This window comes from Lactuca virosa, chromosome 7, assembly GCF_052849685.1.
Source record: "Lactuca virosa cultivar CGN04683 chromosome 7, Lactuca_virosa_CGN04683_v6, whole genome shotgun sequence".
Lineage (NCBI taxonomy): Eukaryota > Viridiplantae > Streptophyta > Magnoliopsida > Asterales > Asteraceae > Lactuca > Lactuca virosa.
Genome location: NC_136432.1, coordinates 9,873,322 through 9,945,410, shown reverse-complemented (window position 1 = coordinate 9,945,410; position 72,089 = coordinate 9,873,322). Strand labels below are relative to the sequence as shown.

The 72,089-nt window shown below is 34.6% G+C and overlaps 1 protein-coding gene and 1 long non-coding RNA gene across 2 annotated transcripts; both read right to left on the bottom strand.

Moving 5' to 3' along the window:
• Positions 1-35,445: 35,445 nt before the first annotated feature.
• Positions 35,446-41,802, bottom strand: LOC145125195 (NAD-dependent malic enzyme 59 kDa isoform, mitochondrial-like). The gene is made up of 19 exons (XM_079060690.1): positions 41,302-41,802; positions 40,246-40,342; positions 39,950-40,068; positions 39,704-39,871; positions 39,461-39,589; positions 39,333-39,393; positions 39,147-39,250; positions 38,926-39,009; positions 38,391-38,497; positions 38,036-38,129; positions 37,847-37,960; positions 37,328-37,393; positions 37,120-37,192; positions 36,957-37,043; positions 36,811-36,865; positions 36,662-36,733; positions 36,482-36,544; positions 36,274-36,388; positions 35,446-35,800 (listed from the first exon to the last, which is right to left on the bottom strand). The coding sequence occupies exons 1-19, from the start codon at positions 41,455-41,457 to the stop codon at positions 35,729-35,731; spliced, it is 1,836 nt and encodes a 611-aa protein (XP_078916816.1). The 5' UTR covers positions 41,458-41,802; the 3' UTR covers positions 35,446-35,728.
• A 19,939-nt stretch (positions 41,803-61,741) lies between these two features.
• LOC145123718 (uncharacterized) lies at positions 61,742-63,094 on the bottom strand. The gene is made up of 5 exons (XR_013715261.1): positions 63,014-63,094; positions 62,785-62,935; positions 62,514-62,570; positions 62,321-62,402; positions 61,742-61,847 (listed from the first exon to the last, which is right to left on the bottom strand). It is a non-coding gene; the product is annotated as an uncharacterized LOC145123718 (long non-coding RNA).
• Positions 63,095-72,089: the final 8,995 nt, after the last annotated feature.

The following is a 72,089-nucleotide window of genomic DNA, read 5'->3' as shown; positions in this document are numbered from 1 at the left end:
TGAACTTTCTTGCTTTATGAATAAGTACAAATTCAAGAAGCTAATCAAGCAATCAATCATCTTTTATTAATTTGTATATATTGTATGTGCACTATATTGCTATTATGAACGTTATAGTGTTTATTTTAAGTAATATTTGCACACATTATTATTTATGTAAGTTTTGATATAATTTTTATATGGAAGACATCTTAAAGTATTTTGATATCTATTCTTCATAAATCACGAATCTGAAGAGCCCTTACAGTTTGATTTGACAGTTCATGTCTAATGGTATGCTATATGTGTGTGTGACTGTGTGTATGTGACTGTGTGAATGTGTGACTATATGACTAGATATTTTCCAAAGGACGGGTATCAAACCTCCTAATGTACACATGAATTAATTTTAAATATCTAAACTTTCATTCACATCATGTTTGTTAAGCTTTTGTCGCTCAAAGTTTTCATATTTTAATGCTTTTCATGGGAGCATAATATTATTTTAGGAGTTTGCTATCTTAAATTCATCAAAGAAAATTGTTTATTATAGCATCTTACTTTCATTTTCTATTTTTATCAAGGATCTCCGTCTAAACGTCGATTAGTCGCTTGACCACAATCCACCTCCTAGACCAATTAAGGGTGTCCCCCTAGGCGTCGATTTATCCGTTACCCGTGTGTTATAACAAAAAAAAACATAAATCATAACTATATTGAAAAAACAAAAATTTAATCGGGTTTGTAATCAACAATGTACATTTATATAAAAAGAACATTGTACATTTATTTTTAATCCATAACAACATTCTATTTTTTAAATAAAAATCATCAACATACTTCTACTTTTAATCCAAATCGACAAATAAATAGATATTTCTGAATGACAAATAAACACCGAAAGGAAACGATTCAACGAAAAGTAACTTGTTTTCTTTGAAATATAACATGTTTCCGAATGAAAAATAATTTCTAAAACTAACTATTCGCATTACCAACTTTATGTCGTATTATCAAGAGGGATATCACGTGATAACATAGAAGTATAAGTGAACCTTGGCGAACAATTCAATGACAGTCAAGTCTATACATCAAATGTGGTGTATAAAGAAGTGTTGAACGATTAAGAATGCATAATCAATCATATATTCGTACATTTGTAAAGAATCCAACTTTTAATTTTTTTTTAATATTTTGAATTGTTATTGATTTCGTTTATGCTAACATTACTCTTATGGATAATTGTTTAAATGTAGTAAACTATTTGCATAAAAGAACTAATCGCCTCTAGAAAAAAATTATGAAAAAACTATACGCACCCGTCGCTTGGCGCGGGTAAACGGCTAGTATATATATATATATATATATATATATATATATATATATATATATATATATATATATATATATATATATATATATATATATATATATATATATATATATATAGGGTTAGGTTATTTTGTTTCTACTAACTATTGTGTGCCAGAATGCACAGATCTGGACCATCGGATGGAATATAATCAAATGTAATAATATGAGGGTCTATGATATTACAATGGGATAACATGTACCATATAATCACACAAAATTTAGCAAAATGGTATTTTGGACAATTAACTACAATTATAAAAGGAAATTTTCGGATTTCTAGGGATAATTAATTCTCCTAATTTTAAAAATCTAATTTTTTTTAATTAATTCAATTTTAATTCTAACGTAATTTGTAAAAATAATCGATTTTATTTTGTCAGAATATTTTTTTGTTAGAATGATGTTTTTCAGAATTTTATTCTATTAGAATACTATTGAAAAATAACAAAATTATTAAATCCGAGGTTAAAAAATAACAACATTCTAATATATTCTTATACATCGAACTTAAATACAAATTCATACATATTCTTAGAGATTAAAACTAAGAATAGTTAAAAAAAACATCAAAATCTAATAAAAACATTAATCCATTATGAAAAAATATTATTGTTAAGAAACATTTTATACATTCCGGTAGAATACATTCTGTTAGAATACTCTTGTTCTACATTGTTTTCATTCTTCTCCACATCAATGGCAGCTTCTTCAAAACCTAAATTCACAAAAAATGCATAATCAACTTTCAAAGATTAAAAAATTCAATGTATTCTAAAAGAATAAAAACTATAAATTCTGATAAAATGTAGTAGATATTATTAATTCATTTTGTTAAAATTCTGATAGAATAAATTTTTTAAATTAATCCAAATAATCGACTTAAGAATGTAATTCTTCAACCCATAAAAAACATAACCAGTTAATAATTAAAATTGATTCTTACGAATATATAAAAAATCAATTACGTACTTGGAATTAGTTTTTATGAATATATAAAAAAAACATAAGCAGAGGCGGTGATAATATCTATAAAGTAATTTGATTATAAGTAATTTGACTAGAAGTTAAAAATCAATTACCTGGATGGGAAGAAGAAGAATATTTACATTTATTATCTTCAAAAACATTTGAAGATCCGAAATGACATACGACACTTTAAAATCCTCAAAAAGCACCATCTTCAAAACTAAATATCTTATAAAACAAACCCTCCATAAAGAAATCTATCAAATTTAAAATGGACCAAATGAGAAAATCATGAGTATGAACGGCAAATGTGGCATGAATGTGGAGCTGGTATTCGGCATTTGCCGATGATAGGTGAATATGTGTATCGACTGTGATAATTAGGCGTAGGGTTTGTTCCTTAATATATGGGTTTGACTTTGATTTTCCTTGTTTAAAAGATAATAAATATTTTAATTATTTACCATAATTAAATATAGCAAAGATTACGATTATACCCTTAAATAATTTAATTAATTACTTATTATTTCTTAAATTTTTATTGGTTCATATGTGCAGACAATACTTGTTAAAAACATTCGAACCTATATATATATATATATATATATATATATATATATATATATATATATATATATATATATATATATATATCCGGTAATCCTTCGGTTTCCCGTTTCAAGATATTTCAAGACTCCAAGACTCCTATATATTGAGGAGATATGTTTTAATTAGAATCTTCTCTAGGTTCTCTAAAAATTTCTCTCATTAAATTTCTCTCTAATGTTTAGTTCATGTCTAAGAAAAGTGTTCTCCTATCTACTTCTAGATGTTCAAAATCTTTAGATTTTCAAATCATACTTGCTCCAGACGGATGCTCTGATTGTAATTTAAAAGAAGGTAATATATAAAGAATTTTATTCAATTGTTGTATTATCTCTATGGCAATCTCATTTCGAGTTATTCTAACTATTAATTCTACAAAGTTTGAAATTTTTGTTAAAATAATACTCGCATTTAATAATAATCAAGTTAATCAAATTCATGCTTGAAATATTTAAATAACTTTTGTTCTTTTATTATTCATCATGTCTGATTCAAAGATACAAGCTAATCGTCATTATTATTGTAATCAATTAAAAGCTTTACAAGTTCTAATCAGTAATCATAAGTTTATAAGCAAAGATAGAAAACAGTTTTATAAACTAATGTATGATTTTTATCATCAAAAAATTTTGTTGGTCTTGACCAATGGATAGGGTTTGTTCAGTCATTTTAATTGAGTAACTTTGAAAATAATCAAAAGTCCCTATTCTATAAATTGTATTTATATTTGTTTTAGGTATAGTCCAATCATTTAAATTTTGTTCTATATTATCAATAGTTTCTTCAATAGAGTTTATATGGTTATCATCAAGATCTATTTTTGAACATAGACAAAAATATAAATTTCTTCATTTAGGTCTTGTTCAAATTGCTATCAAACCTCTTTTTAGAATTGGTGTTGATGCTCCTGTTCTCTTAATATTAAGAGATAAAAGACATACAGATTTTCAAAATTCTATTTTAGCTATGGCAGAAACAAATATCGCAAATGGACCAATTTATTTTAATTGTTATCCAAATTTTTCTGTAGGATTATTTGACAAAAATATTTTAGACACTTTGGTTTTAACTGTTGAAACAAAGAATTTAGAATTTAAAAATAACTCTAAACCTTTAGCAATCATTTATCGTGTTTGTTATAAAACCATGACAACTACTTTAGAACCAAAAACCCGTTTGTCAAGTCCAAGAAATGAAACAATTATTTACGAAGCAAATACTAATCATACAAAAGTTCATATGCCTAAACGACTTAAATGGTCAGAAATTACTCAATCATGTAATTGGAATTTACAAAATGTTATTGAACCAAAATCTTTAGATTCTTCAAAACAAATTTCAAATATAATTGAGCATAATGATGGCTCAGTTGATATAAATTTTTCTTCTATAAATTTTTCATCATCTAGATTTTCTACTAATTCTATTCCTGAAATTGGTACTTCTAAATCTTCGTTTTCAAAATCAAAGTCTTTAAATTTAAAAACTGTTGACTATTCTAGTTCTATTCCTAAACCTCTTTATCAAGAAGATCAAACTAGTGATACAAGTTTACCAAGTCCTACTAAATCTGATTTTATTAATGAACTTCAAAATTATAGACAACAATTATGAGTAATAAAGTTCAAATAAATTGTAATTCTTTAAACAGAAATAGAGTTATTGCTATTAAAAGATTAAGAAATTCAATAAAAATATTTAAAAAACTCTTACAAGAAAAGGTATTAGAATTAAAAAATATAAATTTAATAATTAATGATAAGGAACTATTAGAATCAGAACAAGAAATTAATAACATAAAAGCAGTATTAAAAACCTTTAATATACATCTTGATAATTATTTAACAAATTTATCTAAATATACGTGTTAATGAGTTCTAAAAGACAGATTAGTTGTTGTAATAATAATACTTTTTGGAATAATTTATTAAAGATTAGATAGCAAATTATTGCAAGCGTTTCTAAAGAAATAAATAGAATTAAACAACTTAAAGAAGACGAAGAAATTAAATTATCTAATATTGAAAAGGACACATATAATTATAATATTCAAAAGGAAATAATATATTGTTTATCAAAAATGATTAAAAATAAATATATTGTTATTAGTGCTCAACTTAGTATTATTAAAAATATATCTTTCAGAATAAATCAATCAACTTGTTAAAATGAATATTAATATAGATATTTCTAAAATACCTTCATATGTTAATTTTGATTATTTAAAAGAAGAAGAATATTATAAAGATTATAATAATACAAAAAGAATTTGGCATGAAGAAAACTTTTCATATTATATAAGATTTTTACATTTTGGTCTTTGGGAAGATTATGTTTTATCAAATCAAATTCACTCTCCGTTTTTTCAATGGTTCGAATTGATTTATGTTCCTAAACATAATATAGATTATCCTTTTAAAATGCAAACTGTTTTTCCTGTTTCTTCAAAAACATACAAGGATGTTATTACTAATCAAGAAATTATTTCTGAATATCCGCCAAAAAAGGAAATCATTATTGATAATAATTTTATTACAACTCCTTTAGTTAAAGTTCCGAGTCAGATAACAAATGAAAAATGTTTTCAAAATATTATTTATCAAAATAATTATTCGAATGAAACTCTTTTAACTATTTCAGATCAACTAAATAGGATTGAAGAAAATACTATAAATTTACAGTTATCAAAAGAAAATAAAATTGAAACAAAAAATTTTTATAATAATATAGCAAGCTCTAGTAATGTCAGCTTTATTCCTCATCAAATAAATGGAAATTTTAATCTTGGAAATAAAGATTTAATTGATGAATTAGAAAAAAGACTTACTAATTTTCGTATTTCAAAAAACATATCTATAAATATGTTAAAAACAAATAATGACTCTTTTGACGAATCTGACGAAAGTAATAATGAAAGTGAATTAAATTTAGACAATCTTACTCAACAATTCATAAATGATAATGATGATATAAATCAGCTTACAAATGATTTTTCAAGATTAAATAAGATTAATTCTTTTGGTAATAATCCAAAACCAACTATTAAAAATTATTGGAATAGACCTTCTCTTCCTGATGTTCAAATTGAAGAAAGAGCTTTTCAATATGATCGTTCAGCTTACGATGGTACCTCTGTTTACGAATGGAATATCGATGGTAACTCTGAACATCAAATTCTTAATATTGTTCAAGAAATGACCATGGCAGCTAATGCTTACAAGTCTCACAATAATACTCAACTTCAAATTGTTAATATTATTATTTCTGGGTTTACTGGTACTCTTAAAGGTTGGTGGGATTTCTATATTACACCAGAAGAAAAGAATTTTATTATGACTGCCAAGAAAACCGTTATAAAACAAGAAAATAATTTACCTATTCAAACTCAAGAAGATGATATGGTTAATACTTTAATTTTTGCTATAATCAAAAACTTTGTAGGAGATCCTACTACTTTTCAAGAAAGAACTTCTGAAATTCTAATGAACTTACATTGTAGAAAATTAACTGATTTCAGATGGTACAAAGATAATTATCTCGTTAAAGTTTTTTCAAGACCTGATTGTAAAGAATCTTATTGGAAAGAACGTTTTATTGCTGGACTTCCAAAACTTTTTGCCGAAAGAATTAGACAAAAATTAAGAGAAAATTTTAATAATACAATTCCTTATCAAAACCTAACTTATGGAGATTTAATTAATTATATTAATAAAGAAGGATTAGCTATTTGTGCTGACCTTAGATTTAAAGAAAAACTTAAAAAGGATAGAATTAATAGTAAAAATGAATTAGGAAATTTTTGTCAACAATATGGTTATCAACCATTAACAGGTCCGTCTACTTCAAAAACCAAAAAATATAATAAAAAGTCTTCAAAATATTTCAAGAAAAAGAAATATAATAAAACAGAAAATTATAAGAATTATAAGAAAAATAAATTTTCAACATCAAAAAACCCTTATAAACAATCTAATAAAAAATCTAAAAGAAAATCAAAAGACATTATTATTTGCCATAAATGTGGTCGTAATGGTCATAATGCTAATAATTGTTATGCAAAAACAAAAATTAATGAATTAAATATTTCGGAAGAATTAAAAGAACAAATTAGAAAAATTATGTTAAATTCTGATTCCAATTCTGATTCTAGTTTTTCCGATTTTCAAGAAAATGATTTAAACATTTTAGAGCAAAATAGTTCAAGTTCGGAAGATTCTGATACATGCGAATGTGTTGGAAAATGTAATTGTAATTATTCAATTAATGTCCTTACAAACAATGACAAAGATCTTTTAAAAAATTTAGATTCCATTAAAGATAAAAATATCCAAGAACTGTTAATAAAACAAATGCTTAATAAGAATGAAAATTCTGTTTCAGATAATACAAAAATTTTTAATTTAAAGGACATATATGAAAGATTTTCTGAAACAAAACCCATTTCCATGCAAGAACTTCAAGAAGAATTAAAATCAGTTAAACAAGACATAAAAGAAATTAAAGGCAAAATTATAACTCTTGAAAAGGGAAAAAATATTATTAATTCACAAAATAATGATAATAAAGATGAAAAGGTTATCGAAAGAATTATAAATGATCAAATTTCTCAAAAATGGAATACTCAAATAACTTTAGTAAAGGATAATTTTAAAATGGATATTACTGCTCTAATTGATAGTGGTGCTGATATGAACTGTATACAAGAAGGTATATTTCTCACTCAATTTTATGAAAAAACTTCTTCTAGGCTTACTGGAGCTGAAGGAACCAGTTTAAAAATAAATTATAAAGTTTCCGATGTTCATATTTGTAACAATCAAGATTATTGTTATAAAACTCATTTAATTTTAGTAAAAAATCTTACTTCTCCTTTAATTTTAGGAACACCTTTTATTACTAAATTATATCCTTTTTATGGTTCAAGATGATGGAATTATTACTAAAGTTTTTGGAAAAGAAATTATGTTTAAATTTTGTGAACCTCCGTCTTATTCAACTATTAATATTCTTAATTATAAAACAAAACAAGCAAATTACCTTATCAATGAAATTAATGATTTTCGTATACATAATCAATTACAAGATAAGTATATTCAAGACAAAATTATAGCTTTAAAACAAAAGTTTGAAAATAATGTTTGCTCAAATATTCCAAACGCCTTTTGGAACAGAAAACAACATATTGTCAAATTACCTTATATTAAAACTTTCAATGAAAAAGATATTCCTTCAAAATCAAGAGCTATTGATATGAATAATGAATTAGAAACTCATTGTAAAAAAGAAATTCAAGATTTATTGGACAAATATATATATATATATATATATATATATATATATATATATATATATATATATATATATCATAACGTAAACAATTTGCTGAAAAATAATATATATATATATATATATATATATATATATATATTCCTAAAAACCCGAGAACTGGTTAGATCAAGATTAACTTATTAAGTGCATGATCGTCATCTTACCAATCTCATTTAATGTTTAATTTTTTGTGTTATTGGAAATATTAATAAAAATATCTAAAAATTAACTTAATATATCAAATTTTCGGATTTTTTTATAGGTAATGATTTTCGATTTTTTAAAAACTCCTGATTTTTTAAATTTTTTTATAAAACATGAAACTTTAGAAAAAATCTAATTTTTATTAAAACTACAGTTTTTTAAAAACAATAAATTTTTAAAAATCAATAAATTTAAAAAAAAAACAAAACAAAAAAACTGAAATATTTTTAAAAAAAAAAATCTTTAATTTTTTAACCAAAAAAATCGACGTTTTAGATGCATATATGTATATTTTTTCAAATGCATGTGTGAATATTTCTTATACTATAATATTCGTAAGTAATTCATAAAAAAATCATTTTTATTTACTAATAAACATAATAGTACAAGTATTTTATTCGATACAAAATAAAATATAAAAACAAAAAATGCTACAAAATTTCAAAGCATTTTCATGTCTTTGTGTCAAGATTTCCATATTTTCTTCAATTTATCACTTCTCACTTCTTCAATATTTTCCAGACATTCTTCAAAATCTATAAGAAAGTTAAAAAAATGATTAATGCAAAAACACTCATAAAAATGCATATGTATATATCATGTAAGATTCACATTTGATTATATCATGTAAGATTTCATGTGATTATATAATGTGATATTCACATTTGATTGTATTTTTTAAGATTCAAATGTGAAATTCACAAAAAAAAATAATAAATAAATAAATAATTAACGAACAACATTCACACAAAATGCATGTGTGCATATAGACGTAATTCATATGCAATTCACTTGTGAATCATATGTAATTCATAATGATTCACTTGTGATTTACATGTAATTCATATGTGAAGTACATGTGATTTAAATGTGAATCGCATGTAATTCATATGTGATATTTACATGTGAATCACATGTATCACATATGAATTACATGTAATTCATATGTCATTCACTTGTGATTTACATGTAATTCAAATACAATTCACTTGTGATTTACATGTGAATCATATGTAATTCATATGTTATTTACTTCTGATTTACATGTGATTTACATGTAATCCAAATGTGATTCACTTGTGATTTACATATGAATCACATATAATTCATATATGATTTAAATGTTAAAAAAAATTGATTAATGCAAAAACACTCACAAAAATGCATATATATATATATATATATATATATATATATATATATATATATATAATTCATATGTGATTCACTTTTGATTTACATGTAATTCATATGTGATTCACTTGTGATTTACATACGAATCATATATGATTCATATTTAAAGTACATGTGATTTACATGTGAATCACATGTAAATCATATGTGATTCACTTGTGTTTACATGTGAATTGCATGTGAATCACATGTAATTCATATGTGATTCACTTGTGATTTACATGTGAATCACTACACACTTATGTCAATATATCTTGACTATGTGCATATGTTCATATCATGTAAGATTCACATGTCAATATACCTTGAATATGTGCATATATGTAAATACGTATATGCATATGTATATATGTGAATATACATATTGGATATATATTTGAAAGACGAGTTGAATCCTTCAGAAAATAGATTGAGCTACCTAGGTGGAACAAGTGAAACTTGTTTACTATTTAGTAACAATGACATGCAAAAATCAAGCAATGCATTATATGGCAATATGCAAACACGGGTAATTTTGAATCTTGAATCAAGCATTAATCAAATTAATAAATCAACAATTAACAAGTAATTAGATTTTTTAAGTTGGTTAGGTTAATAAAAACAAATAAGAATATCATACTACGAAATTTTAGATAACAAAAATGCAATAAAATCATAATGTAATGAATAATGTTTTTAAAACATTAAAACGAAACGCTCAAAAGATTTTTTGATCAATTTGAAAGTTAAATTTATTGTTTCACATGTTTACGTTGATTAATAAAACTCAAAATAAAAACTCCATTATTAATATAATAAGATAACTTTGATTGAAGTAAATGGAAGAATATCTCACTATCTGCCCTTTTTACAACATATGAACAAAAGTAGATATTTATTCAAGCCAATACAGTAATGGTGGTTGTCGAGGCCAACAAAGTAAATAACCCTAAATCTTGCACATAAAATAGTGTATAATGGTAAAGGGATCGTATCCACGGAGATTGATTCAATTTATATCTCCACGAAAATCACTTGTTCAAGTACTTGTGAAACAAAAATAAAAGTAAAATGGGGGTTTAAATCTTTTTGATTGTTTTGAGAAAACTAAAACTATGCTTGAATGTAGAAATTGCAAATAAACTAGCAAATGATTTGATTTAAAATCAATGAATGGAAGTTGGTTGATTTTGAAATACACCACATGAATTTATTAGTTAACTTATCATTAAACAAAATGAAACAATACTTGTGATTTAATTTAACTTGGCTATAGCAATTCATAAGCACAAATCACCTCAACTCTTCTTTGTTATTAAAATGGTTAGAGGAGCTCAAAACACATTTTCTTAATCAAAGTTACAAAACAAATGAAGCATGTAATTTTGTGAAAATCAACTAGCATTAAGTTTTAAGAGTCGCCATGTAACATCCCAATTTTCAAGGCCAAAAATTTCATTTTTAATTGAGTAACTTATAAAATAGTTACCAAAAACATTGTCAATGTCATACTAATTTATAAAACCGTAACAACGTGTCTCAAAACCATATCATCAATAGTAATAAAAATCAGAGTACAATCCCAGAAAACTCAATGCGGAAATCATGTGTGTGTGTGATGCGCTGCTACACCGCCGGCTCCTTCCCCTTAGATGAAGAGGTACCTAAAACCAAAACTAAAAACCGTAAGCACAAAGCTTAGTGAGTTCCCCCATCATACCCATACCAAATAATGCATAATCCTCGGTATCTTTCAACTGGTAACTGTCAGGCATAGCCGGGAGCTGGACTCCCCCTCGGTATCTTCCAACCGGTAACTGGGAACTAACCTCCCCTTCGGTATCTTTCAACCGGTAACTGGGAACTAACCTCCCCTTCGGTATCTTTCAACTGGTAACCGGGGACTATTTCACCCCTACTACTGCTAACACATATTAAGCACAATAACCATATCAAGCATATTAATCATATCAAGCACGGTAAGAATATCACATATCAATCCTAGATAATTATCACAAAGACAACCATCTATCCAACACTCTCACGTGTGGGTCGGCATTGTGGCCGTAGACCCACCCCTACTAGAAGGAAACTCACCTCGAAGTCGTGTAGTGTCTGCACTGATCTCGGTGTGGAAATCGACTCTCCCCGACTCCTCAATCCCTACACGACAACTCTTCTAAGTTATCAACTCATACCCGTAACCCTTACCAGGGTCACTCAATCCAAGTCAAAGTCAAAGTCAAATCCATGGTCAAAGTCAACATCTGGTTGACTCGAATCGCCGATTTGGCCCGTCAACTCGTCGAGTCCCCATATCCACAAAATGCCATAATCCCGTCCCTACTCGTCGAGTCTAGCAAGAGCTCGACGAGTTCGCCTTCAACAACACATCGGACAATCTTCAACCGACTCGCCGAGTTCGTTCGAGAACTCGTCGAGTTCATCTTCATCCATAAAAGATGTTTCAGTCCATGACTCGCCGAGTTCCCTTTGAACTCGCCGAGTCCGTCTTCATGTGGCTGGGACATTGCCTTGAACTCGCCGAGTCTGTTCATCCACTCGCCGAGTCCTATTATTTCCAGGTCCCTAGTGAACCTAAACAATTGGGGAAACCTTCGATCTTAACAACTGGTCCATAAACAAAAAGGATGTGGTGGAAAATACACCCCGACTCGCCGAGTCCCTCTATGTCCAAAACTATATAGTCGATTATAATGGGTCTTAACGCGTCAAAACCATAGATCTGGCCTCCTAAGGTCCATTTTATACGTAAAGCTTCAAACTTGATGTACATGCATGGGGCCTTTGGCTCAAAAAGCCATAAAAGAAGGTCTACAAGATGCATGGGTCTCCCATGGCCATAAAGTTGGCACCTTTATGCCGTGGGAACCCTCAATGATTCCAGATCTGAAGCATAAACTCACTTCTACACCCAATCCCGAATATAACTTCACTAATACTTAGAAAAATATAGAAAATAGCCCCAAATCAAGATCTTAAGCAATGAGTAGCCAATGTTTCAGCTTTATACCTCAAATAAGCTGGAATTGTGCCCAAAACTCTGGATCTTCTTGCTTCCTCTTGATCTCACAAGCTTCCTTCTCCTTCTCAAACTTCAATCACACAAAAATTGCACCACAAAGCTCAAGAACACTTAAATAAGGCTTAGGGTTTCGTGAACAGGGTATGGAGGTGATGGAGGCTGGGATGGAGTCCTCATAAAGTGTTTAAATAGGGTGCAAACCCTCAAATTTAGGGTTTCACTCAGACAGCTCCTACTCATCGAGTCGGTCTCCCGACTCGTCGAGTAGGTCGCTTAAACCCCCGATAAATGACGAGTCTACTCGACGATTTGGGCCTCCAACTCGTCAAGTCCCAGAGTAAATTGCAACATTTCTTGAATTAAATATGTACCAGGAATCGGGTGTTACACACCAAGTCTAAAAGATAATCAAATGCTTACATTATCATTATGGAGGAAATATTTCCATGTTTTAAATGAAATGAAAACAAACATATAAACCATTTGTTGCTTACTAATTTGAGGGTCCATTACTTAACCAAGAAATTAGCCAACAAAATAAACATCCATCCATCCAAGCTCATGATCAAGGACAAATAAACACAAAAAGATGTTTAACTAGAAAACATTACCATAAATTTCAAACACAAGTTCATATGAAGTCGTCAAAGTAACTAATCATCCATGGGTTAAACCAACATAAATCTAGCCTAGCATGGCTAAGATTAAAGAAAAACAAAGTAGATTAGAGATACCAAACATTGTTCAACATGAAAGATGAAAAAAATCCACCAATCTTCAAAATCTTCTTAGAGAGAAAAAAATGTATCTTCTTCCAAGAGTTCTCCCTCTTTTGTTCTTCAAAACCTAGTAAAAAGCATTCAAAAGCGGATCCAAAAGTTGCCCAAAAGTATTCCACCAACTTTCCCCAAAATAGAGGCAAAAGGCTAAAATTCGGATTCTTCATAGCACGATCCACGCGAACCGTTTGTAAATCCACGCGGACCGCGTGGATGCTGCTGAGTGGGCCCTTTGGCTTTTTTGATTGGCCTTCTATTTTGCTCATTTATTTCTTGGTCCCGCCCATATGCAAAGGTTCTTGATAGCCCAGTTGTGTCTTCTTAACTCTTCCAAGATGGTCCATTGCTTCCTTGATCTTCTATAACTCAAATTCTCTTCACATCATCATCATTCTTCATCCAAAATTAAGCGTAACGTGCTCCCTTGATCATGTTGACAACAAGCCCAATCGCACCACTTCAAGTCCACGAGCAAACCACAAGCTTCCAAAGGTCCCGTATTCCTTCCATTCCTGCATGTTGAATAGTCTTCGATAAATCCTGAAATTAAGCTCAAAAGACTAGAAAGTACCCGATAAAGATGAAAAATAACAAAAAGAGAAAATATGCATGAAGATTAACTAAAATGAGATGGAATGAACTAAAATTAAACTAGGAAAAGAACTAATAAAATGAAACTATCAAGTAACCAAAAACCATAAACATAAAATCATGTTTAAACCTTTTTTCCTCTAAATGAACACTGGCCAACAAATTAAACTAAAAGGCAAATTTAGAGAAAATTAAAAAAAATGGATGTGTGATAAAGACATATGAAATTAAACATGTAAAATATAGAACCTGTGATCGGAAGAGCAGTGCCCAGTGAACACTTTTAATGCCGACTTGCAGACCTACATCGACGGTAAGAGAAAGAAGACAATATTGTACACTCCAACAATCGATTCTAGATTTGGATCGATGAATAACACTTATTTGATGAACCGATTAAGAGAGATAATAAGAATTAAAGTCGATCAACATCTGGATTTCATTGATCTCAAATTCAATCTCGTCTCTAACATGAAAGAACAAGCATTTTATTCTTTTTTCTCTTCCAATGAACTTGATCGATATATCAACATCAGAGGATGTGATGATGTTTTAAGCGGAGACTGATAGACTCAAAGGCGGAGAGAGATTTTTTACTGGATTATAAGGAAACAGGTAGGAGTAATTTCACTTATATTCATATGTAACTGTACATCGACTTATATACAAGAGTTGAGAACTGTAGAAGAGATATTTTCTCTTGTATCTACGCTATATCTATTTGACTGGAAATATACAATACTCACATTTATATGACTAAGTCTACACACGTGTATATGACTAAGTCTATATATACTTATAAAACTATTGCTATTACCCCCCAAGCAAGCTCAAGGACGGGATGAACTTGAAGCTTGGAACGCAGAAGTACAACTCGATCTTTGCCCAGAGGTTTTGTGAATATATCAGCCACTTGGTCAACAGACGATACATGGCAGATTTGAAGTTGTCCGGCTTCTACTTGCTCTCTAATGAAGTGAAAATCCAAAGCGATGTGCTTGGAACGTGTACTAATAACCGGATTTTTTGTCATGAATATAGCTCCCACATTATCACATAACAAGATCGGGGAAACGGTGATAGGAGCATGTAGATCACTGATAAGTTGTTTCAGCCACAGAAGTTCTGCAGTGGTGTAGGCTAATGATCGATACTCAGCTTCGGTGCTTGAGCGGGCAACAACTTTTTGCTTTCGGGAGGTCCAGCTAATCAGATTTGATCCATGAAAGACAGCAAATCCATACTAATAACGACTATCATCAGAATCAGAATTCCACCCAGAATCCGAAAAGGCATGTAAACCTTTAGCTTTGGTAGGTTTGAAGTGTAGACCATGATTTAGTGTTCCTTTGAGATACCTCAGAATCCGTTTGACAGCTTGCCAATGACGAGTTTTTGGTGAGTGCATGAATTAACACACCCGGTTCAAGGAATAGGCAATGTATGGTCTTGTAATCGTGGCATATTGAAGAGATCCCACGATTTGGCGATACAACTTTGGATTTGAAAATGGATCACCATCTTTGACAAGTCTTGTATATGGGTCTGCTGGAGTGGTCATGGGTGATGCTTGGGACATATTGCTTCTATTGAGAATGTCAGTTATGTAAGCTTGTTGTGATAACGTGAGACCAGTTTTGGATCTTTGGATTTGAAGACCAAGGAAAAAAATTAAATTGCACAGATATTTGAGAGAGAATTTTTGATGTAATGCAGTAATGAACTTTTGAAGATGAACTTCATCGGAACCTGTCACTATTAGATCATCAACATATACCAGAACATAGATAGTGACCGTAGATGTAATGTGAACAAACAAAGAAGTGTCAGATTGGCAAGCACGAAAACCATTTGAGACAAGATATGTTTTTAACTTTGTAAACCAAGCTCTTGGAGACTGTTTGAGTCCATACAGTGCTTTATGCAGTTGACATACATAATGAGGTCGAGTTTTGTCTTCAAACCCTTTTGGTTGCTTCATATAAACTACCTCTGACAAATCACCATTAAGAAACGCATTATTAATATCTAATTGTCGGATAGACCAGCCTTTTGAGAGAGCAATAGAGAGGACCAATCGAATTGTGGCTGGTTTGATTACAGAACTAAACGTATCAAAATAGTCAACTCCTTCTTCTTGAGTGAACCCTTGAGCTACCAGTCGAGCTTTGTGCCTCTCAATCGTGTCATCAGCACGTTTCTTCACCCTGTAAATCCACTTACAACCAACAATATTGGTGTTGGTGGGACAGATAACTAGGGACCATGTGTTATTTTTCATGAGAGCATCATATTCCGCTTTCATCGCATCTTGCCAACATTTGTGTTTAATAGCTTGAGAGAAGAGACATGGTTCAGTATCAGATGATTGAGAAAGAATCGTATGAAAATATTTTGGTTTGAGAGAGTTAGTGTGAGCCCTTGTGACCATCGGATGTTGTGATGTATCCGAGGGAGGAAAAATAGAGGTGGGATATTGAGTGACGGCAGAGTCTTGAGACGAAAGCGATGGACTTGGAGATAAGGAATTTGTGTTATGTAGGTTTTGAGTAGTTGGGCTTGTGGGCGAGGAAGGTGGGCTCGAAATTTGATGGGTTGGTGGTGTAGAAAACGAAGTGGGCTCAGTGGATATGGGCTGTTGGGTATCAATGCTGGCTAGGACTGATGGTGTATTTTCAGGTTCTGAAGAACTATGTGATTTTTCAACTGTGGGTACTTTTTGATAGGGAAATATAGCTTCATTAAATACAACGTGACGGGGGATGTATATCTTAGATGTGATTTGATGATAACAAATATAACCCTTATGGGACGCATTGTAGCCTAAGAAAATACATGGTTTAGAACGAAAATCAATTTTGTGTGAGTTGTATGGTCGTAGATATGGATAACACAAACAGCCAAAAATTTTTAAGAATTTATAATCTGTAATTTTATGATACAACCTCTGATATGGTGACTCATAGTTGAAAATAGGTGTAATGGTACTGTTATGTAAGTATGTGGCTGTTTTGAACGCATCTTCCCAAAAAATTTGAGGAAGAGAGGATTGAGCCAAAAGGGTGAGTCCTTTTTCAATTATGATGCGGTTTCGGCGTTCTACAGCCCCATTTTGTCTTGGGTATGAGGGCATGAAACTCGATGAATAATACCATGAGTGTTAAGGAAAGTGGATATATTTCTATATTCTCCTCCCCAATCAGTTTGTGCGCTTTTGATATCACTTGAAAATTGGGTTTTTATCATGGTTTTAAAGTTCAAGAATGTGGGATAAACTTGAGACTTTTGGGATAGAAAATAAATCCATACAAATTGGGTACAATCATCAATAAATAACACGAAGTAACGATGACCATTCAAAGAATAAACAGGTGATGGCCCCCAAACATCGGAATATATTAAATCAAAAGGTTTTGAAGAGGTAACATGAGAAACTGGAAGATGCAATTTATGATTTTTTCCTAATTGACAAGAGTCACAAATACTAGGAAATTTATTGGAAGATGTTAGGATCGAGACACTTAACACACGACTCTAAACACACACACAGCTCACGAAAAACAAGAACACAAGGATGAACATGAGGGATTTAACGTGGTTCGGTCCTTCTCTGACCTACGTCCACCGGTAACTAGGAATTTACATTTCTTGGTGCTAATCTGCACTCTTTCTTTGTTACACTAGATACGAGTTTTACAAATACAGAATAATCTCTTATATAGAGATGGAAATCAGAAGTAGTCAAAAAACACAACTGGGTCTTCATTCAACAATTGTGGCTTCACAACTTCACATTGTTCCTGCCATTTTTGACCAGCTTTTCTGTGGATTCACACTCAACATTTCTGTGGATTCACACTCAACATTTCTGTGGATTCATACTCAACAATCTCCCACTTGAAGCCACGGAACAATCTTCACCTGTGCTTCAACTGTGCATCTGTATTTGATCTTAACTCCTTCCTAGTTACCCTGACCTTCTCTTCAATTAACCTGAAGGCCAGTTGAAGCTTTCGTTAGCTCCAACACATCAGTCATGGCTAAGTCTGCCACTGACCTGTTCTCTGTCTCCATCGGCTCCCACTGAAATGAACTGCCCGATCCTGGAACATCCTGAGAACAAACGACACTCTCCATGTGAAGCAGATAATCTGGAGAGACTTTTACAGATGGAATATTGGTTCTCTTAACCCACTGTGTTCTGGGTATTCTAGCTGAAACAAAGCCCATGCTCCCACTGCTATGAATGCCCTTGACTGGTTTTTCTGAACCGTTCCAAACACGTTCAACCTGAATCTGACCTGTGACTCTGGGTTTGCCATCTGCAAAGCAAACCTTCTTCTGTCCACAAGACTCTATGAACCGGATTTTGTTTTTCTTCTGAACTGGGACGGTTACTCCCTCAGACGGTAAACTGACCATATATAATGAACCCCTCTTATGTCCACGAGCTATCACAAGATTTCTTTTGACAACCTTCCACTGCCCATTCCTGAACTTAACCTCGTGTCCCTGTTCATCCAACTGCCCAACAGAAATCAACTGTTTCTTCAGACTTGGAATTACCCGGACATCCTTCAAAGTCCATGGACCGACTGGAGTCTTCAGATCTAAGTCACCTATGCTCGTCACATCAAGAACCTCATCGTTCGCCAGTCTTACCTTACCAAAATCCCCTTCTTTCAGATTCCGCAGTGCTTCACGGCTGTGGGTAGCGTGAAATGAAGCACCCGAATCCATAACCCAGGAATCCACATTGCTCTCCACACTACAGATCAAAACATCATCATCTGAATGGTCTACTGCAACGTTAACTTCTTTCTTGTCTTTTGGACATTGATTCCTGAAATGTCCAACCTCTTTACAGTTCCAACAAGTCACATCATTTCGAGTCCTCGACTGACTCTTTCTCCTGTTCCCGCTCCCACTACCTCTGTTATTTCTTCTACCTCTGACCGCATTCAATTGTTCACTTGATGATTCCCTGGAATTTCTTCGTCTGACGTCTTCGCCTAGAATTAAATCCCAAATTCCCTCAAAAGTGAGCTCTTTCGATCCTGCGGAACTAGTAACGACTGTAACTGTTCCGGACAAACTGTCAGGTAATGATGATAACAGTAGTAAAGCTTGAACTTCGTCCTCAAATTTTATTCCCACTGACCCAAGTCTGGATAAAACCGAGTTCAAATTGTTGATGTGTACTGTAACTGAACTTCCTTCCCTCATCCTCGTGTTGACTAGTTCCCGAATCAGGAAGACTTTATTTGCTGCCGACGGCTTCTCGTACATATTAGACAATGCCTCCATGATTCCCTTTGCCGAGGTCTCCTTCAAAATGTTGAAGGCAACATCCTTTGACAAAGTCAGTCTAATAAATGTCTTGGCCTTCTTATCCAAAGTCTCCCAGTTTGCTTGTGTGATCGCCTCCGGTTTTTCACCTAAAACTGCGTCCAAGTCTTTATGTACGAGCAAATCTTCAATTTGCATCTTCCACCAACCAAAATCTTTCCCATCAAACTTCTCAATCTGAAGCTTACTGCTTTCTGCCATTTTCTGAAAGATTAGGGGCTAAACTGCAATTTTCTGAAAGTTTAGGGGCTAAACTGCAATTTTCTGAAAGTTCAGGGGCTAAACTGCAATTTTTCAAATCTGCTACAGTGTTGCTACAGTGTCGTCTTCTCCGGCAGATCTCCGGTCTACAGTGTCGTCTTCTCCGGCGGAACTCCGGTCTACAGTGTCGTCTTCTCCGGCCAAACTGGTTTTTCCGGTCACTATTCTGGTAACCTTTGACCGGCGATTTGGACGTCTTCCGGTGGTCAAAAAATTCAGAAAAAATATATTCGGAATCTTCGGAACGAGACCTTTCCAACGGTATACACCAAAATCGTTTTTGACGAAAAAAAATTTCGACCAAAAACTTAAAATCACCTTCTGGAGCTACAACCTTGCTCTGATACCACTTGTTAGGATCGAGACACTTAACACACGACTCTAAACACACACACAGCTCACGAAAAACAAGAACACAAGGATGAACATGAGGGATTTAACGTGGTTCGGTCCTTCTCTGACCTACGTCCACCGGTAACTAGGAATTTACATTTCTTGGTGCTAATCTGCACTCTTTCTTTGTTACACTAGATACGAGTTTTACAAATACAGAATAATCTCTTATATAGAGATGGAAATCAGAAGTAGTCAAAAAACACAACTGGGTCTTCATTCAACAATTGTGGCTTCACAACTTCACATTGTTCCTGCCATTTTTGACCAGCTTTTCTGTGGATTCACACTCAACATTTCTGTGGATTCACACTCAACATTTCTGTGGATTCATACTCAACAGAAGAAACGGGTAATTTAAATGTAGACACTAAACAACGAAGGATAGGCTCGTGTGGGTGAGCTAATCTCTTGTGCCATCCATGTAAGGATATACGACTGCTTTGAAGAACCATAGGAGACTATTGTGATTTGTATGAGGGCAGTCGATATAAGCCTTCATGTTTATCCCCGCGGAGAAGTGTTTGCCCCTGCAATGTCTTAACAGAACATGTTTTAGGCCAAAATTCCATGAAAACATTATTATCATCTGTTAATTTTGAGACACTAAGAAGATTTTTAGTTAGTCCAGGGACAACAAGCACATTAGGCAATTTGAGATTAAGCAAAGAAGATGAGCCAACATGAGAAATAAACAAATGGTTACCATTTCCCACTTGGAGCTTATCATCACCCACGTATGGAGCAGTAGTGATCAGTTTGGTGATATCTGGAGACACATGATCTGTTGCTCCAGTGTCAAAATACCAGGAGAGATCAATAGCAGTGGATGAGTTGTGAGTCAAGTTTGCTTGACATTGATGATTCCTGGGATTTGGTTTTCTGGATGGAAAATCAGTTTGGTTCCCTCTTTTCCAGCAGTCAATGGTCTCATGACCTGCCTTAGTACACAGTTGGCATACAGGCCGTCGCTTCCTTTGTTCTTGATTTCAGGAGACATTGGAAAAGTTTGATCCATAACCAATGTTTGTGTTCTGCTGGCGTGGATTTGAGCGGTTGACTGTAAGAGCAGCAACAGATTGTGTGGTGGTGGGGTGGTAGCAAGGCGTAGATGCTCATGTTCAAGTCTTGATTCTTCCTGCAATAAAAAACCTGCAAGATCATCAACAGTGAGATTTTCCGTCTTCATCATGAAGGTGGTGATAAATGGTCCATAGGATGGGTTAAGGCCACCGAGTATGTAGCTAATGAGATCTTCATCATCAACCGGACGAAGATTTTCGGCCAAAGAGTCAGAAATTGATCTCTTTTTTTCAATATACTCAATCATAGACATAGACCCTTTTTGAAGAGTCTGCAATTGAGTCTTGAGTTGCATTCGATTTGCCCTGGTTTGAGATTGAAAAAGAGTTTCAATCATTTTTCATGCTTGCTGTGAGGAGCTGGTGCGAGCAATTAGGGCATGTGCATTATCTGACATTGTGGATTTTAGCCATAGAAGTACAAATCGATCTCTTTTCTTCCAGATTGTATATTCTGGATTTGGAGCGGTGGTGGCAGGAACAGCTGCAACAGCAGGTGATGTAGCCGTAGCCGGGACGACGGCAACAGCAGGTACGACAATGGTTTCAGGTGGTGGTCTAGGGTTAAGAACGTAATCATCCAAATCAAAGGCTTCAAGTGCCGAGATTATTGTTGTGTGCCACAGAGGATAGTTGGATCGATCAAGTTTAACAGGAATAGAAGGTATTTGAAAATTTAGATTGGAGGTGGTGGTGGTAGCTAAGTTGAGGAGATTTGGTGAACCTAACGCCATTAAAAAAAGGATAAAAGAACTAGTGTATCTATGATACCATATAAGGAATCAGGTAGGAGTAATTTAACTTATATTCATATGTAACTGTACATCGACTTATATACAAGAGTTGAGAACTGTAGAAGAGATATTTTCTCCTGTATCTACGCTATATCTATTTGACTGGAAATATACAATACTCACATTTATATGCCTAAGTCTACACACGTGTATATGACTAAGTCTATATATACTTATAAAACTATTGCTATTATGGATTATGGTGAAAATCTTTGGTGATTGAAGTCGATCATCGATCCTTAGTGTGCGTATCGATTTCGATCTTCAGTGTGGCGATGATTGTGGTGGAAACCGGTGGCAATTAGAGAAAGCGGTAAGATTGGAGGGTGAGAATGGAGAGGAATTTGGTCGAGAAGAAGATGAGAGATGAAAGAGAAAGAAAGAAGGAAAACGTGTTTATGAGAAACAGAGGAATGATTTCTTAAATTAATTAACCTAATTTTTAATTACTGATGATATTTCTTAAATGTAAGTGTGTTGCTTTATGGCTAAGGAATTGTAAGTAAGTTGTAATTATATGGTTTACATATTTATATTATTATGTTGTTATTTACATGTAAAAAAATCTAAGCAAGGTGTTTGTTTATCCAAAGTTGGAGGTTTTGACAAAAAAATCCAAAATTAAAAATGATACCTTTTGAGAAACTTAAATTTTGTATTTTTCAACATGAATCCATTTTGTAGATGACCATTTATGTCCTTTTATCATAGGACAACCACCTGAAAATACAGAATACATCAGCTCAATCGTATCAAAAATGAATATGTATGTAAATAGAAAACAAACATACATATTTGCATACCATGCAAACTAGTGGGATCCAACGTGGCATCAGGCCTCATGCTCCAAAAAAGCAATGCATCGCCTATTTTTTGTTTTACATGCACCCCTTTTTAGCACATTCAGATAAATTATTCCACTCAGGGTGAGAGCTGAAATTTCCCTGTGCAGCAGGCCTCATCCACTCCTAAGCATCCGGTTCACAACAGAAGCACGCAAGCCCATCTTCTATCTTCTGGCTCGGAATAGCCCCCATGTGCATGGCTTAGTAGTGATCAGCCTACATCGCTCCCTAACTTGTTCAACACGATGACATTCAATGACCCGGGAAGTGACAGATGGGTCATAGACACTGGGGCAACTGATCACGTTCACACAAACGCATGTATACTCAGTTTTTTCTATAATACTCATTATCAAAATTCTATTTATGTCGGTAACCACTCTTTAATACCTATTGTGACTTCGTTACACTTTACTTTTCCTATTCCTAATATTTATCGTCCCCTGCTGTAACGTCCCGATTTTCAACCCAAAATTTTCATTTTTATTTATTCAAATATATCATAATATAATTAATTACATTATGCAGAAAACATGATGCGTGTGTGTACAGTTGAGACTTGCCATTCTCACGAAGCATTGAAGTATCTGAAAACAATTATAATCAACTGGGTAAGCACAAAACTTAGTGAGTTCCCTAAAATACCATATCTCACAATACATATACAATGCATACACATAATGGCCTTCAACATAAAGTTGGTCCGTCCTTTTTGCCTTCAGCATATAGCTGGTTCGCACTTTGGCCTTTAGCATAATGTTAGTTCACCCGAGTCTATTGGCCTTTAGCACGAAGCTGGCCCGCCCTCAACTCCCCGCATAATATATCAATACATATAGCAAACTACATTCCATTACTACATGCAACTAACTAAGCTAGTCTAGTGGTCTAATGCATACTACATGGAAACTATATCCTAACATACATAGGATATATATTGAATATAGTGAGAAAACTCACATGGTTAATTACTTAGACGATTGACATCTATCTGGGTGATCCTACTGGCGATCTAACTGGCGGGTAACACGCCTAACAAGTCTTAACATATAATACTATAACTTATTAATCTCTATGACAGTATGCTAATGAAAGTTAGACCTTTCATTAATCCCAATGAATACTAACAATTCTATCAAATAAGGATCAGCGAGGCAGGAAAGTAGGGAGGCAGGACCATTTCGACATATAGTCTTTCTCAAATCCAACAACCAAGCCAACGTGACCATTCTGGACACCTCTCCCATAAGTAGATCAATAAGTATTATAACTGGAATTATTGATAAATTTTATTTATACATTCATAACAACGACTATGAATGTAAATATAAGTTACACTTTAAGCGTAGTAAGTGTAGTTTACCTTACAAGAAATTTTAGCGAATGCCGGAAAAGTCGTGGGTAGAATCCTGAACTGAAAGCTCCTTTTTTTGGGCTCCTAGATACTCCATAGCCTCGCTAATTTGCTCTAAAACTCAGAAATATAGAACCGGGGGTGTGAAAGGTCTCCAGAGAGTTTTTTTTAGTGAAGAAGGGGTGAGAAACAAGTAAAACCGAAGATATATATTTATAGAAGGGAGGCGTGATGCGCTTTTCCATAGGCGCATCACGCCCTTGGTAGGTGGGAGGAGTGGCTGCCGGAGTGCCACGTGTCAGCCTGGGGTTTGTCTGTATCGACCTTTTAGAAGCGTATGACGCACAAAACTCAAGTTTTGTAAATTCCATAACTTCTTCATACGAGCTCCGTTTTCGATGTTGTTTATATCCACACGTAGCTATTGACGAGATCTATAATTTTCATTTACGCTCCGTTGACTAATTCTCACTTTATTTTTAAAGTTATATTTTTAAAGGGCTTAGACGGTACAAACTCGTATAAAAATCATAACTCTTCCATACGACATTCGTTCTCGGCTGTCTTTATATCGATGAAATTGTATTTATGAGATCTTCAACTCTAATTTAGATTGTTTCGGCTAATAATCAACCGATTTCAATGTCGTGCACTGTTACGATGAAACTTCTAAAAATCACAACTTTCTTATACAAAGTCAAATTTAGACGTTCTTTATATGTATGCTCTCGCTTTTATGATTACTACGACTTTCATATAGAATGTTTATCATAAATAGTCTTCTATCACAAACGTCTGTTTACGTAACTGGTTGTTTGTACTATAAGACGAAAATGGGGTGTTACACATTCACTTTCGAAATGTCTTCATTACACCAAACATTATTAAAAACCTTATATATGCTCATAAATTCACTACTCATAATAATTGCTCTATTGATTTTGATCCTTATGGTTTTACCGTTCTTGATTATCATACTCGCCGCTCGCCGGCCTCTAATACACTGTGATAGATATGGTCCTCTTTATCCATTTACAAGCTCCACAAGTCATGCTTTTATCTCCACATCTTCGTCTACTTGGCATCAACGACTCGGTCACATCGTAGATCAAGTATTGAAGCATTTACTTTCTCGTAGTTCTATTTTTTTTTCATTTACCAAAAGATAATGTAACTTGTCATGTGTGTTAACTTGGCAAACACACTAGACTTCCCTTTTATTTGTTTGATTCTACTATTTCTGCACCATTTGATATTATTCATTCTGATTTGTGGACATCTCATATTTCTAGTTGTGGTGGTTTGCAATATTATATCTTATTTCTTGATCATTTTACACATTACCGGTGGGTTTACCCTTTAAAACAAAAATCTGAAGCCTTTGAGAAAATTTTCTATCTTTCCAACATTATAAAAACTCAAGGGGTAACATTAAACAGTTTCAATGTGACAATGGAAAGGAATACAATAACAAATCCTTTCACGACCATTTTGCATCTAATGGTATTACTTTTCTTTTTCTCGCCCACACACATCCTAACAAAACGGAAAATCTGAACACATGATTCGCGCTATTAACAACATGATGTGAACTCTCCTTTTTCACTCTCACCTTCCTCCCATGTTTTGTCATGAAGCCCTCCACATTGCAGCCCATCTACTCAACATTCTACCATATGTCTCCATATCTAATGAGACTTCCATTATCGTCTTTTTCATCATTACCCCACATACGATCATCTTTGTGTGTTTGGATACCTATGGTTTCCACACCTTCACACCACTCATAAACTTCAATCGTGATCCACACCATGAATCTTCCTTTGTTTCCCCACCTACCATCATAATTTCCGTTGTCTCGACTCTCCTCTCGAAAGATCATCATCTCTCTTCATGTCACATTCGACGAATACGTCTTCCCGTATGCTTCGGTTACCCCTACCAATCCTCCCTCATATAACTTCCTCTCTGACTCCAACATATCATCCAATATTCGTCACATCCTTCACCCCACCCATCCCACCTCCGATATACCCCATCATTCTGAGGCTGTGACAGAACCTGAGACTACCTCCTCTCATTCTCCCGAATCTACATCATCCAACCATGTGCCTACTCTAGAACCTCCTCATCCTCCTCCTCCTACTCATCCAATGCACACTTTCTATAGAAGTGGCATTGTGAAACCTACTTAGTGCCTTAAACTTCACTCATCATCCATTTCCTCTGTCCCAAGGTCACACATATAGGCTTTGAAAGATACAAACTGGCATAAAGTCATGAACGAGGAATATAATGCTCTTATTACAAATGCAATTTGGGTTCTTGTCCCACGACCACCGGAAAAAAATATAGTTGGTTCTATATGTCTATTTAAACAAAAATTCAATGTTGACGGATCTCTCTTACGCTACAAAGTGCGTTTAGTGGCTAACGGACGTAGTCAACATCAGGGGATCGATTACTATCAGATTTTCAGTCTATTTGTAAAACCGGAAACTATTCGTAATGTCCTTAGCCTTGCCATTTCTCAGTACTGGCTCATTCACCAGCTTGACATGAAGATTGCGTTTCTTCACGGTCACCTTTAGGAGACAGTATACATGCATCAGCAACCAGGTTTTCGGGACACTCACCACCCGGATTATGTTTGTCATCTTCAATGATCCCTATAAAGCCTCAAACATGCCCCACGGGCCTGGTATCAGCGCTTCGCTCAACATGCCCTTCATATGGGGTTCCAACACAGTCTCATTGATTTATCCCATTTTATCTATCATCAGGGAACTGACATTGCATATCTTTTACTATACGTTTATGATATTATCTTGAATGCCTCTTCTACAACCCTGCTTCAGACCATCATCACTAAGCTCAGTAGAGAGTTTGTCATGTCTGATATTTGCACTCTCAACTATTTTCTCAAGATTTCTGCCACTCGATCGTCTCAGGGTGTCTTTCTGTCTCAGCGGAATGCATCTGAGATCCTTGAGCGCGCACATATGCTTCATTGTAATCCAGTGCGTACGTCGTCGAGACTACCTACAAGTTGGGTGCCACTGGACCGCCAGTTATTGACCTCTTCCTCTACCGCAGTCTTGCTGGAGCACTCCGGTACCTTACCTTCACACGCCCGGATTTTGCCTTTTGTAACATCCATAAATCACAATAAATTTAAACATTTAAAATCAACCCGATTTTATAATGTAACGCCCCGATTCTCAGGTATTGTTTAAATAAGAATTTAATTGGTTTCAAGGCCTACTCGACGAGTTGTTGCCCTACTCGTCAAGTGGCAGCGGGTTGGTTCGCGTATTTAGTGGCCTACTCGCCGAGTCCATGAAGGGACTCGACGAGTAGGAGCTGGCAGATGAAACCCTAAATCCCGGGGTTTTACACCCTATTTAAGGAAGCATAAGCCTCTTTTGGGCTCTTTGCAGTCCTTTGAGAGCTCAGAAAACCCTAATTCGTATGGTGCTTCACTCTTGTGTGTCTAAAGCTTTGGAGAGGGGATCTTTTGAGAAGAAGAGCTTGGAGAACAAAAGGCTAGGAGCAAGGAAGTGTGGGAAATCAGAAATCTACCTCAGATAGCATCATTTGGAGGTATCAAGTCGTCACCTTTTCTTCTTTTCCTTCTAGACCTCTTTTGGTTGAGATCTAGGGTTTTTATGGTTTGGTTGAGATGGTAATGTGGGATATGAGCTAGATCTGAAATTGTAACTTCAGATCTGTACCCTTCTTGGGGTTCTAGAGTCATAAAGCTCCGAATTTGGTCATGTATGAAGCCTCTTTGAGTATGAAACCCCCATTGTGAGCTTGGATTTGAAATTAAGGGCCTTTGTAGCTATGCATGCACGTAAAGTTTGCAACTTTACGTGAAAAGCATGCCTTAGAAGCTTGGATCTGTAGTTTGGAGCCACTGCATGGCTCAAATGAGTTTGTATGGCAAAAAGGACTGAAGGGACTCGGCGAGTCACATGGTCGACTCGGCGAGTCATATGAAGATAGGCATGAACTCGGCGAGTTGGAAGAACAACTCGGCGAGTCCAATGAAGATTGTCGTAGACTCGACGAGTGGATGAACAACTCGGTGAGTCGGTTGAGGTTTCCCCAATTTATGTATGCGCGTGTAACCGTCGAGTTGCAAGAAGGAAGCTCGACGAGTGTCCTTAGGGTCTCGATCGTAAACCGAAGGAACTCGACGAGTCACTCAGGTGACTCGGCGAGTGGGTTAGTACTTCAAGGAACTCGGCGAGTAGCCGAGGGTACTCGACGAGTCAAGGTCAACATGGACTGTTGACCTTGACTGATGACTTTGACTTTGACCAAGGGTTGACTAGTATGTTTATGGAGTACCTTGTAAGGTTGAGGACTTATGGGTATATTCATACTATGGTAATAGGTGGTGGAGTTTGTGGCAGTGATCCGAGGGTTGAAGTTTATCTACCGAGTCGGCATCTGCAAGGTGAGTTATCCTCACTATATTGATAGGGTCTATGGCACCAAGGCCGACCCTTTAGTTGTTATCATTATGGTATGCTACATGTGGATATGATCTGTTAGATCGGAATCAGGATAGACAGTATGTTATGCTCTTATGATCCGTAGGGATTGATATGTTAGTGACCTGCTAGGTCAGTGCTCTAGTTATGAGAGATTGCTATGTTTGGTGATCAGTGAGATAAATATGTTTGATGTTTGTATATGCCAGTATATGTTAGTTATGCGCACATGGTTATTTGTTTGTTGCTTGGGTTGAGGCGGTCCTGCTTTGTGCTGAAGGCCAACATACCCTATGAGCAGTCTGGGGAGACTGTAGGCCCACGTGGCGGTCCAGTTATGCCAAAGGCTCGGGACAGATTCAGATAGACTGTAGGCCCTGCAGGGCGGCCCACTCAGGCCGATGGCCCAGTATGCATGTTGTTGATTGTCTGTTACTGATATGGTATTATCAGTGGGGTATTGGTATTTTGGGGGTAGCTCACTAAGCCCTCGGGCTTACAGTTTTCTGTTTATTGTTTCAGGTACTTCAGGAGATCATGGCAAGGCGAAGGCGTGACCGTACCGCTCCTCATCCTTATGATCTGGCTATTGGGACACTCTGATGAATAATGATTGAAAACATTTTGTAAACAATTACTATTTGGTTTTATTTATGATTGAAAAAGTTTAAATTTGGCGTAAAATTTTTGGATGTTACATATAAAGTGTTTATAAATCAAAGTTTTCGAAACATTTTCCAATCATCAGAGTCTCCCAAAATCATAAGTCATAAAACATAGCCCGCGATCATCCGAAGTACCTGAAACATAACCCAAAACTGTAAGCCAACGCTTAGTGAGTTACCCCAAAATACCAACACATAACAGATAGCATATACAATCACAGCATGTTGGGTCCAATCAACCATCAGGTTGGAATACCCCAGGCCCAATCAACCATCGGGTTGGAATGCCATTACACTATGGGTCCTGTCATCCTCGGGATGGAATACCCTCGGGCCCAATCAACCATCGGGTTGGTATGACCCCGGTCTGTTGGCTCACGCACATAGCAGTAAAGTCTCAACCACCGACCAAAATATGTGCACATATAACAGATAAACATATAATCAGTCAACAGACAATCAGGCAGATATACAGATCATTACATCACGATAACATACTATCACATAACAGGATATCTAATCCAATGGGTCAGCCTTGGTGCCTTAGACCCGTAAGTATAGTGAGGAAAATTCACCTCTGAATCTGAACAATAACTGAATAGGTCCCGGCTCCAAATATCAGCTCTACCCGTCACCTATTCATCAAATAGTGACCAATCCTTAGACACACTTAAAATACCTAAAATACCCCTTAGGTCAAACTTGGTCAAAGTCATAAGTCAAAAGTCAAAGTCCATGTTGACCCAGCACGCCGTGTTCCGCCAGCATCCAAACAGTCGGAAAAATCCCTGCCAACACGCCGTGTTGACTTAGAACCACGTTGTTGTTGCCTGAGATCCAACAAATTAATACATTAAGTTGTTTTCTTCGATCCCAAGAGATCCAAAGCTCACATCTAGACCAAAATGTGATCTAGAAGGATAAAGTTTCCAACTTTATCCATTAGGACTACCCAAAAAGGTCCAAAACCCAATCCATAAAGCTTAAAAATGCAAGGGCTTAACCAATAAAGAAGTCCATCCTTTCCAGAAGTGATTCTAACACCAAAACCATCCCAAAGGTTGGTGCTTTATAAACATACATGTCAAATGCATGTCTTGAACCCATATTAGGTCAAAATGAGGATTTATAACCTAATCTCTATGCATGGCATCAAAACTTGATTATAGTCCAGATCCAAGACACCACTAGATCACCTTGACCTGGAGATTCATAAAGTTGTAAACTTTATGAGGTCTAACCATCCCAACATTCAAGAACAAGAAGCTAATGGGAAAAAACTCAAGATCTAACAACTTGGTATGATAAAAATCAAGTCTTGGACACTTACAAAGGTCCAGAAGAGTGCCAAGGTGAAGAATGAGGACTTGTTTGCTTGATCTTTGCTTCCTTCCTCCTCCTTCTTCCTTATTTAGCTTCAAAAAGCACCAAACTAGCTCAAAAATGGTGGAAGGTGATTAGGGTTTGCAAGGAATGATTTGGGGGAGTGGAGGCTGATGTGAGGGAGGCTATGAGGTGTTAAAGATCTTTAAATAGGGCTCAACCCTTAAACTTTAGGGTTTTATCCATCAGCCTCCACCACGTCGTGGTACAATACCACCACACTGTGGTGGTCCATAAAAAATCCGCGGCCCAAAATCTTATCGTCATGTCGTGGTGAGGCTTCACCACGCCGTGGCCAAAAAGGACTCATACACAATCGGAAATAATTTCATACTTGGAATCGAGTGTTACACCTTTGTTGTCCAACATATCTGCCTCTTTATGTATGATCCATGGAGCCTCACTTACACAACCTTAAATGTGTTTTGTGTTACATTAGAGGGACACTTGATCACAGTTTACAGTTACATGTGTCCCCTACGTCTGATCTTTGTGCATACTCTGACGTAGACTGGGGGATGCCCTGTCTCACGTTGCTCGACCTCAGGCTACTTTGTTTTTCTTGGTGATAACTGTCACACCTCGGCCGTCGGCGGAAACACCGGGCAGTGTAACGTCATTTCTCGTATCATATTTATCAACTTCCTAAAAACACTGTTGGATTAGGTGTCTAAGCCCATAACTATAATTGGTATGTACTTGAATTGATAGCAACACAGTCCTTTTGGGTTGCCCTCAACCTAGCAACTGGACAAGGAAATTATTAAAAGGAGAGATATTAATTTATAAGATTAATAAATTAATATATAAATGATTTATTAATATGTTAAAGGATTAATATATTAATTAGAAATCATTATGTTTAAATAATAGTTAACCAGAAATTAATCAGAATTAATTTTGGGGTTAAAAGAATTAATTATAAAGTGCAAGGACTAGTTTGCAATTAACTAATAGTTGAGTGGAAGGATCCAGAACCTCCTTGGAAGGAGGTGGACGAAATCCATAGGGGAAACCTTAGAGATTTCGTCCAAGGGTTCTAGATAAGGCCCTTGGGTTTTGCTTAGGCCCTAAGCAAAGGATAATTAGGGTTTACCCTAAACCCTAGATCCCACAGCTATTTAAGGAGCCTTCTGGCTCACATTTTCGGCCACTCTGTTCTTTAGAAGAAACCCTAGGCCGAATTGCATACTCCCTCCCTATCTCTCTCTTCTTCTACTTTCCTTCTTGCTAGTTCTTGGGTGTGATTCCATTAGAGGCATTACACTTGTGGTGCTAAGCTTCCAAGAAGATCAAGATCAAGATAAGGGTATTGTCAATTGTTTGCTATAACAATTGAAAGGTATGTAACTCCTAAACCCTAGTTTACTATTTTCGAAAATAGCCTCCTCCTCTAGGGTTCTTGTTTTGCAATTCAAAGTTGTATGTTCAATAGTTAAAACATAGATCCAAAGTAGGTTGCATGTGAACTTAGGAATTGTTTTCTAGTTTATTTGTTTTACCTAAGACCCATCAAACACATGCAATTTAAAATACGTCAACATAAAGTTGGTGAGTTCACAGGTTTTGACTCCATAAAATAATACATTTTCCAAGTTCAAAAGTATAGTTTTGAAAGTATCATTTTGACTCTCCAACGTTTAGTATATATATCCTAGGTATAAAGTTTTACTTACCAAATAAGTAGTTTACCTATAAGTCTCATATACTATGAATATAAGTGTTTGTAATTCCATACAAACGAAAGTTGCTACGTATAAATCTTATTGCAATTCTATACGAGTATGTGTGTTAGGTATATTTATCTACTCAATATACAAGTAGTACCTAGGGTATAAGTAGGGGGAAACTTATACTTAACATTAATACTTGTATAGCGATAAAGTATAATGTTTCTAACAAGTTGCTACCACGAGTCTGTAACCGCTGGTTGACAACAAAACCTCTGACAAAACACACTCATGATTTACCATGAGAAACAATACCGAGCGCTTCATCGACGCTGGAACAATAACAAATAAAAGGAACAGATCGTCACTCGCTTGTCTTGGGTTGTAATTAACAACCACGAGTGGGGTCGTCAACCCGTATCTTATTCATACACGACTTCCTTGCTCACACGGGATTAACGGTTACAGGTCAGAGGACTTCCACTAAGATCCCCAATCTTAGTTGATGAATGAGGTAGCTCATGTAGACTTTGACGGCGTTCTATAGTCCTAACAACAAAAGCATTTTCATGTCTAAAACCCTAAGTTACTAGACTATGCTTTTAAACAGTACTCCTAACTTCATAACATTTAGGCAGTATAACAATTATAACTTGAAGTAAAACCAGGTTTTATCTTGACATAAAACCAATAAAAACAACAACATATAACATACCAAGTTTTATCTTGTCATAAAACTAACAATAACAACATACTTTATAAATTAACATATAGAACTTCCGTATATAACTTCGGAACTATATCGCACACAACATATATATAGAATCCTAAGTATAACTCAAGATCTACATTAGTATACTACTATACCAATAACATGCTAACAACTTTACGATAGTTGTATACTTTCAGATATGAAATAACTATATCTCAGTTATTATAACTATCTACGTTGATACTAATATACTATCATATACACATAATAATAACGTATATATAATATTTAGCATACGTTTTCCCCCGAAATATTAGAAAGTGGGGCCGTGAAACTCACCTTAATAGTGTGATTTTATGTAATCTAAGCAGAAACGGTCAGCGTACAAGGTCGTCGGGGCTCAGGATGCAAGAGGGCTTCGGTAAAGGAGAGAGGAGAAAGGGAAATGGTGTAAGGAAGTGTCAAGGCCGGACCTGCTATTTATAGGAAGGATTTTGGACCCTCACGACGTGAGAAACTCATTGTTCACGTCGTGAGTTTCGAGCTTATCTCTTCGTAGACTTGCCATCCGTCTTCTAGCTTCCGAAGGTGGCCATATGACTCCTCACATCGTGAAATATCAATGTTCACGTCGTGAGGATTGAACTTATCCCCTTCGTAGCCTCGTCACGCACCTTCTAGATCCGAAATGTGTCCTGGACTACTTTCACGTCGTGAATTTAAGGTTCACGTCGTGAATCCAGACAGTTAGGGTTTCCTGCCACGTGTCATGCTCTCAGACAGCTGCAACTTCGGAAGGTCGTAACTTTTGCATACGAACTCCGTTTTTGATGTTCTTTATATGCACACATAGGTAATTCCGAGTACTACAACTCTATAATAGATTACAATAGCTAATTCTAAGCCTATTTAAAATTCCTCTTGTTATAAAGATTTTATAGTGTTCGGTTTATCATAACTTCTTCACGCGAAGTCAGATTTAGATGTTCTCTATATTTTTGGAATCGTATGGACGTATACTTTGATTTATATTATAAATTATGTATGAAAGTTCATACTTTAACATAAATTACATAGTAAGTTTATCACATTACTAGTTTAACAAAATCACATTACATGATTGGGATAATCACATGTGATTGTTATTGACCTATTTTGACTGGTGTTACAATAACCTTATCTCTTGGTCTTCTAAGCGGCAAGGCTTTATTTCTCGTTCTAGTGTCGAGGCAGAGAATCGGGGTGTTGTTAACACCGTTGCAAAGACATGTTGGGTTCGCAACTTACTTCTAGAGCTTCGATGTCTGCCTAACAAAGCCACTATTGATTACGGTGACAACATGAGCTCGGTTTACATGAATTCGAACCCAGTTCAATACAAGCGCACTAAACACATCGAGATAGATATTCATTTTGATCACGAGTTGGTTGCACGTGGTGTTGTGCGAGTATTTCATGTCCCTTCCTCTACTCAGTACGTCGACATCTTCACCAAAGGACTTCCCGACGCAACTTTTCAATGACTTCAAGAACAATTTGAACGAAATTCTCCTCCCGCTCAAACTGCAGGGGGTGGTAGCGGACATGTGTATGTATATAATTATGTTTTATTCAGTTTAATAGAAGCCAATTATCATTTGTATGTATTGGCCCAACGCCATCCGTGTATTTATACTCTTATATAATACAAATCTCATCATGGGAAAATATTGGACTTAGCAATCAATACTATGGGAAAGACACTGATGGAAATTACATATGAATACACACAAAGACAAAATTTATACATAATTTTAGATGAACAAGTTACAAACATCATGATGAACACATACAAACAAGCCCACATAAACATTGATGGGAATTGCATAGGAAGACACCGATAGGAATTTTATATAGAACTAATAGGTCGGTGAAAGACCTTGATGGAAGTAACCTTCAATTGGAAGCCATCGACGGGAGGGTTGACAAGGGAGCATATCGACAGGAGGAGCGGAGTCAATTTTTGGTTGAGCAATGGTAACAAATAAGAAAGCGAGATTAAAGCAAAGAGGCAAAGGGGTCAAGTTTTCATTCATTGATGGCAGAGGCACAAATATAATGAACCAAACGCTTTAAAATCCAACCATTTTGTAGAACCATTTAGATGTGAAACAAATATCCCATTGGCTTTTAGATTTTAAGAGGAAAAAATCGAATTAATGAAAAAAGTTATTGTTCAAGAGTACAAGCTTGAAGCTTTTATTTTAAGGGGAAAAAAAACTTGGTTCGGGAGTACGATCTTGTGGCTTTTAAGAGCTTTTAACTTTTAGTTTTTATGTTTTATTTTATTTTACAATTGCAAAAGCTTACAACTACTTTTGCCATAAAACGGCTTTTAGGTGCGGGCTAGTTTCGCTAAACATACCCCTAATATAATTATATTTTGAACTCTTTCACTAAGAGAGAAAGAGAAACAAAGTTGATAATGAAAACAATAAGGTGACATTCTACATGGACGGCCACAAAAGGCTCGTCAAGAATCAAAATTTGTATCGGTTACTTCATCAAAAACAGGCACAAGCACAGGCCTTGTATTTATAGCCTCTAATCATAACCCTCTTTTAATGCAATCAATGTTAACTAAATAATAAAGTTTATGAGTCACCATCTCCACATCCTCAACCCAACCCATTTTATTTCTCATGAACAAGTGGACTGTAAACCGGATACCACATATTACGCTTTACATATTCCACAGATTCTTCCTGCATACAAGTAACATTACAATTTTTATGAATAATTAAACAGATGATGAGAATGAGAGAAGGGCATTCATGTCTTTTTGCATAGTCAAGAGCGAGAGTGAGTCTCTGTCCCACCTTTTTATGCGGGACAAATATTACAATTTTTGTTCCATTGACATCGGTCTCAGTCCTAGCCAAACAAGTGTACTGTCATGTCCTATCAAATGACGACTTAGGGGTTGTTTGTTTTTTTTTCTCTACATAAAGTCAGTTTCTTTTTAAGACTAAATAAGCCACAACATTTTGAATGAGATTAAATGACCATTTTGCCCTTGCATCAATTTCAACGTGTGGGAGGAAAAAATGAGGACAGATAGGTCATGTAAGGGAGTTGGTAAGTCAGGGTTTTTTGGGTGGATCATTCTGTCTGTCCAAATTAAGTGTTTAGTCCATTAAGCCAAAAAGAAACATGAAAGTATGGAGATTTGACATACTTTTGACATGTGTGCGAGCTCTTTGGGTCCCACTTCACCTCGCCCTTCCGCTAGATCTTCACTGACCGCTGCCCGTAGCACAGCAGCTCCTACTTCAGCAGTTATCTTTCGAATACTACAATTCAATAATAATTGCCAGCCACATATATTTAAAAACTCAAAACTATTTAATGAAAATTTTCTTAGTAATTATAATAAACAGCAGTACCTATTGATAGATGGATACAGTATTCCCTGCTGGATTTCTTCATCTGTAATATACGAGGCAAGACTGGACACACAGAAAGAAAAAAAAAAAAATTTATTTTGTTGTAAAAGGTCAAACACTATCTCTTTAAACCAACCATGTCTGGAGATGATTTTGTTTTGTTTAGTTTCATAGTCATACCATGTAGATGCTGCATGCATCATTCCATCTGTTATAAGATGAGCACCAGAAACCAGAGCTCCCAAACCAATCCTAAAATAAGCAAACGTTGTTAAGTAGATGCAAAATGACCAATTTGCCCTATAGAAATAAAATAAGCACATACATACCCAGGGAAGAGGTACATGTTATTTGCTTGATTTACATGGCCAGATTTCCCGCTTCCTGTTTATAAAAAAATAATAATAATAAGTGTCAGACAATGATTATTAAAGAAGAAAGGAAAATGAAATTTAGGTGAAGAAATGCAACATACCAAGAACAACATTCTGAAAAGGACTCCCACTTCCAAAAACTATGTTGTCACCAGCATGTTTAAATGCATCAGCAGCAGTGCATTCAGCTGTTTCATAAATCATATCATATATATAATTAATAACTCATGAAAAGAAAAATGCATTTCATAAACACAAACAAACCATTATTTGTGGGATTTGACATGGCGAAAATAGCAGGTCTTGGGGAGTCAGAATCTCGCATGGCTTTTAGCACCTGATCATATGAAAAAAATCAATTATGAGGAGCTTTCTGTAAGATTTTAAAAGATTAGACTTACATTTACAGAAGTAAGACATTAAAGTTAAGTTGGGTTAAAATTAAAATACAGTGACAAGAGTAAGTACACACCTGCTCATTGAAAATACCTCCAACTCCAGATAAACCAACAAGGACATGAGGTTTGACCTTTTTGACCTGTAATGTAAAACATCAAAATCTTTATGAAAGGAACAGCACAAGCACAAGTTTATAGAGATGTCTTAATAAGAAAAAGTTTAGCAAGTACAATGTAAATGAAAGTAGGATGTTAATGTAAACAAATAAATGAAATTGCATTCTTATTTCTTGAATTTAGCTCGCTCTTATTTTAAAAACCTACCACTTCAAGGACATGAGTATTAACAAGACAAAAAAAAAAAAAAATGAAAGTACAACATTGTTATTAAAAAATAAATGAAAGTAGAATGTTAAAATAAAGGAACAAAAGAAGGTATGTAACTAAAAAAGAGACGTATCACTTCAATTCAAGGAGATGAGCATTGATAAGAAAAAAGAAATGAAAGTATGATTTGATAATAAACAAATACATAAATGGAAGCACGTTGCATTTAGCAGTTATTTTAGAAAAGAGATGTATGTAGTATGTACCACTTCAAGGAGATCAGATCCCTCCTGGAGTCCAATACTTTGAACCTCTCCAATGGATTTTGCAAAAGGTGAAGCTGCTGGGTCAACACCACTTCTCTCTTTTGTGATTAAACCCTGCAACCAAATCAAAACTTATCAGATTCCATTCCTTCATGGATATAATATGATATAAAACCATATAGTACATACATCTTTATCAATTAAGAAAAACTGAGGGTTTGGTGTTGTTCCTGACATTCTTCCCACAGCTTCATACGCCATTTTAAGAACACCAAGCCCTGCACTGAATCAAAACAACATACAGACTAAGAGCTTCTATTCTATATATAATAAACCCAACAAATACACCATTCTACTTTCATTCATTTCTGCATCCTACACACTGAAAATTGCTTTGTATTTGGGGAGATTTTTCAAGGTAGGATGCTGTAATGAGAAGAAATTAAAGTAGAGTGCTATGAAAACATGAAATGAAACTAGAATGCTATCTATAATAAACAAAAGTATATTGCTATTTTCTAGCATTTAAGATTATAATAAATACCTTCCAGCTCCAACAACCACAATCTTTTGGTCAACAAAATCTGACAACGGTCGACTTTGTGCTCTAACAGTTCCAAGTAATCCAGCTAATGCAACACCAGCAGTTCCCTAACATTCAAAATATATATACATACATATATATTTAGGGTAAATTAATAAAACTGGCACATACTTTTCAGACGAATACTAGCACAAAATCAAATCTTTCGATGCTTGATATAACAAAATAGCTAAATTACTTCCATATATTTGTCTAGTATAGCATCCTACTTTCATTTCCTTCTACTACAACAATGTAACTTCAAAGTTTTTCTTTAAAAGACATTGTACTTTGAAAAATATACCCAAATAAAACATTGTACTTCCAAATTTGGTCTTATTCTAGCAGTGAATATAGTTTTGTATTTGGAGCTATAATTGGTACATGGTTGTAATACAAAGAAATGAAACCTGGATGCTATAATAAACAATCAATGAAAGTGCATTTCTGTTTCTTGCATTTAACTCTAAAAGAAAAAGAAAAAAAATGCTCTGACCTGTATGTCATCATTGAACATGCAGAACTTCTTTCGGTATCTTTGAAGAGTTTCAAAGGCCCACTTGAATTGAAAATCTTCAAACTGATTCACATCACCATTCCAAAAATCAAATCAATAAGGTTACTCTTTTGTGACTGAATTGCCTTTTTAAAATAAAACAAGACAAAACAACATTACAACAGATAAAAGAAGCCAGACTTATGAAAAAAAAAAAGAACCTGGATAACAGCTTTTGGCCAACGTGCATGAAGAGCTTCCATTAATTCATCCACTATTGAAATATATTCTTCTCCTTCCAACCTTTGTTCTCGTAGCCCTAAATCTGTCAATTAAATTTAAATGAAGGGGCAATTTTGTAAATACCGGTGCAAAGTAACGGTTATGTTGTATGTGTATCTACTTACAAAGAGGATCTTCTAGCAGCTTTTGATTGTTGGTTCCAACATCAAGCATAATAGGGAGGACCTGCAATCAAAAGGATAGATCATAAAGTTGTGTGTGTAAAGAAAAATAAATTCAAGTTTTGACATACCCTTTGTGGATTAATACCAGCAGCAGCAACATACATATCAAGTTTCCCAATTGGAATACCAATTCCCTGAACTCCAAGATCACCTAAGCCAAGTATACGACTGCCATCTGTCAGCACTACCATGTCCACCTGTATGTATAATTTAATTTGCTTTAAATTTAGTCAACATAAAAAAAATACCTATAATGAAAAATGACTTATTTGAGCAGTTATGTTAAAATGGGATCATGGAACACATATAACCTCGTGAGCTGGCCAGTTATAAATCATTGACATCATCTCTCCTCTATCTTTTGCACTAAAGTACATGCCACGTGGACGCCTAAACAATCCTGAATAGTTTTGGCATACCAAACCTACCGTGGGAGTGTATATCACTGGAGCAAAATCTTTGATGTTATCAATCAGTACCTAATGATGACAAATTCAAACACTTTTTTTACATTATTATCATCTGTTTGATCATTTTCATATAGTACTGTCACATACCTTGTAGTATAATGTCTCATTCCTGTCATGTAGTCTATTCAAGATTCTCCATTTTGCCAAGGATACAACACTATCTGGTTGACCTTCTGTATTCTTTTCCAATGATCGATATGACTCCACTAACAATAGGCATATAGATATTAGTTTTACAAACTTAATGCTATTCTTGCAAAGCAAATACAATAAACTGAGTATATGCAATAAGTACTATAATGTAAAGACTTAAAAGCTTGTAGTTGCATAGTTACTAGGAGATAAAAAAACAAAAACAGAATTGGAAGAAATATAGAACTTACTGAAACGATCATATTGTTGTTCAAAAGATATGACACGAGGTGGGAGGAGACCACGAAGCCCAAGTCGGTCTCTTTCTGTTAAAGGAAATCCAGTATCCTGTTCCACAAGCAATGATTAGTTAGACTTACACACAATGGAAAAACAATTATATTAGGTATCACCATGACCATTTATTCTTAGGAAGAAGGTAAAGCAAAATCAATAATCAAAACTCAATATATGACTAATAATTCTTTTTAAAATATTAGCATTTAGTTTATAGTCATAAAGAGCTTCGATTTGTCTATTAATGAAATATTGTTTAATTTAATCAACCCTCCAACCTGCTTTCTGAAACAGAGATGTGAAAGAATAAGAACAAGAACCTTTTCAGGGTTAGTTTTTGATATCACAATCAATGAACAATGTAGCCCTCTTTTTGGAAGTGAGGAAAAGGTTGCACTTATCTCTATATTTTGAACAAAGGGGTATATATTCCTTTTTAAAGAGATGGGCACAATTCCATATTTTTTAACAACTTGTGTGTTCTTTTTTATATGATTTAGCAGGTGTGCTTTTCTCACTATTTTCTGCAAATCTGCAAGAATATTGTTTGTTTACAAACAAAGTTTCATGCAGAATGGTGTAAGAGAGTAATTTATGACAGACACCAAACTCAATACAAAATTTTTACTGAAGTTGTAAACCAGTGTTTTCCCCTTATTTTGTTCACAGCATGTTTATTTTCTTTCGTCATATGCTTACAATCGTCAAGGGTGTCTGGTTGTTTTAAAAATCAAATCTATCACGATTTAACGCCACCCTTTCCTCGGAGCGAGAACATTCAAAACACAATAGTCTCAAATCCAAATACCAATTCAATAACAGAAATTCACCACAATTACACCACAAATACTACGAAATTTTGAAGATCTGCAAAACTACAAACTGTTTGTAATATAAAACTAGTGCTACCTTTACCAGAAATAAGTTGTACACCATGCATCAATTTTAGCGAAATTGGTAGAAGAGAAACTAAAAATGTGACACAATTACGTATATCAAAATCAACAAACCTTGTTAAACCAAGGATCATGAAGAATATCAGCTCCACGCTTATGAACAATGCAAGGACCAGGAATCGAAGACGTCGATGCCGCGATAGAAAAGCTCCGTGACTTTCGGAGATTTTCCACCACCGCTGCCGATCGAGTCACCGTCTTCCTCCACATGTCTCCCTACACCAAACAGAAGCTCCAAAAAATTCGTCTAGTGATGTCAATTTTCACAGGGAATGTATGATTGGCGAGCTGTTCATATATAGAGATACAAAAATCTATATAAATATAACATATAGATACATGATAGTCTGTACGTATAGGTCGATATCCCACTGTCGTCTTGCAGTTGAAGGAAGCCTGTTCGAGAGAAGACTGCCCGAGATTTGCGGGCAGGGAATGGGGGACGAATGGGAAAGAATCGAATTCCGGGCAGGTGAGTGAATGGTTGATGGACTGCCCGATATGATACCCTTTGTCCTTTTGTCGCTATCGAGGGCTTTCTGGGGATTTTATAGGATGGAAATGGTCTTTAAAAGGAGGTTCACACGTTTTTTGTTTAGATTGTGGAGGAATGTTTAGGGTTCGCCGCGTATTGGACAAACTATCCTTGCATATTTAATAAAATTAAAATGTTATCTTTATGTTTTATATATTTTTAAGAATTAAATGTTGTAGGGTATATTGAACTTTTAAGTTTTAAAAGATCTCGACCTTAAATAAGACGTCTTAAATTATAGCATCAATCTTTTAACTAAAAATAAAAATTTTAATGTCATGCATTCTGAAAATTTGGTCAGTAAATGGTTTCATCGGTTTCTCGGGTAAGATATGACGGTATGCCAAAGAGTTTAGTTAGTTTGACGATATCAGTCAATATATTCAAAATTACACCATCGACTACTCATAACACTTTCTAAAACTTTCTTTTTGTACCTATATTTTGTTTCATTCCACATGGTTGGTTCATCAACAACGTTAGGCGTTAGGAAATCAACTCAAATGAACAAAAATATGCCAAGGGATGAAGTGTTTCTATGGAATTGAAACTAACTTCTCAATTTCATGGACCGGCAACATCTGTAAGAAAGTTTAATGGATGCTCAAATTTTAAGGTATATGTTAGCATTGGGATTGTAGTTTTGGTATTTATTTAACTTTTCTAGCATCTCAGTGTTTTGTATGATTCATCAAAATGTTGTCATTACTTCTTGTGTCTTGACCTATCATTACCAAGTCGAGACTACAAGTATCTTAAGTTCGAGATGTATAAGGCCTTTAATAGTGATATTACAAGTAGAGAAACATGACAAATGGATGTTCTTGTTAATGAAGTTGGTATTGGTGGTAATAATGTTAATGGGAGCTATTCTCATGGTTGTTGTTGTAATATTAATCGAAGTCTGTTTGTTGTTGGCATTGCCATATGTTTGTGTTGGTGTTTGGTTATGATTATTGGTTTGGTGTTTTGGTTAGTTTGTTGTTTTGATTATTCTTGAGTAGTCATGTTGGGCTAGTTTGTAATGGTTATGTATTGCTACCGGTAATTGTAATCTACCGTTTTTTGGATATGTTTGGCCATGGTAATTTAAATATATTTCTTACATTATTAAACATATAATACTAATTTGAACAATAATGTAATATACTTGGGATCAAAAATCTAGATAACTTATAATGCAATATACTTAGTGCTAATAATGGTAGTGTACTTATGAATGTAATTCCATATATTGCATAGTAATGTAAATACATATCTCATAATATGAAAACGGTTGTAATAATATTAAGGATTTATAATGGCATTATACTTAATAACAATTGAAATGCTAATTACATATAATAGGGTATAATACATTTAGAACCAAACATCTAAATTTACAACTATCATGTAAATGGTTATCTAATATCATTGTTAAAAAGGCTTAACTTATAACCAGATGTTGACAAATAATTGGATGTTCATTACCTCCTTCTCAACCACTCATATTCTAAACTAGTATCGTTAGCCATATAAGAACCACCTTTATCCTTATAATGCATTGCCTTCTTCAACATGTTCTTTAGTATCCTCTCTAGTTTATTCCTTTTGGATAATTTTGGCGAAGGCATATTAGGTGTCTTCAATAAATTCATCATCTTCAATCCTTTATTAAACTTCAATATCCCCACATTAGTATCTATATCCCATTACATATAAACTTATAATAATTGGTAAAAAAACATTAAACACTAACACTTTTATCATTTTCAAAAGGGTCATATTGTTTCTACTTGTTCTTGTTTCATACGGTTGGAAAAACATGTGCTCTTTCAAATGTCACTTCAATCTCATATGGTAGATATCTAAATTCCTCAATCATCCTCACATTAAGTTGGTTAATCATAGTTTGGTCTTCGACTGCTTTTTTAGGAATTTATCAAACACAACACTAACCACTTTATTACATATACGGGCATACGATAATACATTTCTTCCATTATCATTAACTTCACATTGTATCATACTTTTAATTACGTCTTCAACAATTGCATCGTCATTAGCTATTTAACTTGTTATTGAACTTCATCAACATTAGAACGTGATTAAGCTCCATAAACATCACCGCTTGGAACAAAGTCAAAAATATCAATCCATACATGGTACAACTTGCTAAATGACATCCAAACTAGGAATTGCTTCACTAATACTACTTTTAAGTTAGAATTGTTTCACTCGCACGTTTACCTAAGTAAATGTCCATTGCATGCATCACTCCTTGGTCACTTGTCTTGTTATTAGTATGTTTGTCTTGTTATTTCATGATTTCGTTTTTATCATACCTAATTGATATAATAACATTCACTATAATTGTCATGAATTTAGTATTAGTTAAAGTGACATACATTCTCCATTTAGTTTTGGATCTTCAATGCACCATCTATACTAAAGGATGTAATGGCTTGATAATATCGGTGTGGGTCACATGTTGCTTCTATTAACATGGAAAATTTTAGTCATATATATAACACCCTAAAATTTTCAAAGCTATGGTTATAAAATCTTTCAGGAATTAACCCGCATTAATAAAAAACTTTGTCCCACATAAATATTTACAATTAAAACATTGGGTGTTACCATTAAGTATTAATACATTTGTTGGGTTTTCTATGCAACTATACACTAGAATGCATGTTTCTTTTTTCAAAATTTGTCAGTTTTAAATCTTGTGCATATAACAAAAACTTAAGGCTCTGATACCATTGTTGGGTTTTCTATACAACTATACACTGGATTAAAGGAAGAAAAGCATTCAAAAAGTATCCTAAGTGCATGTACTCTATGATCTAAGTTTTAATATTATAGCATCGTACTTTTAAAACTAACATAAGAAACTAAATGAGAAGGGATCTGATACTAACCTTAGACAAAAATGATTTGTCTCTTGTTGCTTGATCTTCTAGTTGCTTCTTGTAAGACTAGTACCCATAGTAAAGTACATCTAATGTTTCACACCCAAAAGTCAAGAATTCTATAAACTATAAGGGAGAAGTATAGAGATAGGGGAATCGAAATTCTCAGCCTTTCAAGAGAGTATGCATGGATAAAATATGAGCTCCCCTATACCTCTTTACATAGTTGAGGTGGTAACAAGACAACCTTGATTTGAATCAATTAAATATTCATATTTAATCTAGATTCAAATCATTGTCTTAATAGTTACATGGATTGATTATGAAACCATCCAGGGAGGCTCTCAAAACCACCCATAGCCAAGGGTTCTGGAATGTTCCATTGTTCAACTATTAAATAATTTACATTCAGTCTCTATACCTCAAATTAATCTTAAATTAATTCTAGATTAATTTTAATTAATTTAAGTTGGTTTCTTATTATTTTATTAAACATATAAATTAATAAACTTATTATCTCAATATCCTAAAACTATTTCCAGTTATTATTGCTCTTGAGGGAAACCCTAAAAGGATTTTGATATTATTCCCAAAGTTTATACCAGTTAGTTATATGATTTGAAACATATTTCTAACAGTCTCCCACTTGGATAATTCATCAACTACTATCGGTCAAATAGACTTTGAATAACCAAAAAAATTATCTTCTACAGCAACTGTCGAACTCTGATCTTATCAAGAATTTCACCTTAGATAAGTGATCAGTTATTTTTTTGTTTCTTTCAAGATATCATTGTGAAATGGGTCGTGGATTATGATTCAACCTTACAGTCCATCAGTTGTTTCTCGATTTCTGATTTATGAATATTAAATCATACTACTAGTCGAATACATAAATTAAGTTTGGGTTATGCATAGCACACAAATACCATACACCATGAACATGGGATGTTTGACACAACCCAAGCATAGGCATTTTGACTTATTCTCTTATAATTTGTTCGATTATAAATAGAAAAACCCTACTTTCATGATACTTGTTATAGCACAACGAAACAAGTTTATAAAACCCTAAACCACTGTAAGTCTTAATGAAGTTTTAATAAAGGTATCTTGAATATTTAATATGTTAAACACGAGGATGTATGTATTTAACAACATCTAGCATGCCATGCAACAAGTATAACACAATGAAAATTTGATAAGTATATACAGAGGAATAAAGAAAGCAATATCAAATGGATTTATTTTTCTTTTTGTTAGTATGAAATGGAAAATTAGGCATTTACACCACCAACTACTAAGTCATCAATAAATTGTTCCAAAAACAACTATCTATTTATATTACATGTCTATATCCTATATTCTACACATCCCCTGTCTCCTTAAAAAAACATAAATATACATGTCAATTGGGTAATTTAATTTGATTTCTATGTATGTATTGTAAATGTTTCCCACATCCTATTTATAAAGAAACTTCCACCCTTTATTTTAGTTCACAGCTAGTGTGGGACTGACACCTTTCAAAACACATCCATCTTAATTTTTTTAGATCTTTTCCACTATAAATGACATAAATATACAAGTATCCATTAGAATCAATATTTAAGAAGGTGTTTGGGATTGTGTTTCAAAACAACTTATTGACTTCTTAGCTTTTCAAAAGGTCAATAAGTCAACAAAAGGTTTTGCAAACATAAAGGTCATTTTCAAAAAATGTTTTGCTACATTGTTTAAGAAAAGCGTTTGGCAAACATAAAAGTCGCACCTTTAAAGAAATTTTTTTTAAGAAGTAGCTAATGTCTGACTTTTTTTTAAACAACTTATAACTTTTTTTATTTTGAATGACAATAATACCCCTCATTAAACTTGCCCGTCGTGAAACCTATCCCTTACAAAAACTTTCATATGCACTAACTATACCTTCATCATCAACATTGTCGTTCATCATAACCAGAGCTCCATCTTTGATATTGATCCCGAAACATCATGCCTCCATCCGAGATTGAGCCCCTGATATCTCAAAATCCTCCACCTGTGATTTTTTTTCAAGGCTCTATCTTCGATTTTGCTTCAACAAGTAGCGATAATCTATCACAAAAACTCTTCATATATAATTTTTCTTTAACGGGTTTTGATTCTATTTCAATTTTATAATTATATAGTTTTTTGTTAAAAAAACGGATATATGTGTTATTGTTATGTACATTATATTGATATGCTATTGTTCAAAACCCGAGAACGGGACAACATAAAAAATCATAATTTTGCATCTTGACTGGCATCTGATTTTGCATATCGACTTGAATTTGTTATGTGCTATTTGGTGTGTATGAGTTTTGATTTTCTCATCTTAATGCAAGTTATGAGTTTTGATTTTCTAATCGTGACTGAAATTTGTTACATGTGTTCACAATCTGGTGATTCAAACATTGAATTGACATCATCCATGGTTGGTTCTTCATTGATTTGTTTCTTTACATCCTGATTCACTAATATGATTTTTCAAATGCGTTAAGGGTGTGATTTTCATATAACTGACTCAAATTGTAGCATCTGAATCCTTGAGGTACTTAAATTCTTGAATTTTTGTATTTTGGAGGAGGCTCACGACGTGAGCCATAGTGATCACGACGTGAGAATGCCCATTGACCATTTGACCCGTATCCTTGAACCTCACAACGTGAGGCATAAGGTCTCACGACGTGAGCCAGGTCTGATGACCCAAAACCTTAATTTTCTAGTATTTAATGGAATGAGGGGGCTAGGATCGCCCATCCTTATCCTCTTTCACTCTCTAGCCCTCTGAAAACCCTAATTTCGATATCCTTGAGATTTTGGGCCATTGTTGGTGATTTTGAAGAGCTTACTTGGAGTTTTTTGATTCTTTAAAGTGGAATAAGGTTATTGTGGTGTTTCATTTTGGCAATCTAGCTTCTACCTCTTGGATTTGCTGATCTTTTGAGCATTTGTAAGTCATAAAACTCTTATCTTTTTGCCTTAAGCATGCTAGATCTAAGCTTTGGAACCTTTCTTTGCATGCATGGGTTGTTTAACATGCATGAGATCCATAAATATGACAATTTTAAGGATCATTGAGACCTCTTCTATATTTGAGTCCTTGGATCTGAGTTTTGGTGTGGGTTTTGGACTCCAAGTTTGAGTCTTGTAACACCCGCAGATTCGGACTAGTCAATTTAGAGACAATAAACCTCAAAAATAACTTTTGATCAAGGTTGTAAAAATCGTCCGACGGTCAACTGGTGTTAAAGGACTAATCGGTCTTGGCGTGGATTAATTGTGGATTAATCGGGGACCATAGATTATTAATAAAATATTAAAATTAATCAAATATTAATATATATCTTAAGAAAAACAAGTACTTCAAAATTAGAAAATAAGAAATTTTGTAATTTGAAAATTTGAAATTTTGAAAATACGAAAATATGAACATTTTGGTATAGTATTTGAAAATTTGAAAACTTTGGAGAAAAAAAAAAGTTGATTTTTTGATTTATTTTTTTAATTTTTTTAATTTTTTTTTGACTTTTTTGATTTGTGTTGACTTTTGTTGACCGATTAATCCCGCCAAACCCGATTAATCCTAAATTTCCGATTAATACCCTAATCCTCGATGGTTGGAGAACGCCAAACAATTAATCCACGATTAATCGCCGATTAATCCCGATTTCTGCAACCTTGCTTCTGATATAAGCGTACTTAGACTAAATATTCTTAAAAAACTATAGTATATGTCACAAGGGTTCCGTACATATAAAGAACGCTGAAATCCGAGTTATAACGAAGAAGTTATGACCAGTCGAATTTTTAAGACTAAACCGGCACGGCACCGCGTAACGTAAAAAGTGAATTTTTGATAAACAACTTTTCAGCCTTGGCAATCTAAACAAAAATCGTAATAGACATTAAACCGAAATCGTGCATATAGAGAATGTCCAAATCTGACTTCGTATGAGGAAGTTATGATTTTTCTAAAATTTAGCCTAGCAGTGCACAGCCCGAAAATCGAATCTTAGATCGATCGATTTTTAGCCGACAAAACCTAATTGAATATCTCGGCAATAGGAACTCAACGATATAAAGACAGACGAAATCGGACGTCGGATGACAAAGCTATGAATTTTTAACGGTCTTTACCTGTCTAAGTTTGTTAAAATATAACTTTTAAAAATAGAGTTAAAATTAACCGACGGAGTTTAAACAAAAGTTGTAGATTATGTTGCTACCTACACGTGGATATAAAGAACGTAAAAAACGGAGCTCGTATGCGAAAGTTACGGAATTTAGAAGGTTATTAATTTATAAGAGGATGCGAGGGTGACACGTGGCACGTGTACGCCCCGCGCAGCTGGCATTACGCCTCGCGCACTCGCATACACGGTCCCAGCCTTCTCCACGTCGCCCCATCCGAAGAACGACACATGCCCCCTCGTACGCGCATCGTATTGAGTACGCGCAACGTACTTCGAGGTTACGCCCAGCGTAAACCGAGGAGTCCAACCTATAAATAGATGCGAGGGCACCCTCATTTCTTCACACCACAACCCTTATTTATCTCTCAATACTCCAAAACTATCCCTCCCCTTCCCTAGTACTTCCCAAGTGCTAGACGCGAGTCCCGGAGTGACAGAAGACTCCGAGAAGAAGAGCTTTCGGCTCAGAATTTTTGCCCCCACAGAGTCTGGTTCCTAGCCAAACCCCCTTGTAAGTGAGTTATGTTTACCCTAATTTAAGTATAGCCTATGATTAAGTTTAATATCGTTATTATGAACCTATAAACAATATAAGTATTATAAAATATAAAGTGTTATTATAATATCTTTTAACTACTCGCGTATGGGGAATCTGGTTTGAAGGTACGCATAGGGTTGTTGGATTTCAGAACAGCTTAAATGTCAAAATGGTCCTGTCCTCCGGTGTTTCATGTATGGACCCTCCATGTACATAGTGGTTGAAAAGTATTGTTTAACACTTATAAAACAATATCGCTCGTAAATAGTCGCAATAGAAATTAAACTAAAATCTAGTGGTAATAATACTAGGTTTCGTCGAAGGAAAATAAAATTGTTAGAAGCGAAGCGCTGTCCGAGTTCGAAGTCATCACTTTAACAAGTGAGTGGATAGTTACTTTCATATTACAATATATATGAAATATTTAATATAAATTACGTGCTATGTGTGCATATTATTTGTGTACTTGATATTTATGCTGAATGAACAAAATATACATGTTTTACTTGATTTAAACTGTATATGTATTTTATACCTAGAATTATGATGAGTAAATATGGGTAGATGACATAGACGATGAAATAAATGACGAGAGGCCTCGATGTGTAAGATGATCCGGTCATCTAGCGGGGTATAGATGACGACCAGAGACTATTCTAGACAATCTAGTGGAACGATGGCAGACTCACAACCTGTAGGTGTATTTGAACTAAGTGTTCACCAGGTGTACTCCATCCCCTTCATGGTTGCCTTATTTGACATATATTGCTGAGGAATCCCATAAGCAGTGTTGTCATCCTGATGAAAATCCTTAGGCTAGGTCCCTTGAATTAGATGCTTTAGGGACAGAAATTAAGGATAATGGGAACGGGTAATCGAGTTGATTGGTTGATGAAAATAATAAACTTAATTATTGTGGGTTGAAAACCATATGTGCTCACCAAGCGCCAAAGCCTAGCCCACTCAGTTTCTTGTATACAGGTAGTGGCAAGAGAGCACATGTGTGATGGTCTGATGAGAGATCAATGGATTATAGGCCATTAGAATAATAGATGTTGTAAAGCATGTATTATTTCTGTTTATGCTTATGTATTGTATTGACAATGACATCCCAATATTTTTAATATAATGAAAAAACATTCCTTCGGGAATGCTTTGATAATTAACATATCATATTTTTGGGAACAAATTCCGCAACATATTTCTTCAAAACTATACTCTGATTTTCAAATAAAGCATAAACAAATCGGTCTTTTCTGGCCGAGAAAATGGGAATGTCACAAGTCTTGATCTTAATACCTTTCTTTTGACCTAGTTAGTGTCTAAGTCATGCATTGTGTCACACCCCAAAACCGGAATGACGGAAACGTTCTGGGGTGGAGGACGTCATGTATAGCATCACAACCAATGTATAATAGCAATCATAGCAACACAACCATTACAGTGATTACATATGTGAAAATGTTTACATCAGTTTGAAACTTGTTTGAATTACATCAAATAGTATGTAAAATATAAACATAAGACTCTTATTGCTCCAGCTTCTCAAAAATCCAGCAGGTACCTGTCTACTGATTTCCTGAGAATACAAGCAGTTTGAAAAATATCAGCATAAAGCTGGTGAGTTCATAAGCGGTATTTTGTAATGAAACCTTGTTGATGAGCTGGTAAAGGTGTTCGTATAGTTCCAAGAAAATCCGATATTTTCTTTAGTGAAAATATAGTGTTTTCAATTCTGTATAAAACCATGACTGAAAACTGTAGTGATATGCGAAAATAATACTCCATGTGACTAGCTAATGCTAATCATGATGTATAAGTATTTCGTACGTGAAACCATTGTATGATCGGTTCTGTTTGAAAACCCTGGAAATTCTCCAGTTGTAGTGTGTATTAGTTCTATTTGGTATAAATAAAACTGTTGAAGAGTGCCAACTTGCAAACTAAAGGTGATTTATACATATTGTGAGTCGTATAACCATACTTGATACGACTAGAGACCTTTCCAACGTTCTTCAGGCGTTGAGTTAAATGACATTTGTCACCCCAGGCATGTCTGCCTAACTGTAGCTACCAGTTCGGGTGTAGGATTGTCAGTCCCGAATAGATCTATTCACAAATCTCACGCTCTCCCTCCAGGAGACTCTGGTTACACTATGATAGGATTTATCCATGTACACCTAAGGGTACAGTGTTGAAGTAGAGCCTCACAGTATCGTACAATCTAGTTTACATGTAGTGTTGTAGCATTATACCGTAGTGAAATCCGTATGTATACCGTATATAGTGACAATTACAGTTATGAATGCCATGTTCACGTTGTGATGTAAACTATAACTAAATCTGTCATATATGTTTAGTAGTGAAAGTTTCTGTACTTGTTATGTTTCGAAAATCCCAAACTATACCGATTATAGTTTGCATGTATAGCGTAGTGAATATCGAGTCCGGAAAACTATGCAATTTAGTGATAAGTTGAAAAACTTCCCTTATGCTCAACATAGTACAAAAGGGTTAAAGTATGAGAATTGCATGAGTTTTATATTTGTTAAAATCTCTTTGTATTAATTTACAAAATCATTTATGGTTTAGCTTGTATTCTCCCCTTGAAAACGTTATAAAACCAGTAAAAGTGTAGGGATATGAACTCACCTTGAGCGAGTGGTTTGAACAAAAGACAGGTACGAGATGCGGAGTGACGAGTGAAACCTCGAACTCAATTTGATAATAACATGTAGTGATACACATAGGAGTCAAATGAAGGTATTTCCCTATTAAATACCATAGAGAATCACTCTAGGGACTTGGAACTACTTGCACCAAGTGATAGAACCTTGTAGGATTGAGTATGGGGAGTGTATGGCCAACTTGAGTGTGTGTGTGCGTCCATGGGTGTGCGGTGGTACACTCATGAAAGAAGATGCCTTTGAAGTGTTCTCAAGGTACATACTTGCATCCACGAAGTGTTATAGGTTTATACTCAATTGTAGTGCAAGTTAAGGGTCCTATAAGTGGGTTTGCGGCCCCATGATGAGTGTGTGGTCGCACACTAGGGTGTGTGGTCGTACACTTGAGTGTGTGGTTGCACACTTGAGTGTGTGATCGTACAAGGGTGTGTGCAGCCGTACACAGGTGTGTGCGGTCGTACACCCCACAAGATGATGTCCAAAATGTCCATTCCAAGGTGCAACAAGGCTAGGGGCAAGTCTATCTCAAATATGGAAGTCAAACTCTCACTTTGGAGGGTGTTTTAAGGGTGTGCGGCCACCCTAAGAGGGTGTGCGGCCGCACTCACTTCCAAACACGAAGAACATGTCAATTTTGCACACTTAAGGCTTAGATAGAGTGGTCTTTCATGGATTGCAAGCTAGAGGATGAAGTACTCACGTTCTTGAAGCTTTGGAGGGTTCAAGGTTGGAGAACTTGAGAGATTAGAGTAGTTTGTTGCCAAGGAGTGAAAAGAATGAAGGGGAAAAGAGTCTACCCTTTATATAGGGGAGAGAGTGCTGCCAAAAAGTGAGTGTGTGACCAAGGAGTGGGTGTGCGGCCGCACACCCATGTGTACGGCCGTACACTCCTCCAAGAGGTGTGAATGGCCCAATTTTCTCACTATGTGACATGCTGACTCATTCCTAATCTCAACCTTGGTCAAATTCAAGCTTAGAACACTTAAATGAACCCTTAAACAGTACCAGAAATCAACAAAACAAGTTGAATATTAATTGAATTGACTAAGTGTACAAGATAGAAGTTCCGGCTTGTCACACATTGAACATACATGACTGAAAGGCTACGATTTTTATGGTCCTTAGGATTGAGGAAGGTGTTATGGAAAGTCCCTAATGTATGTCTTAAAGGATTAAGAGCTTAATGCTCAAAGTTGGTCAGAACCGATCTCATGACGTGAAAAATGGAACCCGTTCTCTCGTTCTAAGGATCATGTTGGGTGAGTGAAACTGAGTCGACTCGTTGATTGGGTCCAAGTCGAGTCTATCCTCACGACATGAGCCTTGGTGGTCATGACGTTAGGATGAATTAAGGAGAAAGTTGACCTTTGACCCTAGGCGTTGACTTTAGACATGAGTTGACTTTTGGTCATCTCTTGGTTTTGAAGGTCAAATCTAAGGTTTGCCTTGCATGGTTATCTATGTGTGGAGTAGCATCGGTGTAGCTGATCATGAGAGAAAATATCGATCTAGAGGTGAGTTTTCCTTCACTGTATCCGTGGGTTGACGGCACCAATAGCGACCCACTAGTTTATGATGTACTGTGATGATTGTCTTTATGACAATTGTCGGTTATGTCTGTATTTTTTTTATGACTCTTTGATTCTTGTTATGATATTATGTGTTAGTAGTAGGGGTGAAATAAACCCGGTATCCGGTTGAAATAGACCGAATGGGATTGCAAGAACCCATACATGCTTGATAGTATCCGGTTGAAATAGACCGAAGGGGACTGCAAGCACCTATATATGCTTGACAATATCTGGTTGAAATAGACCGAATGGGATTGAAAATACCCTGATGTGCTTGGTTGTATGTTTGTATGATATGCTTGACAGTATCTGGTTGAAATAGATCGAATGGGATTGAAAATACCCAGATATGTTTGGTTGTATGTTTGTATGGTATGTGGTATTTTGGGGGAACTCACTAAGTTTTGTGCTTACTGTTTTCAGTTTATGTTTCAGGTACTTCCAATTCGAAGGGGAAGGGTCCGACCTGATCGCACCGCATCACCCTATGGTTTCCGTATTTTGAGATTTTAGGAATTTGTACTCTGATAACATGTTGCTATGATACACTTTTGACTATTTTGTTACTAGTATCGTATGATTTGAATGAATTTGAAAACAAAATTTTATCCATGTTTTTGGGATGTTACACAAATGATTTAAATGACTCAAAATAGTTAGAATTCTTTATATATAAATAAGATCTTAATTAAACCACACATAAAACTTTTGTCGACTTGGAAGAAAACAAAGAAGTGTAGAAAGGGGCAAGGGGTTGGCGTGTGTCAGTGTTAAATGAAAACCCAAAAAAGTAAAAAAAGGAGTGTAAACATATATTAAACTCTTATATATTTATTTTAATTATCAAAATTAAAAATCAACAATAAAATAGTTATACGGTACTGTTTATTCTAAAAATAGCAGGTATCCGTCAGTTCCAGGTACGAGCCAGAACCCATAGGTACCTAGAGAGTCGAGGTTCAAAAAATTTGAGAATCGGAACCGCTTCCAGTCGGTTCATAACTTTAGGAACCAAACCAAAACCGACTATGGCAGTTCCGATTTTAGGATCGATGTTATGAGACGGTCCGGTTCTAAAAACCAATACCCATTTCTATGCTCACTTTAATCACTGTTACAACCAATGTTGCTTAAAGCTTAAGGCATCCTCAAAGTTTTCATACCCTTATGTTCTTTGTACATGAACCAATTAACTACTTACAAGTACAAAACAAATATCATATTATTGGAATAAGAAGTCAACATCACAGTTAACTTTGTCAATTGGTAATGGTTGTAACGGATTCTGTTAGATTTAGATGTAGCAGTTAGATTTCTCTTATATATATATATATATATATATATATATATATATATATATATATATATATATATGTATATTCATTGAATTATTGAAATAAGATGGAGAATTCTTTTCACAACCTTTTCTCTCTTATTCTCAATCTATTCTACATGGTATCAGAGCAAGAGTTTTGATCTTTCATCCATTTTTCATTCATTAATTGTTCTTCATCGATTGTTTTCTTTCATTGTTTTCATGGCTAGTTCGTCAACTTCTACTAATGGTTCTAATGGATCTAACATCGAGATTTCGAGCCCTTATTACCTTGGTTCATCCGATAACCCTAGCACAATTCTTGTATCAACAGTCTTCAATGGCACAGGTTTTGCTGCTTGGAAAAGATCGATGACACTTGCACTTTCAGCAAAGAACAAAATGTGTTTTTTTGATGGATCTCTGACTCCTCCAGATGTCAATTCCAATCTATATCAAAATTGGAATAGAGTCAACTCAATGGTAATTTCATGGATTCTGAATTCGTTAATCAAAGAAATTGCTGATAGCGTTTTATTTCTGCAATCGGCACATGAAATCTGGTCAGAATTGAATCAGAGATATGAGCAATCAAATGGAGCATTAATATACCAGATTCAGAAGCAACTGTACTCAATTAATCAAGGATCTGAGGATTTCTCAAGCTATTTCACAAAAATGAAGAAAATCTGGGATGAAATACGAATAATACAAGATATACCTGCGTGTTCTTGTGGATCGGCTGCAAATTTTAACAAAATACTGGAGGAACAACGACTAATTCAGTTACTCATGGGACTGAATGATTCATATAAAGCAATCAGAGGCCAGATATTGATGATGAATCCATTACCTAACATTGCAACAGTTCACTCCTTGTTGATTCATGAAAAAAGACAGAGAGAAATTTCATCTTCCCCAAATATTGTTACTGAAGCTATGGCTATGCATGTCAACAACAGTTCAAAGAAAAATCTGAGTTGCTCTCACTTCAAGAAAACAAGTCATACAAAATTGCAATGTTATGGATTGAATGGTTTTCCATCTGATTTTAAATTCACCAGATCAAAGAAACCGGAATCGATTGTTCATAATGTTGCTAAGAACTCCCAATCATTCACACCTAAGCAATACAAGCAATTGATGCAGCTTCTAAATAGCACCAACAATTCATCCAGAGTCAACTCTATAATCACTGATGGAGCCATGGATTCTGCAGGTAAATATATTGATGCTTCAGGAAATCATATATCTTATGTTTTCAATGTTCTTGGTGATTCAAAACATGAAAAATTTTCATGGATTATTGATTCGGGGGCAACAGATCACATCTGTTCTGATAAGTCTTTATTCTCTTCAATGATGACTTTATCTCACTCTTATTTTCTCAAACTTCCAAATGGTCAATCACTTCAAGTTTCTCAAATTGGAGATGTTCCAATTCATGATACAATCAATCTTACTCAAGTTCTATATGTACCAGAATTCGAGCATAATCTGATCTCTATTGCTAAACTCACTAGTCAGTTAAAGATTTGGGTTCTCTTTACTGATGAATTTTGTGCAATGCAGGCCCCTTTGTGTAACGCCCGTAGATCCGGGCTAGTCAATTTAGAGATAATAGGGGTCGAAAACGACTTTTTGACAAAAGATTATTTAGAATAAATAATCTTAACCAAGTTGTAGAATACGTCTCAAGGGTTCCGTACATATAAAGAACGTTGAAATCCGAGTTATAACGAAGAAGTTATGGTCCGTCGAAGTTTTACGGCAAAACCGGCACGACACCGGGAGACGTAAATAGTGAATTTACGATGGAAGACTTTTTAGCCTTAGAAATCTAAACAAAAGTTGTAGTATACGTTAAACCGAGAACATACAAAAAACGAACGCCCAAATCTGACTTCGTATGAGGAAGTTATGAATTTTCTAAGATTTGGCTTAGCAGTGCACAGCCCGAAACTCGAATTTTAGATCGAGCGGTTTTTGGCCTACGCGACCTAAATGAGAATTGAAGATCTCATTAATAGGAACTCAACGGTAAAAAGACAGACGAAAACAGAGTCCGAATGTAGAAGTTATGAATTTTACGCGGACATTTAACAGTATAATCTCCTCGTACTGTTAAATTTAAGATCGGTCGACAATTAGCCAACGGAGTCAAAATGAAAGTTGTAGATCTTATTTTTACCTACGCGTGGATATAAAGAACATAAAAAACGGAGGTCGTATGTGAAAGTTACGGATTTTAGAAGTCGAAAGTGTGCTGTGCGAAAATGGGTGATGTGGCACAATCTTGGCCATTGCTTTCTCCCCAAGTCTTGCCACTAGATGATGACATGTGGCACCAAGTTCAGCCATTTTTCACCCTATAAATAGAACCTCTCTCACCCTCATTTTCTTCACACCTTTTCCATTCTTTCTTCTCTTTACTCTCTCTCTAGAACCTCTCTCTAGCCCCGAAACCCCCCGAAAAGCCTAGGGAACCTCCCTAGCACGAGGCGGAAGCCCCGGAGTGCTCGACGGATCTGAAAAGAAGAGCTTTTCGGCTCGGGAACGCTGCTCCAAGCAAAGCCCAATTTTCTATAAAATCCGCTGTAAGTGAGCTACGCCTACGCTATTTTTAATATAGCTTTTATTTTATTATAGTAACGTTATTAGGAACTTATAAAAAGTACTTGGGCTATTATTATGGGTTATATAAGTATTTTTTAACGCTTATATACTATTAATAATAGCTAGACTATTAATTAGTCTCGGCGAATAATAGACTAAACTCTAGTGGTAATAATACTAGGTTTCGTCGAAGGAAATTATTTTTTTTTAAGAAGCGAAGCGCTGTCTGAGTTCGGAATCACCACCTTTTCAAGTGAGTGCATGGTCCCTTTCATCTTACACATAGATATGAAGTATTTTATATAAATTACGTGTTATGTGTGCATATTATCTGAATACTTGCTGTCTATGATGGATGCCTGATTTTATACATGTTTTAAATGATTTAAATATATATTTATTTTATATCTACAAATATGTTGGGATAAAACATGGGTAGATGAAATAGTTAGTGTGTGATGAAATAAAATGATGAGAGATAGGTGATGATAGGAAGGTGATGATAATTAGGTGATGGATAGGTGATGATGAATCGGTGATGTAGGATGAAAGATACTATAACCTTGTCCGGCAATTTGGAGATGTAGTCATCTACTAGAGTATAGATGGCGACCACGAACTATTCTAGACACCCGTGGAAACACCAGCAGACTTATAACCTGTAGGTGATGAATTACGAGTCCAGGTGATGTTGTGACTGTATATTCATGTGATGATACTCTAACCCTTACTATGAATTAAGAGTTCAGGCGACGTTGTAACTACGTATTCATGCCTTAGGAACGAGCATATAAGGAAATGTGAGGTAAAAAGATGAGAGGTAAATATGATATAGGAGATGACCCTTAAGATAATTCTTTAAGGAATATTAAAGAAGATAACGGGGATGGGTAATCGGGTTGATTGTTTGATGTTTAAATATAATAATTATATTATTGTGGGTTGAAAACCCTATGTACTCACCAGGTTTCCCAACCTGACTCGCTCAAGCTTATTTGTATCACAGGTGTCAATATGAAGCTACTTTACACTGAGAGATTTAAAAGAGATGTAGATCACTAGTGTAAATGAATGTAAGTTCTGTTTATGCTTATGTTTCTGTATCGACGATGACATCCTAAATGTTATAAAATGAATAAAAATACATTTATTCGGAAATGCTTTGATAACGTATTTATCATGTTTTACTGGGAACTAATTCCACAACATTTTTATTAAAAGAAGTACTCTGATTTTTATAAAGCATAAACAAAATCGGTCTTTTCTGGCCGTGAAAATGGGGATGTCACAGTTGGTATCAGAGCATTAGTTTAAGCGAACTAGGAATATGGATTTATTTCTAGACTTAAACTTAGAATGCTAAGCGATGATCGTGAGGAGTGTGTCTAATATATTTTAGGAAGTACACCTGAATAGACACAAGAACTAGCTTAATTAGGAAAGATGCCTAAAATGCTTTTATGTGCTAAATGATTTGTGATGCTTTATGCTATCGTTTGATCGGATCTATGGTCTGTTGCCAACCAGATCTAGAAATTTTATGTGCTCAGGTTTCTAAACGTTTAATTACGATATTAGAACTAGCATGTAACTTTTTGGAGTAATACGGAGGAATACGCATCTAAATCTTCCTCTATCTATATTCTCGTCTCGATACACCGAACGTCTGCTTTGGTGTATAGAATGTCGTGATAAGGACTCATAGTAGACTAAGCAAATGGCACTACAAGAAAAATGACTTACAGTCACACCAAAAAAATGTGACCATATGCGTATAGTGACATTTTATTTTTTCACTGAAAGTGTGACGGAAGGTGACGCCATCGTATGGGTCTTATGGTCACTTTAAAATGTAGTGTCCGTATGATATGAAAACATGTGGCCGTATTATAAAAGTGTGGCAAATGTGTACGGAATTTTGTTCCTTAAATATCCAATATTGTAGCGTTAAACCGTCAGCAGACACATTTATTTAGTAAATATGGTGACTGTATATCACCAATTTGCGACATTCATGATGTTTTAGTGTAGTTGCTTTCTTTTATATTGTCACACAGTTTAAATTTTATTAAGACTATTGTGTATCTTTTGTAAACATGTAATTACAGTGAGCATGACCATGTTTGCTAAATGGCCACATGTAATTAATTCCATAAGTGGCGAATTGCTAATAATTAGTCACAAAAAACAATCAATTTTTGTGACTATAGCCTATCGTATAGAGACACACAATTAAATGAAATACAATCATAAGTATTATATAGACACATATTTTGTTAAAATTAAGGACTATTCGGTATCATATTAAGACTATTGGGTATATTTTAGACACATATAATTACAATGAACATGTCCATGTTCAGTAAATGGACACATATAATTAATGATGTAACTGACGATTTGCTAGTATTTAGTTTCAACAACAATCAATTATGGTATTTATTTGCCACATAAATTGTTTTTCATGTTGTTATTGTTTAACTTTGTCACAAAAACCTTAGAATAAACATCATTTTAAAACAACTGTAGTCTCATAATTCTTGTATATTATGGCTATTGTTAACCATTTAGCCACACGTTAAAAAATAATGTAAAGTAACCATTGTATAATTTTAGAGACATTGAAAACCTATAAAACATGGCCAAATTTATATTAAAGCCACTTTAATTTACTATTTATTGTTACTTTTTCTACATTGTAGACACATCAAAATAATTTAAATTAAAGTAACCAAACCCAACAATATGAAACAAAAGAAAATTTCATAATTTGATATTGGTAATAATTGAAATCCAAATCCATACATTAAATTCCTAATTAAAATACAAAAAAATGTACTAATTGCAAGTATTTAAATTATGGTAAATAAAGCAAACACATCATAAACCAAAACCTTGACATAACTAGCCATTCATCTTATTGGTACTACTCTTTGTCTTCTTGAGAATGGTATCAAATGATATATAAGTTAGTTTCCTTTTCTTTGAGTTTTGAAGTTCATGGTCCTGATGTGATATCATATGGTCTTGATGTGATATCATATCTGGTACCTATACCGACATTGAAACAAAAAATGAGTTCATTAAAAACTTAGTAGACTAGTTTCTGAAGAAAAAAAATGTGTAATGCACAAAGAAGTTAACATAAACAAACCTTTGCTTCGGATTTCACAAGGTGTTTTGGCCATGGAACAAAACTTTTATATGCCAGACCAACTGTTTTGAAATGTGTAGTTTCATGGGTAAAGAAAGCAAAAACTAAATATAACTATACTTTCATCTTGTTGGTACTGTTCCTTGTCTTGTTGATAAGACTATCGCTTAATAGTCAATACAAAAGTACATTGCCTAAAGTGGGATTCAAAGAGAATAAAAACATTAAAACCTGATTTGATTAACTATTGGATCCAATATCATATGTGTAAAGGGTTAGTAGTACTACCTTGAGAAAATATTGGTACATCCAAGTTGGGGTGAATTTTTTCTAATTCACACTACAACATCAACATAATTAAAATAAACGTGAATGAAAATATTAAAATATTAAATATGAACTTAGAAAACACAAACATACCCATCAATGGGATTCATGACACCTGGAAAATATATTGCATTTCTTTTTATATCTCAAATAGTAAAACAAAAATAAGAGGTAAAAACGATACGCACAATTAAGTTCCTACCTGACTAATCAAAAATATATTGCATTTCTCCATTTGTAAAGCTCTTTGAATCTAGCGAACCGTCTGGCTTTTAAAATTGAGCACAAATGTAATGCATATTTAATAAAACAAGCACATATAAAAGATGTTTATTTGACCAAATATAAGCAAGTTATGGCTATAAAGAGTAAAGACTATAAATGATACTTCCAAACTTAATCACTCTTCAAAAGTCAGGGGGTATTTGCTCATTTAAGAATAAGTCAACTAAAAGACAGTCACATATTTATGTTACATTTAGATGCATTAAACAATCTAAATGTAAAAAATTAGAGAAACAATAAACATAATACAAATTTTTGTTTTGTTACAGACATAGACAAAAAGAAGAAGAATAAAAAACTTAGCAGATCCATGTTGTTTCTTGACGATCACCACCAAGAATAAAGACAAACGATAGAATGATAAAAGTACATCACCTGCTTAGTAACTTCCTCAGTGTCAATTTGTCAAGTATCTGTTGTTGCTCTTTGTTTCACCTCACAAACTCACATCCGCCTCAAACCTGTGAAGTTTGAAGAAATCATGAGATAGGCAGATGTTTATTAAGGGATGTAGGCATCGGTTTCCATAATCAAAAGAAAAAACAGAAACCATGACTTAGTATAACCAAAAAAAGGAAATACATGTCAAGCTAGAACCCAAAACCTAAATAACAAAGCCCTATTTCATTCCAGATTTTATTCATTTTCATCAAGCTCTGAATACCCTTTTTCAAACCCTAAATAAAACATAACAAAGAGATTGTAAAAAGTGATGTGATTTGTTGTCGTATCTATATGTTTTTCCCTAAAAAAACAAAAGGCTTAACTGTTATGCCTTCTCAACATCACCAAATCTTCATCTTAAATTCCATGAATAAGTTCAATTTGAGATCAGAAGAAGAACTTTGAACCATCTGTTCAAATTTTTGCATTTCATACCAAGCAAAAACTTAAATCAGACCTTAAAGAAAATAATAACAATTTCATCACTCACCTTTAAATCAGAATTATGCCTTCTACCACTTCACCCCCACTTTGAACCATCTGTTCAATCATAATTTGTCCTAGACTTCAATCTAAGTATCAAAGCAAAATAAGAAAAAAGAAAGGATCAATCGATCACATGTCATGTTATGGAAGAAAAAATAGAAGTGAATAATAGGGGAATCGTGGATTTGTGTGGCTACCTGATGAACACAGGTGTTGTAGTGCCTGTTGCATAGTTATGCTATGATTATTGTTCCCTGTTGCACATTTATGAACATTGCAGTTTCACATATACATCTAAACGAATGAAGTAAATCGAATGCAGGAAAGTATTGAAGAAAATCACAAAGATTTCGATTACAACAACTCATATGATTTCGATTTCAACTGAAATCAGGGGAAAGAGGAAGTGACCGAGAGCAGCCAAAATGAAATTGAACAAAAGCATGAAAGGACTAAAGAATATCGAACCTGAATCGAATTTGTTGAGTGCAACGGTCGTCGGTGTTGTTGGGTGCGACGATCTCTGACGATGGCAATTGGTGGCGAACAATCGGGAATCGCTAGAGGCGTGCAACTGTTGTGTGTTTTCTTTGTCTGATGTGTCGCATACTCACGAAACCTTTAATTAGGTTAAAGTGTATTGTTAAATAAGCAAACAAAACTGCAAAAATGGACAGCCGGTGATAGAGGCGCATACTCAGAGGTGGAGGGAAAGCCGGTGATAGAGGCGCTGCAAATTAAAGGGTGGCGACGACCAAAATTTGGCGATGGAGGAGAATAGGGTGGTAGGGAGAAAGAATGGACGGCCTAAGACGCATTCTTCTAGGGCAATAAAAGATGGGAGGGGGAGGGAGATCGAGATAGGCATGGATACTAAATCAAGAGGCGGCAAGGAGTTTTTTTTTGTTTGGGGAGGGGAAATGAATGTTTTTGTTTAAAAATTCTAAAAATTTGAAAGGTTTCAAATTTAAAATACAAAGACGAAATGGAGAGAAGCGGCAACAAGTTTTTTTTTTAGGGAAAATTGAAGGAAAATGAATATTTTAGTTTAAAAAATTCAAAAAGTTTAATACATTTCACATTTAAAAAAATAAAATAAATGACATCCAAATAAAATATTTTGGGTTTTGAAAAGTTAAAAAAGACAAGTAAAGTTTAGTAGTTAACAATTTTCGTTACTTTTGATATCCAAAAAAAAATTGAAGTACTAATGATGTACTTTTAAATTTTTATATTTTTAAAATTTTGATTAATGATGGTAAACGGGGAATTACTCTAAAGAAAAAATTTAAGTGGGCAGTATAGGGGTGAGGTGGAGTAGGGGTATGTGCATGGAAGTAAAGTGGGTAGGTAGGGTGGGATGTGGGTACGAGTATTGGATGATAGGGGTTGGTGGATAAGTATGTACATGTGAGTGTCAGGGTGTCGCTTAGATGGGTGTAGAGTAGGTGTATGTGTGGGTGGGCGGTGTAGGTTATATAAGATAAGCACGGGGGCGTAGGAGTGTGTGTATGGATTTAGGGAGAGGTGGGTGGTATTGGTGTAGGTGAGGGTAGAGTTAGGTGGATTGGTGGGTGGGTGTGGGGTAGGGATGTTGTACAGGGTAGGTATTGCCATGGGCTTGTGGGAATGTGATTTATGCCAAAACTTATAAGAGATGACACCTAATCCATAATCCATAAGCCCTAAGTCATAAGTCATAAGCAATAAAACAAAAGGCCATAATCCAAATATCATACACCATAAGGATTATGGCTTATGGTTTTTGGATTATGGTTTATGGATTATTGTTAATAGTTTAAAGATTAAGACTAAGGGTTAGCACTTTGATTTTATAGCTTATATCTCATCAATCTTAAGCCTTAAGTCCTAATCCATAAGCCAAAATTCATATATCTTAAGCCATAAGTTATAATCCTTAATCCTTAAACCATATGTCATAAAACTTAATCCCACAATCTCTAAAACCCACCCAACCACCCCAACCCACCATAAGGCATGAGGCTTAGTTCTTGGTGCATGCTTAGTGCTTATGGATTAGGGCTTATGTGGTAGCCTTAAGGCTTAGGTATTATGAAATGCATATATATATATATATATATATATATATATATATATATATATACGCACATACACACACAAATACATAAACTCTAAGTCATACCCCGTAAACCTTAAGTCTTACAACATATGGCATAATCCCTAAGCATTAAGCCATAAAGCATAATCCTTAAGGCTTAAGCCATAAGCCATAAGGCCTAAACCCTAAGTCATAATTCATGACATAAGCCATACACCTTAATCCTTAAGCAATATGCCTTATTCCATATGCCCTAATCACTAAGTCGAAAGCCATAACCCAAAAGCCTTAAGCCTAAGTCCTACAACCTAATCCATAAGCCATAAGTATTAATCTATAAGCGATATACCGTAAGCCATAAGCTATAAGCCCAAAGCCCTAAACCATCAGCCTTAATTGACAAGCCCTATTCCATAAGCCCTAAATACTAAGCCCTAAGCTATAAGTAATAAGTAATAAGCCATAACACTTGGGCATTAAACCATATTAGTTAAATATGTTTCATATCACATATACTAATAAAAATACAAAACTTGGTTGCTATTGTGGACAAAAATAAAATATGTTAATAATATGGATATAAACACATAAGTATATTGTTGTTTGATATAATATATTATTCAACTAATATACAAATTTCTTTATTAGTCTATATCTTTTAAAGAAAATTACATGATTAGGCCATGTGGTTTTCCATAGCTCGCATGGTGAGGAAAACTATTCAAATATCACGTGCTTGTCCATATGTTGTTAGTTTTCTATATTGTAACCACCCAAAAATCATTCCTCTAACGACATTAGTGTTCCGTTACAAGGTTATTAAGTGATGTATAGCTATTTCGTTGCTAAGACGGTAAAACAATATAAATTAAATGAAAATGGTATCAATTAACACCTAAAGAGTTAACTGAGTATATTATTTAATTAAATTGATGTAAGGGAATGTAGAGAAAATATATTTCATTTAAAAGGTGTGTAATTTAGTTAAACAATTTTTTATTTTTGGGAAAAAAAATAGGATAAATATATGGAATTAAAAAGTATAAATATAAAGGAGGAACGAAAATGTCATTAAAATATACTTAGAATGTCAATGTATTAGGTTTAGGAGTGTTTAGAACTTAACCATGGAAGCCTAGGGACTATACTAGAAAAAGCATTAAGAATCTCCCTAAAATTTATATTTATCGTGAATGAAATTTTCGTTTTCCCCTAGAATATTTTCTTAATTAATCTTAGTTTCCCGCTAAATTTAATTAATTTTTATTTAAATTTCCGTCCGAAAAACTAAAAATTTGATTCCCCTCTACTCAAACTACATATTTTCCAATGTCAAAAGCGGTCAACGAAAATTCAAAAAAATTAGGGGCAAAAATGTCAAATTGAAAACTTTTCTAGGGTTGGTTTCAAATTTTTTCATTCGAACGTATTGGGAAAAAATATTCTCTCTCGTCTCAACTCTCAACCATGAACGGACTGAGAAATTGAACTGCCGACATCCTCTTCTTTTGATCACGCCTTTTCTCCGGTACGAACCTGCTCAACTTAGAACTTCACCATCACAATCTCGAGTTAGAGAAGCCCGAGCTCAGAAGAACTTCTCCTTCGCATTTTCAACTTCGAAACTCGCGTCAGGCACCATTGATTGAATTAGATGGAGGGGTCTGCGAAGGGAAAGGTAGCGAGGGGAGAAAGCAGGGGTTGTTAATTTGCTTTCCAAAACCGTTTGTTCTTTCTTCATCTTTTTCTGGTTCGAGGTTTTGGATTTGTGTCTCGGTTGTAACTAGTAGGGCATAAGTGGTGGTGATGTTGGTTGGAATGAAAACGAAGAAGAAGCAACTTCGACATCTGCAACATCTGGTAAGCAATTGTTTTTTTGTATTTTATTTTTCTGAAATCAGTTGGAGCTTATGTATGAAATCAGCTGACAAACAAATTGTGAATGAAATTAGTTGAGAAATGAATTGTGTATGAAATCAGATTATATCTAGATGAAATCTTTAATTATTTTGTGTATAAAACCATCTGCGGACCAAGTGTTTGATCAATTGACAATACAGAAGTTATTTGAAGGACACAATATGAATTACATCGAATGCATCAATGTGGACTTCAGATCGACAAGAAAATAATCATACTATGGTATTAATTGTGCATGAAACATTGCAACTCATAACAGTTTGAAGCATTATTAAACGACCCTGCTTATTCTTCTGATTCATTGTGTAGATAAATGGAAAATATCTATCTCCTGATGCTGATAATTGTGTCCGGAATCTTTATAACCTACATAGGTATCAAATGTGGCTGTCAAATATTAGGTATTTGCAAAATCAGGACTTATCTTTTCACTGTGTATCCTGGCAGTGTATTGGTTAATAATGGTGGTGTGCATGGTGGACACTACTATGCATTTATCAGGCCAACTCTTTCAGATAAATGGTGAGTTCTAATATGTTTAATCATTTCCTACATGTATTTTCAAGTTTGATGATGAAAGAGTATTCACTGAGTTTCTGTGTTTCCAACCACAAATTTATCCTCTCCTTTCATGCCTTGTAACAACTACCCTGGTTTCAATAGTGCGTCGTTTAAATTTACAAAATACTCGAACGCATACATGCTTGTTTACATGCGTGAAAGCGACAAAGAGAAGATAATTTGTGATGTAGATGAGTTAGTCATGTATTAAGGATCAAAGGGTTTTTTTTGTAATCGTAGCTTGATGTTATAATGTTATATTTATTATTTTTTAATTGATATAATGTTATATTTAATGTTATATTATTAGGATTAATGTTATATTTATTAATTTTTTAATAATTTTTTTAATAATTAATTGTCACCGATTAATCCCCGCCTAGCCGATTAATCCCTAGACCCCGGTCCAACGCCTAGCTAATGTTTAGCGTTTTTTACAACCTTGCTTTTTACTCTACAAAATTACATTTGATCTCTTTCAACTTTTCGGTAATTTCAAATCAACATTAGGTGTTCCTATACCTACACAACGCACCATTCATCTCCTTCCCAAAGTCGACAATCATCTCCATACAAGGTAGTCCACTACAAGGCATCATTCATCGAACAAGGCATTGTTCCTCTCCTTCCAAAATACAAGTATGCTATAAAATGTAAACCACGAGAGCCTTCTTTTTTCATTTCCTTTCATCGACACCCCCTTCCTCTCTATCCTACCCCTTTCTCCTCCATCTGTAATATCCCGTTTGCTCAAAGACATGGGAGAAAAGAAGGCATTTAAGTTTGGTTTAGATTGTGTTTAATTTTGATTTATGTTCAATTTGGATTTTAACTGTTGTTTATATTTTTTTTTATAATTATTTAAGAAATTGATTGTGTTATTTTATAAACAGACACTTGAATTCACTAAAAAAATAAAATAGAAGGGTAAGTGTGTGTGCTTGTTATAATGCTTGAAAAAATACATATGCTTATGGTCCTAAATAGAAACTTTTATACTTGTGTCCTAGGCTCTACAAAAGGACCACAAATGCATTCAAGGGCATTACGTTCCAATAAATGTTTTGGCTTTCAATCCTAATAGGAAAATGTACATTCTTTTTTGTTTAAGAGAATTAAAAAATTTAAATGATGTCAATGAGACAAAGGTTGTAGTTTTGTTTGTTTCATTAATATATTTTAACTTGTAAACACTTGTGATTATTAATAGGAAAAGTAACGAGATTATCATTTCTAGTTGTATTCTTTTTTTATTATTAAACAATGACCATAAATATAGTAACATATTTAATAAATGACCCATAATTATACCGATAAGACATTATTGTTCTTTTATAACTATATTTACATATAGACACATATAATAACTGTAATCATAACTAAATGCTACCTACACTCACAATATTTGTTTCTTCTCAAAGCCAATTCATCATATTTTGACACACCTAATAAAAGGTAAATGACCATAAACAACCAATACTAACTTGTTTTCTTGCGTTTACTAAGTACAACTAGTACAGAACCGCCCTATGGACACACAAATATTTAGTGTGACCATATGTATCACCTTTTAGCTACTTTGTCTGTTATGTGTCTAAAAAGGCACCAGGTTATATACACACATATTCAATAAACGACCCATAATTATACCGATAAGACATTATTGTTCTTTTATAACTATATTTATATATAGACACATATAATAACTGTAATCATAACTAAATGCTACCTACACTCACAATATTTGTTTCTTCTCAAAGCCAATTCATCATATTTTGACACACCTAATAAAAGGTAAATGACCATAAACAACCAATACTAACTTGTTTTCTTGCGTTTACTAAGTACAACTAGTACAAAACCGCCCTATGGACACACAAATATTTAGTGTGACCATATGTATCACCTTTTAGCTACTTTGTCTGTTATGTGTCTAAAAAGGCACCAGGTTATAGACACGCATACAACTGACTCATGTCACAATACGTTTATCTATAGTCTCTCATAAAAAAAGTATGACAATCTTAATCGATACATGTGGCTGATTGTGACCTATGGCCTCAGTGTTCGAGTGTGACTAATATTTGTCACATTTGGTATAATTAAGTGTGGTTAAAGTTTTGATTATCTACATAATGGTCACACAAACTAATTTAAATGTATCCAGAAACAGTCTCTAAATTTTTTTAGTGACCTTTGGCCACACTTTTAATAAAAAGTGTCACAGGACGTTTTTCGGAAAGTGTGACCGTAGGTCTTTTTTGTACTAGTGTGGAGGAAACGAGAAGGCTTACGATAGTGAATGATACCTATCGGAAGATATTTTAAGAGTGATATCTTGCCTTTAGAATGCGTCTAATAAATAATACGTCTAGTACTGAAGAAGCTCACTTTCGATTAGAAGAAAGAAAGATTTTTGGTAGAATCCATGAAGTTATCCCATCGTTTGACATTTCCACCATCAACTGAGTTGAAGCGTAATTGATGATTGAAGATACGCGTGGAAGAAGTCCCAGTAGAGTCTAGAGAAAATTATATGATTGTTTGGACACATTTGTATGTGTTAAAATTGCTTTTGTGATAATAACTTGGAGAACTGCGAGACAATACTTGAGACGAGTATGAGTATGTGTGAATGGTAGTAGAGGCCTATACTACCGGAAGCACAGGACTCACGCTTGGATCATGGAAAGTCACAAGGTTACCAAGAAACTAGTAATTGAAAGCGTTTTATTCAAATATGTCGTTACCATCGTTTCGGTAATGACTAAGAGAATGATTGTTATTCCGACCCTAGTGGTCATATCGAATTGAGTCCGACTACAATGAGTATGTTACGTGGTTCAGAAAACCAAGTTTGATGTAGCATTTGACTTAAGCCGGAAGATTGAAATAAAAGATAATCAAAGCGATCGGTAGAGGTATCACAATAGTTGCTTGTAGCTAGAAATGCTACCTTTTAAGATGTGATTAGAACATGAAGGAAGGTATAGTCTGTTCTGGAATTTGACTCTAAAAGACTTGAGTCCAAGCAATGCATCATACGATGAGAGGTCATTAGAACATGACCCATCGGTCTATTATGATAATCAAAGGAAGAAGCTTATCTCAAGTTTGTTAAAGAAGAAGTCTCCAATAAAGATCGAGATCGTGACATGAAGATCATGATTGGAAGTCTAACACGAGATAGAGAGCGGGTCCAAGATCGGGCACCGCCTGCAGTCAGAAAGTCTTAGAGTTAGATACTCGTTCGAAGAAACATCAAAGTTACGGTTACTACTTAGGATGAAGAGATAACGTATGGAGTCATCATGTGAGCCCTGTTTTGTTGATGATTCTGGGACGTAATCATCCTAAGGGGGAGATAATTGTAACGCCCGTAGATCCGGGCTAGTCAATTTAGAGATAATAGGGGTCGAAAACGACTTTTTGACAAAAGATTATTTAGAATAAATAATCTTAACCAAGTTGTAGAATACGTCTCAAGGGTTCCGTACATATAAAGAACGTTGAAATCCAAGTTATAACGAAGAAGTTATGGTCCGTCGAAGTTTTACGGCAAAACCGGCACGACACCGGGAGACGTAAATAGTGAATTTACGATGGAAGACTTTTTAGCCTTAGAAATCTAAACAAAAGTTGTAGTATACGTTAAACCGAGAAGTTATGAATTTTACGCGGACATTTAACAGTATAATCTCCTCGTACTGTTAAATTTAAGATCGGTCGAGAATTAGCCGACGGAGTCAAAATGAAAGTTGTAGATCTTATTTTTACCTACGCATGGATATAAAGAACGTCAAAAACGGAGGTCGTATGTGAAAGTTACGGATTTTAGAAGTCGAAAGTGTGCTGTGCGAAAATGGGTGATGTGGCACAATCTTGGCCATTGCTTTCTCCCCAAGTCTTGCCACTAGATGATGACATGTGGCACCAAGTTCAGCCATTTTTCACCCTATAAATAGAACCTCTCTCACCCTCATTTTCTTCACACCTTTTCCATTCTTTCTTCTCTTTACTCTCTCTCTAGAACCTCTCTCTAGCCCCGAAACCCCCCGAAAAGCCTAGGGAACCTCCCTAGCACGAGGCGGAAGCCCCGGAGTGCTCGACGGATCTGAAAAGAAGAGCTTTTCGGCTCGGGAACGCTGCTCCAAGCAAAGCCCAATTTTCTATAAAACCCGCTGTAAGTGAGCTACGCCTACGCTATTTTTAATATAGCTTTTATTTTATTATAGTAACGTTATTAGGAACTTATAATAAGTACTTGGGCTATTATTATGGGTTATATAAGTATTTTTTAACGCTTATATACTATTAATAATAGCTAGACTATTAATTAGTCTCGGCGAATAATAGACTAAACTCTAGTGGTAATAATACTAGGTTTCGTCGAAGGAAATTTTTTTTTTTTTTAAGAAGCGAAGCGCTGTCTGAGTTCGGAATCACCACCTTTTCAAGTGAGTGCATGGTCCCTTTCATCTTACACATAGATATGAAGTATTTTATATAAATTACGTGCTATGTGTGCATATTATCTGAATACTTGCTGTCTATGATGGATGCCTGATTTTATACATGTTTTAAATGATTTAAATATATATTTATTTTATATCTACAAATATGTTGGGATAAAACATGGGTAGATGAAATAGTTGGTGTGTGATGAAATAAAATGATGAGAGATAGGTGATGATAGGAAGGTGATGATAATTAGGTGATGATGAATCGGTGATGTAGGATGAAAGATACTATAACCTTGTCCGACAATTTGGAGATGTAGTCATCTACTAGAGTATAGATGGCGACCACGGACTATTCTAGACAACCCGTGGAAACACCAGCAGACTTATAACCTGTAGGTGATGAATTACGAGTCCAGGTGATGTTGTGACTGTATATTCATGTGATGATACTCTAACCCTTACTATGAATTACGAGTTCAGGCGACATTGTAACTACGTATTCATGCCTTAGGAACGAGCATATAAGGAAATGTGAGGTAAACAGATGAGAGGTAAATATGATATAGGAGATGACCCTTAAGATAATTCTTTAAGGAATATTAAAGAATATAACGGGGATGGGTAATCGGGTTGATTGTTTGATGTTTAAATATAATAATTATATTATTGTGGGTTGAAAACCCTATGTACTCACCAGGTTTCCCAACCTGACCCACTCAAGCTTATTTGTATCACAAGTGTCAATATGA

What these genes read in the sequence shown, in the direction of transcription:
- LOC145125195 (XM_079060690.1), bottom strand. Translation starts at nt 41,457, where the DNA reads ATGTGGAGGAAGACGGTGACTCGATCGGCAGCGGTGGTGGAAAATCTC. An exon ending in ACAACAATATGATCGTTTCA is followed by an intron (nt 40,069 to 40,245) that starts GTAAGTTCTATA and finishes GCCTATTGTTAG; the next exon opens with TGGAGTCATATCGATCATTG. An exon ending in CTGTATCCATCTATCAATAG is followed by an intron (nt 36,389 to 36,481) that starts GTACTGCTGTTT and finishes ATTGAATTGTAG; the next exon opens with TATTCGAAAGATAACTGCTG.